This window comes from Brachionichthys hirsutus, chromosome 16 (assembly GCF_040956055.1).
Source record: "Brachionichthys hirsutus isolate HB-005 chromosome 16, CSIRO-AGI_Bhir_v1, whole genome shotgun sequence".
NCBI lineage: Eukaryota > Metazoa > Chordata > Actinopteri > Lophiiformes > Brachionichthyidae > Brachionichthys > Brachionichthys hirsutus.
Window position 1 is genome coordinate 12,420,690 of NC_090912.1, and position 70,638 is coordinate 12,491,327.

Here is a 70,638-nt window from a genome sequence, read left to right on the forward strand (position 1 = left end):
TTTTGGATACAACAAATACATAAATAAATAAAAAGATGATTAAAAAAATTGCCTACTTGTACTATTAAACCCACTGGAAGCCGCTCGCTGCTTGTCATTGGTTTTGTTTTGTGAGGTCTGCGTCGGGGCATGGAACCCACTCAGGAAACACAGAACTAGCACAGCGGCATGATGGCGGTGCCCCGTCGGGAAGCAGGCAGCATTCTGCTGGTCCAAATCCTGCTTCCCGACCTGAGTCTTGTCTAAAGTTCACATGCAGAACAGCAGGCCAACAGCCTTGTTAAAACCTACTAATGCACAAACAGAATTTTAAATAATCCAGCTTTAGATTACCCAAAAATTCAGCGTGTCAAAATAACAATCTGGAATTCCTCGACTAAAGTCCTTTTGTGATCAGCATCGCCATAGCAATGTCCTGAAAAAGCTTATTCGTGATTCATTTATAGCATTTCTTGTTAAGCAGCCAGACTTTGAAATTGGCTCCATGGAGACTCGGTGATGTGGCATCATCAACGCAGCGTTTCAGGTGTGCTGATTCTTCACCTGGAGGAGGGTTGAGGTTGGGCGAGGTCTCTGGGAGCAGAAAGTCTGTCACAAACAAACTGAGAGAAATGGGCATGAAGAGAAACGTGAGATCAACATGGCTGGACTCGACCTGCATAAAGGGACTAAAACCATCATTAAAGTGCAACACGTTGCAGGGTCGCATGGCGCGTTCAGAACAAGCACAAAGTGAATTCCCACCTCTGAACATCTAATGAATATTAATATTCCACGTCTTCTTAAGCCCGCCCAGGCTACGAGACGTCTTGGACTCGTCCTCGTGTGGATGCTATGTGATGCACGGGCAAGTGCACAGCCTGCTTTGGCACGTTCCCTCCGTGAGAGACCCCTGTGCTGGTGTCATACCACGGAGTCTATCGTTTAGACGTTGGCATGACGACAGAAAGCAGCATGCTAGCAAACCTAAAGAAGCACACATGCAAGCCGACGGGTCAGCGGACCGAACCGGACTGGTCCAGACTGGACATGAGGACATGGACAGAGAGACAGGATGCAGTCACCCATCTTCACCGGTCATTCACACGGAGTCTTTCTCTCTCTGCTGCATTCTCACGTGTTTTTGAAACGTAAACAGTTTTCCTGAGGGTTAGATTCCGATTATTCAGCCAGACGGATTAGTTCTTCACACGCCTCCGAAATAACCAATCTCTCCCCCACGCCGGAGTAGACCGCTCACGTAAACACGAAGCCGGTTTCCTGTGTGCTACTGATCCACGACTCTGATCGCCCCGACGGGGACGCGGGTAGAAGAGTCCTGATGCGGTTGCTGTGGGTTTAACTTTAGGGTTCGGGTGACCCCCATGTGAAGCGACCTCCTGCAAGGTGGTTCTAGTGCCGCCACTCGTGATTGGTGATAACCTCAATCTTCCTGTTAGTGATGGACCCTGGAATGAATCTGCCTCGTCGGGCGTTTCTAAAGCCCGATCAATCAGTTCTGTCCTCACTGAAAGGGGGCGTGTCTCTGGAGCCAGAAGCAGGCCAGGGTTCTTTTGCAACAGGTGGCTCGTCAACAACTACAAGTATTTCAATTCTCTCTCTTTTAACCTCAGATTGTTCTGCAAACAGGAAATGTGATTATTGATGAACTCGTAGAGGCGCTCCAAGGTGTCTCGACGCTGCAATGTTCAGCCACCCTCAAACGTTCCACCCTCCCTCCCTCCCAGCTCCATCTTATCGGTCGAGGCCTATGAGGAGCCTGGTCTTCTCCTCCTCTTTCTTGCTCTCGTTCTTCAGATCAGCAAACACCTGCGTGAAGAAGTGCGGGTCGGTGTTGATCTGGAGCATCTTGCCGCTCATGCGGTTGATGATCTCCAAGCAGCGGTCCCAGAAGGCGTCCTTCTCTGCCTCGACGAGGAAGGGCTTCAGCGGGTAGGAGATCTCATTGCCCATGTAGGAGTAGGACAGGTAGAGGCAGGTGAGCAGCGAGGCCTGCAGCTCCCGCTCCGAGGCCACCTCGGAGGGGACGACGTCGCGGCACAGCATGTAGAGGAAGACCACGTTGGCCGGCGTGATGAAGCCCTGGTCCTGCCAACCCTGCAGGAGGAGGGAGCGGTCCACGCTGCGCAGCCACAGCACCGGATCGGTTGGGGACAGGCGCTTCAGTCGGGAACACCGCCGGCACAGGAACTCACCCAGGCTGCGCATCAGTTCGCTGGTGGAAGCCTGAGTTGGAAAGAGACAAGGGAACAGGAAAGACGGAGTCGTTGGGGACCCAACGGAGTCCCCAACGACTCGCCCAAAGGAGCGAGTCCAAAGCCGGACTTGGATTACCTGAACAATGACACGCTTCGGCGTGCCCGCCGTGGACGACGGTATTCCAGCACCCGTGAGTGAATTCTTTTTAGCAGCGGCCGGCACAACATTAGTCAAGGTCCTGGAGGTGGGCAGCTGGGAGGAGCTAGTCCCGGCGGCCCGGGGCTGCTGGTTGGACGAGTAGGAAGAAAGGTTAGCGCAGGACTGAGACTTCTTCAGCCTCAGGCTGCTGGAGGCGGCGTGGGGGCTTCCTTTCCCGCCATCCCCAGCCTCTGACTGCAGCTTCTTGGAGCCCTTCCTCTTGGCAGATACGATGCGTTTCCATGGCAACACATTAATGATAGAAGGGCGTTTGAGGGATTTTGCACCCTGTGCATTCTTGCTGTTCTGGACGGCAGTGTAGCGTCCCACCGCAGCGGGGCCGTCCTCAAAGAGACCCGCCTTGCGGTAACTGGGAGACAGCGACAGCACAGTACCCATGATGCCTGCGGGAGGGGGTGGGGCTATAAGCTGGGGGCGGGGCCACGTCTCTCACCGCTGGAGTTCAACCTGGTGGCAAAGCAAGGGGGTCACTGGTGATGAAGCGTAAGTCAAGTCAGCAGTTATAATCTATCCATCCATCCAACATCCATCCATCATCCATCATCCATCCACCATCCATCCATCCACCATCCATCCATCCATCATCCATGGGGCGACGGTGGTGCAGTGGTTGAGAGGGTCGTCGTCCTGTGATCGAGAGGTTGGCGGTTTGATCCCCGGCTTGGGCTCATGTGTTCACTGTCGTTGTGTCCTTAGGCAAGACGCTTCACCCACATTGCCCGGGCGCATGCGCACGCTGCGACCAGCAGCAGAGTGTAACTGCTGTGAACCAAATCTACCTTCGGGTACAAATAAAGTCACCTTACCTTACCATCTATCCATCCATCCATCCATCCATCTCTCCATCCATCCACTATCCATCCACCATCCACCATCCATCCATCCATTTTCTTCTGCTTTCTCGGGAGTTGCTGGAGCCTATCCCAGCTTGCTATGGGTGAGAGGCGGGGTACACCCTGGAGGCGTCGCCAGCGCATCGCGGGGCCACACAGAGACACACTCATACACTACGGACAGCTTAGAGTAATCAATTGATCTAAGTTGCATGTTTTTTTGTCGGTGGGGGGAAACCGGAGAACCCGGAGAAATCACGGGGAGAACATAGAAACTCCGCTCAGATGGGATTCGAAGCCGGTGCCTTCTCGCTGTGGCCACCGTGCTACGACCACAATATTAAAGATGGTTGAGAGGTCGTCCTATGATCGAGAGGTTGGCGGTTCGATTCCCGGCCTGAGCCTGACCACCAATGAGGCTCACTCGTTTATCAGATATCAGCTGCTGCTGGAAGCTGCATGATGACGACCTGATGTGCGTCGCCTCGTCTTCATCGGTGTTATATAAGCAGCAAGACGAGGCCGCGGAAATGTGCGCATCCATCTTAGCCTCAAAATGGAAGCCCTGCTAGCAGCCTCTGCTGCCACACGCGCATGATGCTGCTGACGCGTTCAGTGAATCAGTAGATCTGTAACGGGGGCTTGATGCCCCCCCCCGTGAAGCGCATTATCGGGACTGGAGGAATGCCTCGGTGAGAGCAGTGAAGCAAGCCTCCGTGCTTTCCTACCTTACGATTAATCGACTCTCATGAGTCGCCAACGCTTCCCAGCCGCTCCGCTCACAGCGAGCCTTCCGGGCCGTGGAGGCGCTCGTCTCCCCGCCCGTCTCCCCGCTCGTGTCCCCGCTCGTCTCCCCGTGGACTTCTGCCTGTCTGCGCCAATCCCTCATTCAGAACGCGCCCCTCGGCCGCCGATGGGAGCGCAGAGCAGAGATGTGCGAGGAGGACGACGTCTTCCATCGAGAGGCGAAGGTCTCTGCGCTCACAGCTCGGATGAACCTAAAGCTGAACACGTCATCGTTCCGTGAAGAAAGGACCGACAGCGGCTTCAGAGGAGAGACACGCGGCCATCTGCAGTTATTCGGTTTGGATGTGGGAGAGCAATGACGCCTTCTCATTGGCTGCCGCGCTCCTGAAGCCCATTGGCTGCCGACGGGCTTGCATCCTATCAGAGAGGTCTCTGTCCGAGGTGCTGAACCAGGCGAGACAGATGTGTGAAAGCTGCTGCAGAGACCGAGGAGGAGGAGGAGGAGATGATTGATGAATCAGGAAGGAGGCCCGGACCTCACAACCTCAAGATCCGCCCACAGGAAGGAGGTTGAACCATCATTTTAATGACACTGATGGAATGTCAATGTACACGACAAGCTCTACACCGTTATTAACACGGAACAGGTCAAGCTCTACACCGTTATTAACACGGAATGGGTCAAGCTCTACACCGTTATTAACACGGAATGGGTCAAGCTCTACACCGTTATTAACACGGAACAGGTCAAGCTCTACACCGTTATTAACACGGAATGGGTCAAGCTGAGCACCGTTATTAACACGGAACGGGTTAAGCTGAGCACCGTTATTAACACGGAACGGGTCAAGCTCTACACCGTTATTAACACGGAACGGATCAAGCTCTACACCGTTATTAACACGGAACAGGTCAAGCTCTACACCGTTATTAACACGGAATGGGTCGAGCTCTACACCGTTATTAACACGGAACGGGTTAAGCTGTGCACCGTTATTAACACGGAACGGGTTAAGCTGAGCACCGTTATTAACACGGAACGGGTCAAGCTCTACACCGTTATTAACACGGAATGGGTCAAGCTGAGCACCGTTATTAACACGGAACGGGTTAAGCTGAGCACTGTTATTAACACGGAACGGGTCAAGCTCTACACCGTTATTAACACGGAACGGGTTAAGCTGAGCACCGTTATTAACACGGAACGGGTCAAGCTCTACACCGTTATTAACACGGAACGGGTCAAGCTCTGCACCGTTATTAACACGGAACGGGTCAAGCTCTACACCGTTATTAACACGGAACGGGTTAAGCTGAGCACCGTTATTAACACGGAACAGGTCAAGCTCTACACCGTTATTAACACGGAACGGGTCAAGTTCTACACCGTTATTAACACGGAACGGGTCAAGCTCTACACCGTTATTAACACGAAACGGGTTAAGCTGTGCACCGTTATTAACACGGAACGGTCAAGCTCTACACCGTTATTAACACGGAACGGTCAAGCGCTACACCAGGGGTGGGCAAACTTTTTGACTCGCGGGCCACAATGGGTTCTAAAATTTGGCAGAGGGGCCGGACCAAGAACAGATGGATGGAGTATTTGTGTGAGCTAATATAAATGACACATGAAAGCTATTGCATTAAAGGATTTGGCATTTTACAGGTAGCATTACAGGGAAAAGGTCAAATGAATGAGGTTTAATTATAATACAATTTGGACAGGTATGGCGGGCCGGATTAGAGAGACCAACGGGCCGTATATGGCCCCCGGGCCTGGGTTTGCCCATGCCTGCTCTACACCGTTATTAACACGGAACGGGCCAAGCTCTACACCGTTATTAACACGGAATGGGTCGAGCTCTACACCGTTATTAACACGGAATGGGTCGAGCTCTACACCGTTATTAACACGGAATGGGTCGAGCTCTACACCGTTATTAACACGGAATGGGTCGAGCTCTACACCGTTATTAACACGGAACAGGTCAAGCTGAGCACCGTTATTAACACGGAACGGGTCAAGCTGAGCACCGTTATTAACACGGAACGGGTCAAGCTGAGCACCGTTATTAACACGGAACGGGTCAAGCTCTACACCGGCTTTAATAGAATATATGTCGGCATTTTTTTGGTCACTGAACAAAACAAAAACAAAACATTTTTTTTTAAATAAAACAACCCAAAATTATTTAGGGGGGCTTAAGAATATTTTAGGGGGGCTGAGCTGGGTCAAGCTCTACACCGTTATTAACACGGAATGGGTTAAGCTGTGCACCGTTATTAACACGGAACGGGTTAAGCTGAGCACCGTTATTAACACGGAACGGGTTAAGCTGAGCACCGTTATTAACACGGAACGGGTTAAGCTGAGCACCGTTATTAACACGGAACGGGTTAAGCTGAGCACCGTTATTAACACGGAACGGGTTAAGCTCTACACCGTTATTAACACGGAACGGGTTAAGCTGTGCACCGTTATTAACACGGAACGGGTTAAGCTGTGCACCGTTATTAACACGGAACGGGTTAAGCTGAGCACTGTTATTAACACGGAACGGGTTAAGCTGTGCACCGTTATTATGTGCAGCCATAGTGGGAATCCAGTCTGACTCATCAACGCATCATCAGTTTCACAACTTCATTCTCCAAGTAAAGAGGTTCTCTGGTAACAGATGATGGAGGGAGAGGCATCCAGAGACTGGAGGGAGGCTTGCGCCTGAGCACTGCGGCTCAGTTGGTAGAGTGGGTCGTCCAGTGATCAGAAAGTTGGTGGTTCGAATCCCTGCTCTGACCTTCCGCATGCCAAAGCATCCTTCGCTGGAGGGTGAATGTGTGTGAATGGGTGAGTGTTTGAACGTGAGGCCTCATGTAGAGTGCTTTATGAGTGCAGAACATTTAGCGTCTACACAATGTGTAGACGCTAAATGCGTTGTGCGTTTACCTGTATTCATCCACCGACATTTCATTAACAATTTGTATAGAAAACCATATTTCATGAATTAAGAGTATTTCTGAATAAATGGTGCCCTTTGCTTTGAAACCACATTCACAGATTCCAGACATCTCATCGTCATCCAATAAGCGACACTACAGCACCCATCATGCAATGGGCGGCGGCGCCTGTTCACTTCCGGGTCTTGAAGTTGCAATCTGAAATGTTTTTGTTTTGACACCTTCGTGGGGAGGAGTCTTTGCGCGCCCCTCACATCACGCGGAATCAGCTCCACGGATGGATGCTTTCCACAGACACCAGTCACTTTATAAAGGAACGACGCCGCCGTGGAAGGAAACCTACCGCAGGGTGAGGGAGCTAGCGCGAACCTAGCCAGCCAGCCAGCTAGCTAGCGCGAACCTAGCCAGCCAGCCAGCTAGCTAGCGCGAACCTAGCCAGCCAGCCAGCCAGCTAGCTAGCGCGAACCTAGCCAGCCAGCCAGCCAGCCAGCTAGCTAGCGCGAACCTAGCCAGCCAGCCAGCTAGCTAGCTACCATGTCGGGGCCGCATCGCGTCGTGTGTGAATTCTGCTGCTCTGTGAACTCTGCTGCTCTGTGAACTCTGCTGCTCTTTGAACTCTGCTGCTCTGTGAACTCTGCTGCTCTGTGAACTCTGCTGCTCTTTGAACTCTGCTGCTCTTTGTCTCTCTGTGACGTAGCGATGTGTAGACAGGCTGAGAAACAGCCGGTCGAGGCTGCTGGAGCGATACCGCCAGATGGGAGAGAGCCGAACCCGCGGCGGCTTCGGGAACGCCACCCTCGTCCAAGAGGTGATGGAGGAGGAATGGACGGCCCTGCGGTCGGAGGACCGGAGACTGCCGTCGCTGGGGGGGGCAGAGCGCATGGCTGAGGTCAGTGCTCCTATTCAGCGTGAAAGTCAAGTTATCCAATCACAGTCGGTGTCTTTGTGACGTCTGTGAACCTGTGACCTGACAAGGAGCCAAAGCCAGTATAGTTAGGATCACAATATGCTGCTGGGACCCGGCCAGTTTGTCCACTACAGAGGACATTTGTCCACTACAGAGGACATGCTAACTGGCTGGGCCTCAGGAGGATATTACAGTTCCGTAACTTGTAAGTATTGATTATACCTTCCTCCTGATGTTTCTGCATCATCAGGATGTGAAACTGAAGCCGTTGAATGAGCTGAAATAGAATGAATCGGTTAGACTCGTACAACCTGCCCCAGGGGGTTGTACCTGCCCCCGCGGGTTGTACCTGCCCCAGGGGGTTGTACCTGCCCCAGGGGGTTGTACCTGCCCCAGGGGGTTGTACCTGCCCCCGCGGGTTGTACCTGCCCCCGCGGGTTGTACCTGCCCCAGGGGGTTGTACCTGCCCCAGGGGGTTGTACCTGCCCCAGGGGGTTGTACCTGCCCCAGGGGGTTGTACCTGCCCCCGCGGGTTGTACCTGCCCCAGGGGGTTGTACCTGCCCCCGCGGGTTGTACCTGCCCCAGGGGGTTGTACCTGCCCCAGGGGGTTGTACCTGCCCCAGGGGGTTGTACCTGCCCCAGGGGGTTGTACCTGCCCCTGCTGGTTGTACCTGCCCCCGCGGGTTGTACCTGCCCCAGGGGGTTGTACCTGCCCCTGCTGGTTGTACCTGCCCCCGCGGGTTGTACCTGCCCCAGGGGGTTGTACCTGCCCCAGGGGGTTGTACCTGCCCCAGGGGGTTGTACCTGCCCCCGCGGGTTGTACCTGCCCCCGCGGGTTGTACCTGCCCCCGCGGGTTGTACCTGCCCCCGCTGGTTGTACCTGCCCCAGGGGGTTGTACCTGCCCCCGCGGGTTGTACCTGCCCCAGGGGGTTGTACCTGCCCCAGGGGGTTGTACCTGCCCCTGCTGGTTGTACCTGCCCCCGCGGGTTGTACCTGCCCCCGCGGGTTGTACCTGCCCCCGCGGGTTGTACCTGCCCCCGCGGGTTGTACCTGCCCCCGCTGGTTGTACCTGCCCCAGGGGGTTGTACCTGCCCCAGGGGGTTGTACCTGCCCCAGGGGGTTGTACCTGCCCCTGCTGGTTGTACCTGCCCCCGCGGGTTGTACCTGCCCCCGCTGGGTGCACGTTAACACGCTTTGCATTTTTCCTTCTCGTCAGATGCTGAGTGCAGCGAGAGAGACGGACGATCTGAGCGTCCTCGGGGAGATCCAGCAGGAGCTGGTGTCTCAGGGTAACGCCGCGCCGTGTGTCCTCGGTGTCCGTGTGAGCGCGTGCAGAACGTCTAAGGACGGCCCCCTCTCTCCTCAGAGCTCGCTATCATTGAGGAGTATGAGAGCAATCTGCAGCTCGAGCAGAAGTACATTTCATCTGTCGTGGAGCAGATGGACGAGACTCGCGTCATTTGCCCCGTGTGTCACACGTACGTGTGGGAAACGAGCAGACGGACGGAACACGGCGGCGTCCGTCTCCCTGATGCCTCACGCTGCGTTTGTCTCTCAGGAGAAACCTGGACATCGGCAGCCGTTCCGTCTCCTGCCCCTGTGGGTTGTACGTCCACACCGAGGTTTGTGACTCACTGAATGCGTTCTCGCTGGGCTCGGGGTGCCGTTTGAAAGCGGGCGTGTCTGTCAGGGTGCTGTCCCTGCCCTTCCTCCTGGGGTTTGTGTTTGTCGATGAGTGACCTTAATGAGAACTCATCTATTCCTGTTCTGTCCATTAACATCCAACACGGAAGCAACTGGAACATCTTTTTATTCCCGATCGTGGGAGGCGGCGCGTCGCTCCTCCTCTGGTTGTGACGTTACAGTTGTGTAGCATCTCTGGAGATTCTCTGTGTTTGTGTGTACGATGGCGCCTGAGTTCAGCGTGAGCCCCCCCTTCAGTGTTTCTGGAGCGTTGCAGCGTTTTCCCAAACGACTGACGGGGCTGCGCTTTTGTTAGCTCCTGTCGTGTAATCCGTCTCCAGAAACCCTGAGATTGGACTTCCGTTCTGTTTGGAGAGCTAGAACCTTCCCGTAGCATCTAAGGCTAGCCAAAAGCATTAGCGTGCACATTGTCTTATCTTGACGTGATGTTCCGACGGAGGCATGCTCGCTGGAACATCAGCAGCGAAACACTGACCACGTCTCCGGGGAGGATTCCGCCTCGGTTTGTGCTTCCAGAGACGGATCACACGGTTCACGTCGAGCCGTTTTCTGTTCACGTCGACGCCTTTCGAGACGAGTCCCCACGAGTGGGGGGAGGCTAACGGTTGCGTTTCGGCGTCCTGGGTTGTGCCTCTAGGAGCAACGCGTCAGCGCCGACGTCCTGCTGCAGCTCCTGGGCTGCAGGCTGCTGGAGCACGCGCAGAGCTGCCCTCACAACCCGCTTTTCTTTGTGGCTCCCAACATGGACGGCCCAGCCAACCTGATGATGAGCTGCCAGGTAGGGCTGGTGCTTTGTGTCCTCTTTGTGTCCTCTTTGTGTCCTCTCCGAGGGCGGCGCTGCGTCTTATTCCTGCCGTTTCTCTGCTTCCAGGTGTGTGACTACCTCTCCATTGTGCTCTGAGCGCTGACGGCTTTCCTTTTTTGTTCTTTCTGTTCTCTGAAATAAAGTCTATTTTTGTATTGAATATTTGGCTGTTGTGCTACGTGCTGCCGACCAGTCACTGCCATTACGGACGAGTATTAATAGTTCTGAAAATATTCAGACTTATACGAACTCCAACACTTTGTTTAAATGCCTTCAAGCGTATGTTTATGAAATAGATTTGATCTGAGACAATCAAATCTTTGTTTGAAAATTGTAACAAAGTGCAGGGAGCTCAGCAGCATGTCAAATAAAGTTAAATGAAATAAATAGCTTCCTGAAATGTTAAATCAAATAAAGTTAGAAAGTAAATACAGAAGTTGGATTTTATTTATTTATTTATTTACAGAAATGTGAGTCACATAAATTATTAAACAGAGAGGGACAGACAGAGGGAGAGAGACTACTGACATAAACAGTAAGGGTCGAGGGGTCCGGGAACAGAGGACGTTAGTCTTTTCCCCTTAGACGTGGAAACAGACGACCCCAGAAGCGCTTCATGGTCTTGAGTTTCTTTTTTGGGCGCTCCTGAAAAGACAGAGATGGTTCGGGGGGGCTCGCTGCACTCCGAGGTGAGCCCGATGAGGGTGGTGTCATCCACAAACTTACAGCGGTTTGTGTACAGGGAGGAGAGCCAGGGGGAAAGTACACAGCCCTGGGGGGATCCGGTGCTGGTAATGTAGACCAAGCTCCGACTTTGATCATACAGCCCTCAGAAAAGGGCCCCGGGCCCCGGGCCCCATGCTCCCAAAGACGCGGTCAAACGCCTTCTCCAAATGGGGGGGCAAACTCCTTGTCCATGTCTCCTCCGAACTCCTCCCCGGCCCGTGACCACTCGGGCCATGATACGTTTGGCCGACACCGATCAGGTGCAGCCGAGGTCCCACGAGTCGACACGACTCAACTCGGCTTCTCTTTCGGCTTGACGGCATCCCTTCGTTCCACCAGCGGGTTTGGGGGCACAACAATCAAGTCGATCATCTACCTTCGGCCTAGAGCAGGGGTGTCGAACCCATCTCACATCGGGGGCCGCATACGGCCTCGGACGATGTCCGGTGGGCCGGGCCATTAAAACTGTAGCATATTCAGCTATAAGTAGCAAAGATGTCACGTCTTTCCTTTGTTTTAGTATGAAGAAGTACAAAAACATGAGGAAAAACTTGATATTTAGGGAACTATTCTTTTACAAAACATTTCATGAAACACCTCAGATTTCTTTAGAGAATCGTGTAATTTACTTTTATCATTCACATCTATGCAATGCAACGGATCCCATTGATTGTACGAAGGCACAAAACTTAAATATAGTAACGCACTTTAAGATGAAATGAGACTCATAAAGAAAGTGCTTTTTAAACATTTACACATGTGCATATCAAATCTAAATGGAATCTCTGCCTGCAGCTTACAACTAAAGAGAGTACTATTACATGTGTAAGGAAGGAAGTATTCACCTGTCCTGTAAACTTCATACATGAAACAGACACACAATGCATGCTGAGCATGCATGGAGCTGCATGAACAGCAGCATCCCAGCATGCTCTCTGCTCCTGAAGCTGCTCACTAACATTAAATCAGCACAGGAAGGACTCTTCTTCACAGAGCTGCATGAACAGCAGCATCCCAGCATGCTCTCTGCTCCTGAAGCTCACTAACATTAAATCAGCACAGGAAGGACTCTTCTTCACAGAGCTGCATGAACAGCAGCATCCCAGCATGCTCTCTGCTCCTGAAGCTCACTAACATTAGATCAGCACAGGAAGGACTCTTCTTCACAGAGCTGCATGAACAGCAGCATCCCAGCATGCTCTCTGCTCCTGAAGCTCACTAACATTAGATCAGCACAGGAAGGACTCATCTTCACAGAGCTGCATGAACAGCAGCATCCCAGCATGCTCTCTGCTCCTGAAGCTGTTCACAGGAAGGACTCTTCTTCACAGAGCTGCGTTCTTTCAGTGCAAACAGCGTCTCAGGCAGCATCTAAAGGCGTTAGTCTCGTCTGCACTGCTTTGGTTTTGGGCCTGAAACTTGGCATCTTTTTACCTGCACAGGTGCATCAGCATCAGGTGTCACTCTCAGAATGTCATTGAAGTGCTTGTGTGTGAGCCTTGAACGCATTTTAGTTTCATTGATCGTTACTGACTAAATGTGTTCTCAAAGGTAGGTCGTCCCAAACGTGCACAGTTCTGCTCGTTTGGGGTTCCTGCAATAGATCAATAGATACTGATCAGATGTGTCCAGACCTACGGAGGCTAATCTGCCCTTCAGATCTGCGGCACATTGCAGATCAATTATTTCTAGCTGGATGTCGACACATCAGAAGCTTTACCTGTGAAAGGTGAGCAGAAACAGGAAGTTCTGTCTCAGGTTCACCAAATACCTGAAACGTCTCTCAGCCTGCTCTTTGTTTGGTCTGTCTCAGTGATGCGTTTCTTCTGCTCTGACCAAAGCAGTGCGCCCCCTAGCGGATAATTCTTGAAAAGCAACTTCCGTGCTCGTTTGTCTGTTCTCATTGTGGAGGCTGTTCATCCCAAGCATCTCACCGTCACTTCCCTCGTGAGCATTGAAGTCCCCCAGAAGAACAATGGAGTTCCCGGTCAGAACACTGTCCAGTACCCCACCCGAAGACTCCTAGAACACCTGGTACTCTGCACCATTGAGCCCGGAGACACCTGTCCCTGACCCGAAGGTGCAGGGAAGCGACCGAGAAGATGAGCAACAACACAACCTCCCTCACAAGCGCAGGATCTTCCCCCCCAGCGAGGTGACATTTCATGTTCCAAGAGCTCGTGTCTGTGTCCGGGGATCGGGTCGTCGGGTCCCCTGCGGTTCCCTCGGCGGGTGGTGAGTCCACGAGATTTGGGGCCATGTTCTTTCGGGCTTAGCCCGGCAGAGGCCCGGCCACCAGGGTGGGGCCTGGTTGCACCAGACCGGGTGATGTCATGGCCCTCGTTTTAGATTGTCCTTAGTGTTACTGACGTCACAGTTTGGCCTTTGGATCCAACGAAGGCGTAGGCTGGCTGTTTCTAAAGGTCAACGTATTATTGTGTTCAATAACCACACGTTTCATCCTCGGACCAGTGAGTGAGTGGTAGTTCGTCATTGTCGCCTTTAGGGGGCAGCATTGTCTCGGCCATGTGGGCGAACCTGACCGGAAGACAGGAGGAGGCGCGAGGCAGGCAGTGCAAAGATGGCCGCCGCGGCAGCGGCTGAGTTTCGGAGAGCGCAGTCTCTTCTTGGGACGGATCGGAATGCCTCGATCGATATCTTACATTCAATCGGTAAACAAACCCACGCGGCGTGACACGAGACAGAAACCGATCGGAGCTAGTCGTCCTCCTGCTAGCTAGGCTAGGTTTAACTAGCATGCACGGTGAGTCAGCAGCAGTTAGCAGCCGGCTAGCTCGTCAGACCTGCTAACGTTAGCTGGGCTAGCTAACGTTAGCCCGCCTGATTCATTTGACAGCAGCAGCGGTCTCGTTCATGTTAGCGTGTTAGCGTGTTAGCATGTAGCCAGCTGTTCGGAGCCTCATCTTGTGGAATGTTAGGCCGACAAGGAAACGCGTGTAAAACTCACCGGATGATCTACTTAATCACGCACGCACGCACGCACGCACGCACGCACGCACACACACACACGCGGTTTGATGTTCATAATAGTAACGTTAGCTTAGCTATGTCCGTCTTGTTTCATTTCATGGGTGCGTTAGCTTCCTGGCTGCCATCCAACCCAGCCTCAATGGTTGTATTGATCCGGGTCCAATCAGCTCATTGAATGTCCCCGTCTGGCCGCAGTGAAGCGGGACGTCCAGCAGGGTGACGAGGAAGCGGTGCGCGTCAAGGAGCAGAGCATCCTGGAGCTGGGGGGGCTGCTGGCCGGGACGGGGCAGGCGGCAGGTGAGGGTGCTCTCCCACCGATCACACCGATCACACCGATCACACACGCCTCATTGATCTCATTGATCGGCTGCTTCCACACACGCCTCATTGATCTCATTGATCGGCTGCTTCCACACATTCATATCTGAGCAGGAAGCATGAAAGAGTGTCCCAGAAACGCGGACGAGCCCCCGACCTGCGGAGCGGGGACGGAGCGTTTGGATTCATGGGGGCTCCGGAGACGGCGCTCACACTCATCGTAGGCTGTCCTCTCTTCTCCCCCCACTCTCCTGTTAGAGCTGGGGGGGCTGCTGAAGTACGTGCGCCCGTTCCTCGACTCCGTCTCCAGGGCCAAGGCGGCCCGGCTGCTGCGGTCGCTGCTGGACCTGTTCCTGGGCATGGAGGCCGCGACGGGTCAGGAGGTGGCGCTCTGTCTGGAGTGCATCGAGTGGGCCGAGGCCGAGAAGAGGACCTTCCTCAGACAGGCTCTCGAGGTGAGGTCTGTGCAGCCCCGAGGGCGCCTCCTAGGGGTGTGGAGGGCCAACGTCAAATCGATGCCGTTTATTGTGTCGTCGGTGGAACCAGCAGAGAACAGCGCCACCGGAGGAGCGCTCAACCCGACCCATGACCTTTGTGACCCACCTCCTGTGGGTTTGAGTCCAGCCCAGGCTGCTAATGTTTATCAGTTTCCACGGCTACCGGCTGCGCTCCTGTGGCTGGCGTTCGTCTCCGATGGATTGTTTTCCTGAACGTATCTCGCATCCCGTCGCTGTCTCTCATCTGGAGGCGGAGCCTTCTCTTGCGCTCGTTTTTTAATGTTTTGATGCTGAACCTGAAGTCAGGCATGCAGCATTAAAGCGCTCATTCTCCTTTCATGTTCTTGATGTTGGGAGCGTTTCTGGCTGATCCTTGTTGAACAGTAGACGGAGCTTAACCCGATTAAAGCCTGCTGATGAAACGCTCATGCCTGCTTTGTTTAGACTTCCTGTTTCCTGTTAGCACAGACTGACCTCACCGTTACGTCTGTGAGATGTGCTCCTTGTTCTTGCTCAGCCTGCTGATTGATACACCTGATCGCCTCAGCAAACCCCGGCGCTGACGGCCGTGTTCCCCCCCCCCCCTCCCCCCCAGGGCCGTCTTATCTCGCTGTATTTCGACACAAAGTGCTTTCCGGAGGCGCTGCAGCTCGGTAGGTGATCAGAGACGCAAACCCAGAGAGCACTGGCTCCGCTTCAATCCGCCCACTTCAGTAAAAATACACAAATGAGTATTCTGATATGGACACGGACCCAAACGGGTGCTTCCTCCCCAGGCTCTCAGTTGCTGCAGGAGCTGAAGAAGATGGACGACAAAGCGCTGCTGGTGGAGGTGCAGCTGCTGGAGAGCAAGACGTACCACGCCCTCGGTAACCTGCCCAAAGCCCGCGCCGCCCTCACGTCTGCCAGGACGACCGCCAACGCCATCTACTGCCCCCCCAGGCTGCAGGCAGCGCTCGACATGCAGTCGGGTGCGAACCTCTGCTCTGCTTGCTGTCGCTCTGGATGAAGGGACCTTCAGGATGGGCTTGGACTCGGGTTCCGGTGAGTCACCCCGGCGTTCCTGTGTCCAGGGATCACTCACGCAGCGGAGGAGAACGACCGGAAGACGGCGTATTCCTACTTCTACGAGGCCTTTGAGGGCTACGACTCCATCGACAGCCCCCGCGCCATCACGGCCCTCAAATGCATGCTGCTCTGCAAGATCACGCTCAGCGCGTAAGGGTGCACGTCAGGCGTGGCCTGCTGGGCGTCTTGGATGTGTGGAAGTCACCTGGTTTCCTCCTGGCTTCTGTTTCAGGCCAGAGGACGTCCAGGCTCTCGTCGGTGGAAAGCTAGCGCTGCGGTACGCCGGCAGACAGGTACGACACGCGGGGTCACCGCGGGCCGGCCCGCTCTCCGGGGACCTGGGGGAGGTTCCGTTAGTTTCATAAGCCGAGAGGTCACGGAGGGCGTAAATGAAAAGATGTTCGATATGTTGTGAATCTTCATGGACACATTTTGCTTTGAATTTAAAGCTTTGGCATTTTTCAAAATGTGAAAATAGAATTCCTCTTGTAGCGCTCTTTGTTCATCTCCCTTGTTTTTAGATTGTTCTGTACCCGCTTCATGCGGACGAAGGATCGCTGGCGAGAAACGTAGAAACAATCAGCTGCTTTTGTCTTTCTGTCGTTGAACAGCTGCAGCTTTAAAAGTTTGACGTTTTCTTTCGTGAAAGACTCGACGGCTCCGGTAGCATCGGTTTCCCGGAGTGAACGGGTTTGCTTGGTGGACGTTATTACCGTGGATTCTATTATTGTCTAACATTCCGTCTGCCTCCTCTCCGCAGACGGACTCGCTGAAATGCGTGGCTCAAGCCAGCAAGAACCGCTCGCTGGCCGACTTTGAGCAGGTTTGTGTCTGCTTTGAAGCGGTTTGCGAAACATTCTGTTTTGATTCGCCGCTCATCTGCCATCGTGATGCTTCCCTTAGGGCACATGTGTCAAACTCAAAGCCCGGGGGCCAAATGTGGCCCTCCAAGTCATTTTTTGTGGCCCCCGAGAGCTGTGTGCAGACGTTTGTTTTTGTAAAATGCTGCATCTGTCACATGTTCTTAACCCACATGTGTTGGTTGTTCTGCAGTTCTGCCCCTCCCAACTGTGACAAAAGAGTTTTGAACAAAGTTAATGTCATAACTTGTGTTGGATGATATTTTTATTTATTTATTATTTAATATTATTGACTTGAATAAGTTTGATTATTGATCGATGGAGTAGTGTGGTTTTCTTAACCTGATCAATTGAAATGATTTATGTTATAATAACAGCAATAATATATCCATATATTTCTACAACTATACAATTGAATATACAATGTTTGTAACTTAAGTAGTGAACTGATCAAACGGAACAATGTTCAATGACATGTTGATCCCGGCTACACATGGATCAGGATCAGCACTGGACAGCTCCATAGGTAGCCGGCTACATATGGATCAGGATCAGCACTGGACAGCTCCATAGGTAGCCGGCTACATATGGATCAGGATCAGCACTGGACAGCTCCATAGGTAGCCGGCTACATATGGATCAGGATCAGCACTGGACAGCTCCATAGGTAGTCGGCTACATATGGAGCTGTCCAGTGCTGATCCTGAAGGTGACTCTTTTCCGTGGCATTGACTCGGGGAATGTTCTTTATCTTTCCCACTTTGGTTGTTTTTTTGGTTTCTGCATGTCCATGACAAGACAAGGTGGTGGCTTTTTGGTTTTGCTTTGATTTTGTATCGATTATCTTTGTTCCTGCGTGATGATTGCATTTGAATGGAACTTTTCCACATTATTAGATGTTAATTTATTCCCATCACAAACTTTGGTTCATACTTATGATTTTTCTCATTTACAGTCTGGCTTTATCTCTAACAATGTTTAAGTTACAACCTTTTAAAAAAGTGATATCAAAACTCAATATTTTATTGTAATTACTGTGGCGGCTAAAGAGTTAAATAAAAAATAAATAGTTATTTAACAGCATGTTAAGGAGTAGTTACATTTATTTTACATTAGATTACATTACATTTAGTTACATTTTACTGTGTTACGGTTTACATTTGGCCCTTGGAGAACATGAGTTTGAATCCCCTCCCTTAGGCGCTGACGGAGTACAAAGTGGAGCTGAGGGACGACCCCATCATCGGCACCCACCTGACCAAGCTGTACGACAACCTTCTGGAGCAGAACCTCATCCGGGTCATCGAGCCCTTCTCCAGGGTCCAGGTAGCCTCTGTTCTTCCATCAGAGTCCACATGAGGCTGTTGTGATGAGACGGTCCCACACCCGGTGGACATACATGTGCGTTACACCGGTCTCGGTGCGTGTCGTCATGCTGTCCCTCTGTTCTCCCACAGATGGCGCACATTTCCTCGCTCATTAAACTCTCCACGGTAGGATTGCCCTTTGTTTACTCCAGAAGTCATTCCTGACCGCCGCCCGGCCAAACGCCTCCGATGGGATTGTGCGTTTTGCAGGGAGATGTGGAGAGGAAGTTATCACAGATGATCCTGGACAAGAAGTTTCACGGTGCGCCTGCAGCGGCTTCTTCATGCATGCAGCAGAGACGTGCGCCTGCAGCGGCTTCTTTATGCATGCAGCAGAGACGTGCGCCTGCAGCGGCTTCTTCATGCATGCAGCAGAGACGTGCGCCTGCAGCGGCTTCTTCATGCATGCAGCAGAGACGTGTGCCTGCAGCGGCTTCATGCATGCAGCAGAGACGTGTGCCTGCAGCGGCTTCATGCATGCAACAGAGACGTGCGCGTGCAGCGGCTTCTTCATGCATGCAGCAGAGACGTGCGCGTGCAGCGGCTTCTTCATGCATGCAACAGAGACGTGTGCCTGCAGCGGCTTCTTCATGCATGCAGCAGAGACGTGTGCCTGCAGCGGCTTCTTCATGCATGCAACAGAGACGTGCGCCTGCAGCGGCTTCATGCATGCAGCAGAGACGTGCGCCTGCAGCGGCTTCTTCATGCATGCAACAGAGACGTGCGCCTGCAGCGGCTTCATGCATGCAGCAGAGACGTGCGCCTGCAGCGGCTTCTTCATGCATGCAGCAGAGACGTGTGCGTGCAGCGGCTTCTTCATGCATGCAGCAGAGACGTGTGCGTGCAGCGGCTTCTTCATGCATGCAGCAGAGACGTGTGCCTGCAGCGGCTTCTTCATGCATGCAGCAGAGACGTGTGCCTGCAGCGGCTTCTTCATGCATGCAGCAGAGACGTGCGCGTGCAGCGACTTCTTCATGCATGCAGCAGAGACGTGCGCGTGCAGCGGCTTCTTCATGCATGCAGCAGAGACGTGCGCGTGCAGCGGCTTCTTCATGCATGCAACAGAGACGTGTGCCTGCAGCGGCTTCTTTATGCATGCAGCAGAGACGTGTGCCTGCAGCGGCTTCTTCATGCATGCAGCAGAGACGTGTGCCTGCAGCGGCTTCTTCATGCATGCAACAGAGACGTGTGCCTGCAGCGGCTTCTTCATGCATGCGACAGAGACGTGTGCCTGCAGCGGCTTCTTTATGCATGCAGCAGAGACGTGCGCCTGCAGCGGCTTCTTCATGCATGCAGCAGAGACGTGCGCCTGCAGCGGCTTCTTCATGCATGCAGCAGAGACGTGCGCCTGCAGCGGCTTCTTCATGCATGCAGCAGAGACGTGCGCCTGCAGCGGCTTCTTCATGCATGCAGCAGAGACGTGCGCCTGCAGCGGCTTCTTCATGCATGCGACAGAGACGTGTGCCTGCAGCGGCTTCTTCATGCATGCAGCAGAGACGTGCGCCTGCAGCGGCTTCTTCATGCATGCAGCAGAGACGTGTGCCTGCAGCGGCTTCTTCATGCATGCAGCAGAGACGTGTGCGTGCAGCGACGGCCTCTGTGATTTCTGCATACGGATCGACGCCACGTTCACAATGATCGCATTCAGTTGTGGAGCTGTTGCATCATCGCCCCGCCTCACCTGATTCGACAGGTATCCTGGACCAAGGCGAAGGCGTGCTGATCGTGTTCGATGAGCCGGCGGTGGACGAGACGTACGAGGCGGCGCTGGAGAGCGTCCGGAGCATGAGCAGAGTGGTGGACTCGCTGTACAGCAAAGCCAAGAAGCTAACATAAGGTTAGCGTGTGTGTGCGGCTCGCTAAGGCCTCATTAGGAGGACACGGTCTCCATCTGGGGAGGGGGACGAGGACACGGTCTCCATCTGGGGAGGGGGCGAGGACACGGTCTCCATCTGGGGAGGGGGACGAGGACACGGTCTCCATCTGGGGAGGGGGACGAGGACACGGTCTCCATCTGGGGAGGGGGACGAGGACACGGTCTCCATCTGGGGCCTTTAAGTCCTGATCGGGTGCTTTTTAGTATTTTTGTTCGAACCCTCTAACTCAGTGCTTCTCAATTATTTTCTGTCGCGCCCCCCCTAGGAAGACAAAAACACTCTTGTATCCTTCATATTAACATACAAAGAATTATGAAAAAGAAAGAAATATAGATCAAATAATAACTTTATTAAAAAAATTTTTTGTCTGCAACAGAAAATGAGGAAGTTAGGTCTTTCTTCTTCTCCCGCCGTCGATTGTTTACGACCGCTCTTCTTCCGCTAACACTCCCTGCGCGCACTCTGACAATCAGGGCGCCACTGCCAACTACTGGAGTGGATGTGCAATTACACTTTACTCTCGTAAGGCAAAAAAATGTTTTCTCCGCGGTCCCCCTAGGGGGGCGCGCCCCACCATTTGAGAACCACTGCTCTAACTTCTGATGGTGATGACGCACCAGCACCACCTGCTGGTCAAAGTCAGTCCCTCCGGTGCGTTATCCCAGTCGGTTGTCCCGGGTTCTGGAGAGCCGAGGTTAGCTTGGATTTAGAGCAGGTAGTGTCTCTGATCAGACGTGTTTCTGTCTCCACTCAGAGGGAAACCGCCAGCCTGTCTGGCCACGCCTCCTTTGATCACTTCACCCTGGGAGGGAAGAGAGGAGGACGAGGAAGAAGACCAGCTGACCAGACGAGCAGCCTGAAGGGAGAGACTCCTCCCACAACCCCCCTGTCTCTTCCTTCAGCCTCAGGGGGGGCCGGGGGGCTGATCTGCCCCTCAGATCAGGGACTCTTGATCGTTAGCGTACGTCTGCTATAGCTAATCATTCGGGTGATCGGGGATTGGTCCGTTGATTGGTCACATGATTCATCTATGAACTTGTGGGTGACACTCAAAGGGCATTCTGGGATTGGTTTACCAAGCAGGGGGGAGTCCAGTAGAGGACATCCACCCCCGCGGCAGGGCGCCCCCCCCCCCCCGACCCCGCACCTGTTTGTACAGAGCGAGGCGACTGCCTGTTGTCCTTTTTTAAAAACAAAATAACGCGTCGCAGCAGAACAAACGTCCAGCCGGAGCGTCGGGGGCGTCGGCTGCAGCGGGAGCTCCGCCTCCTGATGGATTCAATCTGGACATTTATGGGAACTGACTTTTGCAAAGACTTGAGGGGTTAGCTTAAATGACAAAGTGCTAATAAAACCTTAAAGCTAAAGACGTGTGAATCCAGGATCCGGTCTCTTTGGCTCTGAACGGTCGCCTCCGTCGTCCTACCGGGGACAGCCTCCTGTGTCCTACCGGGGACAGCCTCCCGTGTCCTACCGGGGACAGCCTCCCGTGTCCTACCGGGGACAGCCTCCGTCGTCCTACCGGGGACCGGGGACAGCCTCCGGCGTCCTACCGGGGACAGCCTCCGGTATCCTGCCGGAGCCTCCGGTGTCCTACTGGGGACAGCCTCCTGTGTCCTACCGGGGACAGCCTCCCGTGTCCTACCGGGGACAGCCTCCGTCGTCCTACCGGGGACCGGGGACAGCCTCCGGCGTCCTACCGGGGACAGCCTCCGGTATCCTGCCGGAGCCTCCGGTGTCCTACTGGGGACAGCCTCCCGTGTCCTACCGGGGACAGCCTCCCGTGTCCTACCGGGGACAGCCTCCCGTATCCTACCGGGGGCAGCCTCCGGTGTCCTACTGGGGACAGCCTGCCGGGGACAGCCTCCCGTGTCCTGCCGGGGACAGCCTCCGGTGTCCTACCGGGGGCAGCCTCTGGTGTCCTACCGGAGCCTCCCGTGTCCTACCGGGGACAGCCTCCCGTGTCCTGCCGGGGACAGCCTCCGGTGTCCTGCCGGGGACAGCCTCCCGTGTCCTACCGGGGACAGCCTCCCGTGTCCTACCGGGGACAGCCTCCCGTGTCCTACCGGGGACAGCCTCCCGTGTCCTGCCGGGGACAGCCTCCGGTGTCCTGCCGGGGACAGCCCACCTTCGGTTGGAGGGACACAACACGGAGGTTGCCATGGTGACGTCCCCCTCTGGAGACCTCTGAGCGTCGTGTCGTTGATGAACACGTTCGATAAAGTTCAATTCAGGTTCACTGATTGTGTCTTTAAACCCGCTGAGAGTACTCCATGCTCTGGTCTCCATGCAGTAGGCGTAGTACCGGTACTTCACTCAGGACAGTCCTCTGTTGCTGCATGTCCCCGCGTCCTCACAGGACCAATTCAGCGAGCAGAATTAACTTAGCAGCACGGAACCAGCGCAACAAAGTGGGACGGAGCACCGGGACGAACGTGTGAGAGTCACGATCCAGCAGGACGGGAAATATTCAGAACTCGGGTTCTGATCAGTGCGTTTATTTGATCACCTGGAATCAATATGACCTTCAAAGTGTCCACAGTGACATCTGGTGGTGAGATTCTCACATCTGCTACTACTGTACTGTCTTGTCCCCTAAGGGGTCGCCACAGCAACCCAACCGTCTCCACTTCACCCTGTCCTTTGCATCGTCCTCCCCAACACCAGCCACTCTCATGTCCTCCCTCACTACGTCCATGTCTCTTCTCCTGGGTCGTCCTCTAGTCCTGTCCTTTGCATCGTCCTCCCCAACACCAGCCACTCTCATGTCCTCCCTCACTACGTCCATGTCTCTTCTCCTGGGTCGTCCTCTAGTCCTGTTCCCTGGCAGTTCCATCCTCAGCATCCTTCTACCGATATAGTCCCTGTCTCTCCTCTGGACATGTCCAAACCATCAAAGTCTGGTGTCTCTGACCTTGTCTCCTAAAGCTTCACTGTCCCTCTTATTGTCTCATTTCTCATCCTGTCCAGCCTGGCCCCTCCCCAGGAGAGCATTTAAATAAAACACTCTGAACATGATCAGCGTGTTTATCCGACGGTCTGCCGCCGGGATGCGATGAACACCTTCTGATAACCGGGCCTGGGGGGGGGGGGGGGGGGGCGTCTCCTCCCTGGGGTGTCAGAGAATCACGAGTCAACACCCCCGACGGGGTTCAGCGGCAGCTTGGCCCCCCCGCGCTGCATCTGAATGGGAGGCAGCGCCATAAAGCTCCAAAGCAAACACAACTGCTTTACGCGCGGCCGTTGCGCGCTCTGCTGGGGACGCGCCACGGAGCGCACTGCTGCGGGCCTGGGGAGGGCCTCGCTGGAGGTTTGTGCGGGGGGACAGTCGGAGCGGAGCCGTCTCGGCCTCAGGGCGGGGGTGGGAGCGAGCAGGGCAGCCAATGAGAAGGAGCCATCAGCTGCGCCCTGTAATTACGAGCTGTCGTTGGGTTGGGCCGTGCGTCAAGGCGCCAGGTCCAGGTCCAGACTGGCGGGGACGGCCCCCCCTTCCCAGTGTAGAGCCAACAGCTTGGGAGGATGAGCGGGCAGAGCGCGCCCGTGTTCGCGGACAGGAAGCCTCTCCTGCCCGCGGCCCGGAGCTCCATCTCGGCCTCCGACGGTTCCCCGGCTGAGCCAAAGTCCACGTCCGCTGACATGGGCTTCTACAGCGGCCAGGGTGTCTACCAGCAGCCGTACGCGCACGCGTACCAGCACTCTAACCTGCACGGGATGGGTCCGGGTGGAGCCTACCCCTACTACGGGGGCTACAGAGGGGACGCGCCGTCACCGCTGCAGGACGCGGGTAAGTTCGGGTTTGAGGTGTGACGTCACGCATTTATCGACCAGCTGATCAGGAACAAGGGCGAAAAGGGAAACGCGTAAATGTGTGTTTGGAGCTTCCTTCCGGTTCAGGAGAACATGGTTCTGAAGAATTCCGGTTATTAATCCGGTTATCAACCCGGTTATTAATCCGGTTATTAACTCGGTTATCAACCCGGTTATTAATCCGGTTATCAACCCGGTTATTAATCCGGTTATTAACCCGGTTATCAACCCGGTTATTAATCCGGTTATTAACCCGGTTATTAACCCGGTTATCAACCCGGTTATTAATCCGGTTATTAATCCGGTTATCAACCCGGCTATTAATCCGGTTATTGATCCGGTTATCAACCCAGTTATTAACCCGGTTATTAATCCGGTTATCAAACCGGTTATTCATCCGGTTATTAACCAACCCGGTTATTAATCCGGTTATCAACCCGGTTATTAATCTGGTTATTAGTCCGGTTATTAATCCGGTTATCAACCCGGTTATTAATCTGGTTATTAACTCGGTTATCAACCCGGTTATTAATCCGGTTATCAACCCGGTTATTAATCCGGTTATTAACCCGGTTATCAACCCGGTTATTAATCCGGTTATTAACCCGGTTATTAACCCGGTTATCAACCCGGTTATTAATCCGGTTATTAATCCGGTTATCAACCCGGCTATTAATCCGGTTATTGATCCGGTTATCAACCCAGTTATTAACCCGGTTATTAATCCGGTTATCAAACCGGTTATTCATCCGGTTATCAACCCGGTTATTAATCTGGTTATTAATCCGGTTATTAATCCGGTTATTAACCCGGTTAACCCGGTTTTTAACCCGGTTATTAATCCGGTTATTAATCCGGTTACCAACCCGGTTATTAACCCGGTTATTAACCCAGTTATTAACCCGGTTTTTAATCCGGTTATCAAACCGGTTATTCATCCGGTTATTAACCAACCCGGTTATTAATCCGGTTATCAACCCGGTTATCAATCCGGTTATTAACCCGGTTATTCATCCGGTTATCAACCCGGTTATTAATCCGGTTATTAATCCGGTTATTAATCCGGTTATCAACCCGGTTATCAACCCGGTTATTAATCCGGTTATCAACCCGGTTATCAACCCGGTTATTAATCCGGTTATTAATCCGGTTATTAACCCGGTTAACCCGGTTTTTAACCCGGTTATTAACTCGGTTATTAATCCGGTTATTAATCCGGTTATCAACCCGGTTATTAACCCGGTTATTAACCCAGTTATTAACCCGGTTTTTAATCCGGTTATCAACCCGGTTATCAACCCGGTTATCAATCCGGTTATTAATCCGGTTATCAACCCGGTTATTAACCCGGTTATTAACCCGTTTATCAACCCGGTTATCAACCCGGTTATCAATCCGGTTATTAACCCGTTATCAACCCGTTTATCAACCCGTTTATTAACCCGGTTATCAACCCGGTTATTAATCCGGTTATTAACCCGTTATCAACCCGGTTATAAATCTGGTTATTAATCCGGTTATCAACCCGGTTATCAACCCGGTTATTAATCCGGTTATTAACCCGGTTATCAGCCCGGTGTGTGTGTAGGTGTGTGTGAGTGTGTGTGTGTGTGTGTTAGTGTGTGTGTGCGTGTGTGTGTGCGTGTGTATGTAGGTGTGTGTGTGTGTGTAGGTATGTGTGTGTGTGTGTGTGTAGGTGTGTGTGTGTGTGTGTGTGTATGTAGGTGTGTGTGTGTGTGTGTAGGTATGTGTGTGTGTGTGTGTGTGTAGGTGTGTGTGTTAGTGTGTGTGTGTGTGTGTGTGTGTGTGTGTGTGTGTGTGTGTGTGTGTAGGTGTGTGTGTGTGTTAGTGTGTGTGTGTGTAGGTGTGTGTGTTATTGTGTGTAGGTGTGTGTGTGTGTGTTAGTGTGTGTGTGTCTGTGTGTGTGTGTGTAGGTGTGTGTGTTATTGTGTGTAGGTGTGTGTGTGTGTGTTAGTGTGTGTGTGTGTGTGTGTGTGTGTGTGTGTGTGTGTGTGTGTGTGTGTGTGTGTGTGTAGGTGTGTGTGTGTGTGTGAGTGTGTGTAGGTGAGTGTGTGTAGGTGTGTGTGTGCGTGCGTGTGCCTTGTTTTCTGAGATGACTCCTGGAAATGGCCCCCGGGGACTTTGGCCCCCGGGGGTGTCAGCTTTGGCCTTTGAGTCGTCCACGCCAGCGGCCACGCCCAAACCATAAATAAATAAACACACTCTCAATACCTAATAATTCAGTAGATCAATCAGCTGCAACAACAACAATTCACTTATTCAAGAGGAAGTTTGGAAATGTCATAAATAAAAGGCTCACAAATACTTTGAGTACTATTCACTATTCACGTCTAAAAACGTGTTTAGAAATCTAAACATTCACTGTTTAGGTTTTAAATCTGTTTCTCTTCAACGGCCAATAACTCCAGAACAGAGAATGTTCTGAGGAAGACGAGGTCGTGACCTTTCATTCGGTGGTTTGGGTGTTGGCTGAGGAAGACGAGGTCGTGACCTTTCATTTGGTGGTTTGGGTGTTCGCTCGATGAGTTCATAGTATCTGTCTTAGTTATTGCCTTTTTTTAGCCCGAAACTAATATTGGTCCGAAACACAAGGATCAGCCTGTAAAACTCGCTGTGTACTAAATGTAGAACCTTAACTTATAAAGCGTATTTAGTATATTAATATAAAGTGTGAAAATATGTTTATTAGTAATAAACACAGCCGGACTAATTAGTGTTTTTATGATTTCAAGATGAATGTTTTTTTATCGGTTTGTGAATAAAATATGTCGTATTGTTCTGTGCATTTATATAAATTCTTATAAAATATTTCAATTCTTCACCACATTTTCTTATGTGAAGTTTGTTGTTTTTGTTTGTTTGTTTAGCTTCCCATCCTAAATAAATATGGAATGAAAGAAAATGTTTTTTCTATGCTTTGTATGTGATAGAATAAGACAAATAAAGTCATTGCGATAGAAGAGTAGCAGCCTGAGAGCAGCAGTGATGGCTCCGGGTGTCCCTCCGGGTGTCCCTCCCGGTGTCCCTCCCGGTGTCCCTCCGGGTGTCCCTCCCGGTGTCCCTCCGGGTGTCCCTCAGCACCCATAAATCTGTCTCCCTCCCCGGCTCGGAGACACTCCGACCAAAATTACAAGTTCTCAGCGGAATTTCTTTGAAACTTGTAGTCTTTCTTCTATTTCTGGGCTTGAAACCTCTCGGCTCAAACTTTACTCGAGTTCACTTCATTGTTTGCTTCAGTCCCCCCCCCCCCCCCCCCCCCCCGGAATACCAACGGCTTTTACGGTTTCCTGCAGTGAAAGAGGAGCCGGGCGTGGAGGTTCGGATGGTCAATGGGAAGCCCAAGAAGGTCCGCAAGCCGCGGACCATCTACTCCAGCTACCAACTGGCCGTCCTGCAGAGGAGGTTCCAGTCGGCCCAGTACCTGGCCCTGCCGGAGCGGGCCGAGCTGGCTGCGCAGCTGGGCCTGACGCAGACGCAGGTGAGGCTGCAGGGAGCGACATCCAGCAACATGAACGTAGCACAGTCCAATAAAGCTCGGCTGAAAACCTAGCCTGGCGAGTAGACGGGGAACCCGCCGTTGAGCCGCCGTCTCATGAGCGCCCTCTTGATCTCGACCAACAGAAAGGGCGAAGGCTGAAGTGACCCCACGCAGCTCTGGGCGGCGTTCCCGTAGCATCGATCTGGTCCAAGCCTCATAAACACTTTATTATCGCTCGTGCTAAAAGACGACGCCCGGCTCGCCTTATCGGGGCCGTTGTAAATCATTCTCCTGTTTTTGCTTCAGTAACGCACAAACTCTAAAGAAAACAAAAGGAGGAAGCTCCTCCTCCCGCCTCAACGAAGACCAGCGCCGTGCCTGCATGGCGTGAAACGGTCACGCAGGCACGGCGCTGGTCAAACACGTGCTAATAACAATGCTAGTGCATTAGAGATTAATGTTTGTCAGGCATTACCCAACATTAACTGTTTTACGATGTTATATTTGAAGGGGAAGGGAAGCGAAACAAAAGAAATATTGTACTTGCAAAAAGATAAAGGAAATAGTTGAAGCTAACGGGTACTATTAACCTCAAACTTTAGCGTACAAAATACCAAAGTACACAGTAATGGGTCGTGTTAAAAATACTCAGAGGGCCCTTCTTCTTCTTATTATTATTATTACCTCCACCGAGGAGGCAACGTTTTCGCCTGCGTTGGTTTGTTTGTTAGTTACTATTAGCAAGATATCTCGAAAAGTTCTGGACGGATTTTGATTAGATTTTCAGAAAATGTTGGGAATATTACCAGGAACAGTTGACTAAAATTGCATTAACATTGCAGTCAATATAGCTTCAAAATTTGTTCCTCAATATCTCGATTGATTATTGGCCGAATTTCATCTGGATCAGATTCAGATTTTTTTAATGATGTTTAATCTAAGTTTAATCAGCGTTCAAACCAGATACACGGGTACCTGCGGGTTCTCCCAGCACCCCAGCTCTTTTTAGTGCCTTTAGGCCCATTGTTTTGGTTTATGGAATGTAGCTTGACTGTCATTGTGGCTTTTACCCCCCCCCCCCCCCCCCCCCCAACACTCTTTTGTTTGTTTGTTTCTTTAAGTGTTTTACCATCAGGAGCTGAGAAACCAAACCAGTGCCTCCCTGCATACTGAAACTTTATTATATGTTGTTGTTTCTTTTACAGGTGAAAATCTGGTTCCAGAACCGTCGCTCTAAGTTTAAGAAGCTCTACAAGAATGGAGAGTTTCCACTGGGGGACATTCTGCTGGAACACAGTCCAGATGCCAGTGACTCCATGGCCTGCAACTCCCCTCCATCCCCAGCTGTTTGGGATACCAACAACAACAACAACAACAACAATGGCAGCAGTGACGCCACAAACAGCAGCAGCAACAGCAATGCAATGATGGCTCCTACCAGCAGGGGGCAGGGCAACTTTCAGCACCCGCTCAATTCTTCGAGCGCCTGTGTGAGCGACTACACACACCAGAACTGGTACCTCCAACAGGGCACACATTTAGCGCTGCCCCCACTGGTCCCGGCGCACCACGCGCCACCGACAGCACCGACAGCCGCGCAGAGCATGGGCGCCGTCTTCTGACGCAGAAGCACGTACAGCCATTTGACTGTAGCCGTAAACACAAGGCCATTGGCTGAGCCTGGATCAGAAACACCCACCAGTGAGACCAGAGGCTTTTCCATTGGAGCGCCATATCAGAGATGGCCTGGAATCCCCGGACAGGATGCTAATGTTTACTAAATCTAAGCATATTTATACTTGCATTGATTCCTTCCCTTTAAAGTTGTTTTTCCTGTACAGGGTCTCAGACAGGAAGCTACTCGTAGGCATCGCAGCAGAACTAAAGCCCAACACACGAAGCCATGCTCCAACGTTCACGCAGCTGAGGTGAACAAGCCTGATGACCAAATACCCCCAAAACACAAGATAAACCGAGTCGCAGGGTGTATCTCTAAATATGTCAGACTTGTACCATAAGGATTACGCTGTTAGCAGTTCGTTAGCAGTTCGTCTCGCTCACGTCTTTGTCCCTACGATGTTCATCCCAACAGCCGCTCCGACATTTGAACAATCGGCCACTGTGAGTCTGTCCTTGTCGTAGGACGAGTTCTCCGTCGAGGGCTTTTACAAGTCGACTCACGTGTCAGCGCAGTGCGCCGGTGTTCACAGTGCAAAGAGACGCGCGGGTGTCTGCGGCAAACCTGGTTCCGGAGACGTGCACCTGACGGCTCGTGAGGATTCGAAGACTTGTGAGTCATTTGTCAACATTGCTTTGACATTGAATCAATATTTCTTCACAACATCGGCATCCGAGGCGGTTTGGTGGAGCCGGCTTTGGCACGGAGGACGACGGCGCAGAGATCAAGCAGGAGCAAATGGTCCAACTTGTTTTTCTGCAGTGGAAAAAAAAGCCCGGGGGCACGAGTGAAATCAGAAGTCCTGCATGTAATGAACAGAACCGTTGGCCGTGAAACGGGCCATGTCCTGGGGTTTAATGTGAAACGGTCACATAACTTTTGCAAACAAAAAGTCGAGAAGTGAGTCGGCCGACATGCAGAAGTCACGTAAAGGCGTGTTCATGCTCTCTCTTTGCACAGTTAAGATCAAAAATAAAGTGGACACAAAGATATTATGACTTTTCCATGTGTCACACTCCAGACATGGTGCAGCCCATCGATCTCGTCAGAAGCATCAAAGTTTTGCAGTGCAAAGTGTCTTTTTATACTTTTTTTTGCAGTTTTCCATACTCTGAACGATTATCCAATGGCAGTAATCGATAGGCGAGCCTCAGTCGTGATTAGAACTGCATTCACTTCATCACAGGAGACGAGCTGCTCGGTGCTGCATCACCGGACCGACTGGAACCGACTGGAACTGACTGGAACCGACTGGAACCGAGTGGAACCCCATCATCTGAATAAGAGACAAGTTACTCCAATGCTGCAGACTCCAAATAAGCCAAAGTTCACCCGCTCAGCCTGAGCGGGTGTAATTAGCCTGAGTTTTTCTCTGTTTGTCATTTGGTGAATTTCGGCCTGATTATTGACATCAGATTGTCAAACTGTCCCAGAGTCACCCTGAGCGAAGAACCTTGTGGTCTTTGTGACCGTCTGGTTCTCTGAGTCCATCCTGCTATTTGTGAACTGCCTTCCACTTTCAATCGGAGGCAGATCTATGAAATAAAACCCACATATCTGTCAACTGTCAAAAAGCATGGTCCAGCTACCAAAAAGCATGGTCCGGCTACCAAAAAGCATGGTCCGGCTACCAAAAAGCATGGTCCGGCTACCAGAAAGCATGGTCCGGCTACCAAAAAGCATGGTCCGGCTACCAAAAAGCATGGTCCGGCTACCAAAAAGCATGGTCCGGCTACCAGAAAGCATGGTCCGGCTATCAAAAAGCATGGTCCGGCTACCAAAAAGCATGGTCCGGCTACCAAAAAGCATGGTCCGGCTACCAGAAAGCATGGTCCGGCTATCAAAAAGCATGGTCCAGCTACCAGAAAGCATGGTCCGGCTACCAAAAAGCATGGTCCGGCTACCAGAAAGCATGGCCCGGCTACCAAAAAGCATGGTCCGGCTACCAAAAAGCATGGTCCAGCTACCAGAAAGCATGGTCCAGCTACCAGAAAGCATGGTCCGGCTACCAGAAAGCATGGTCCGGCTATCAAAAAGCATGGTCCGGCTACCAAAAAGCATGGTCCGGCTACCAAAAAGCATGGTCCGGCTACCAAAAAGCATGGTCCGGCTACCAGAAAGCATGGTCCAGCTACCAGAAAGCATGGTCCAGCTACCAGTTGCTGAGTTGGCTTTAACGATGACAGACGTGTTGTGTAACTCTGATCCAGCCTCAGCTCCTGCTCATAGACGCCACGCTCAGGCTCTACAAGAATAAAAGTGACACCAAGTCGGACACACGATGTACTCAGGTCTTTATTTATAATGTCAACCGTGGATCAAAAGTGGTGCTTTAAGAGCCTTTTTATTGCCAGAACATGAGTCAAAAGAAATAAAATGAATTCATTTAATTTTGATTTATTGTGACAATGTTACACACACACTAAGGGTGCGTTCCTGGTGCAAGTTTCATCAGACAGCAGATTCAGGTTGCACCCATCGCTATACGCTCCACACTCACACAGGGTGCGTGTAAAGAAGCTGTGGGTGGTGACGACGCAGCAGACACTCTGGAGTCTCAGGGCACTAATAACACACCAGTGGAACACACAGAGCAGATTCAGGTTGCACCCATCCCCCATGGCTGTACGCCGCTTTCATGTGGCGTGCAGTTGGAAAAGGGAGGAGACTTGTGTTTGTGAACCAGAGACCAACAAAATGCGCCCTCCTCTCTCGACCAACCAAACCCACAGGTTCGTCGACCAGCTGAGGGCGAAGAAGGAAAACAGGCAACAGCTTGGAAGCGACCCCCGAAAGTACAGTGACCTTATGGGTCGTCGTTGTCCTCTGGGTGACCTCAGAGAAGCTTGGCCCCTCAAAAGAAGAAAGGGAAAACTAAATACAGTAATACCTCGAGTATAATTCCTGCCTGGACCGAGATCGGAACTCAAATCACTCGTTTGTCAAATCCATTTTTCCCACATAAAATAACTGAAAACACTTTAATCAGTTTCGGCCGTCTAAAAACACAAAAATCAACTCTAATTACAATTTAAAAAACGTTTTTAATTACAATATAGATACACAATGATATAATAAATGATATACAGGATTACTGTAACATAAAATTTGGTTTTATTATCACATTAACTTCAAGACAGACGATGGCGGCTAACAGTGGCTAACTGCGGCGTGCAGTGCGGCGGAGGAGGAGGGAGAGAGTTGGGTGGTACGCAGACACTTTATACAGTAATTGTACCTTACAGGTACTTTTACAAGTACTCTTACAGGTACTCTTACATGTACACTTACAGGTACTTTTACAGGTACTCCTACAGGTACTCTTACATGTACACTTACAGGTACTTTTACAGGTACTCCTACAGGTACTCTTTCATAAACTTAGACATAACTGTAAGTAAGTAAGTAACTAATTCTTTGGACCCATCACTGTAAGGAATACTCACATATACAGCCAGAATCAGGTCAATACTGGAAACACAACGTGGGAGACGAGGACGGAAGGTGGAGAACACCTGGACTGAATGAGTGAAGTGCATTCGCAGCTCTGGCGCCACCATCTGGAAGTTACTCGTGTCTCAAAGCAACATTTTGCTGGCAGGTTTGCTTGTGTTTTGGAACACTCGCATGTCAAACGCTCGCATGTCAAACACTCGCATTTCAAAGTACTCTCATGTCAAACGCTCGCATGTCAAACGCTCAGATGTCAAACGCTCGCATGTCAAATGCTTGCATGTCAAATGCTTACATGTCAAAGCGTTAGCATGTCAAAGCGCTCGCATGTCAAAGCACTCGCATGTCAAACACTCGCATGTCAAAGCGCTCGCAAGTCAAAGCACTCGCATGTCAAAGCGCTCGCATGTCACACGCTCGCATGTCAAAGCACTCGCATGTCAAAGCGCTCGCATGTCAAAGCACTCGCATGTCAAAGCGCTCGCATGTCAAAGCACTCGCATGTCACACTCTCACATGTCAAAGCGCTTGCATGTCAAAGCGCTCACATCTCAAAGCACTCGCATGTCAAACACTCGCATGTCAAATGCTCACATGTCAAAGCACTCGCATGTCAAACGCTCACATGTCAAACACTCGCATGTCAAAGCACGCTAACATTCTATCTAATAAATATATTCATCATCATCATCATCATGTCAAACGCTCGCATGTCAAACACTCGCATGTCAAAGCGCTCGCATGTCAAAGCACTCGCATGTCAAAACACGCTATCATTCTATCTAATAAATATATTCATCATCATCATGTCAAACGCTCGCATGTCAAAGCACGCTAACATTCTATCTAATAAATATATTCATCATCATCATGTCAAACGCTCGCATGTCAAAGCACTCGCATGTCAAAGCACGCTATCATTCTATCTAATAAATATATTCATCATCATCATGTCAAACGCTCGCATGTCAAAGCGCTCGCATGTCAAACGCTCGCATGTCAAAGCACTCGCATGTCAAAGCACGCTATCATTCTATCTAATAAATATATTCATCATCATCATGTCAAACGCTCACATGTCAAAGCGCTCACATGTCAAAGCACTCGCATGTTAAACACTCACATGTTAAACACTCGCATGTCAAATGCTCGCATGTCAAACGCTCGCATGTCAAAGCACTCGCATTTCAAGCACTCGCATGTCAAACGCTCATATGTGAAAGCGTTAGCATGTCAAAGCGCTCGCATGTCAAAGCGTAAGCATGTCAAAGCGCTTGCATGTAAAAACACTCGCATGTCAAACGCTCGTATGTCAAAGCGCTTGCATGTCAAATGCTCGCATGTCAAAGCGCTCGCATTTCAAACGCTCGCATGTCAAACACTTGCATGTCAAAGCGCTCGCATGTCAAACGCTCGTATGTCAAAGCACTTGCATGTCAAACGCTCGTATGTCAAAGCGTTAGCATGTCAAAGCGCTCGCATGTCAAAGCGCTCGCATGTCAAAAAACTCGCATGTCAAAAAACTCGCATGTCAAACGCTCGCATGTCAAAGCACGCTAACATTCCATCTAATAAATATATTCATCATCATCATCATTATGTCAAACGCTCGCATGTCAAACACTCGCATGTCAAACACTCGCATGTCAAAGCGCTCGCATGTCAAAGCACTCGCATGTCAAAACACGCTATCATTCTATCTAATAAATATATTCATCATCATCATGTCAAACGCTCGCATGTCAAAGCACGCTAACATTCTATCTAATAAATATATTCATGATCATGTCAAATGCTCGCATGTCAAAGCACTCGCATGTCAAAGCACTCGCATGTCAAACACTCACATGTCAAACACTCGCATGTCAAATGCTCGCATGTCAAACGCTCGCATGTCAAAGCACTCGCATTTCAAGCACTCGCATGTCAAACGCTCATATGTGAAAGCGTTAGCATGTCAAAGCGCTCGCATGTCAAAGCGTAAGCATGTCAAAGCGCTTGCATGTCAAAACACTCGCATGTCAAAGCGCTCGCATGTCAAAACACTCGCATGTCAAAGCGCTTGCATGTCAAACGCTCGCATGTCAAAGCGTTAGCATGTTAAAGCGCTCGCATGTCAAAGCACTCGCATGTCAAATGCTCAGATGTCAAACGCTCGCATGTCAAATGCTTACATGTCAAAGCGTTAGCATGTCAAAGCGCTCGCATGTCAAACACTCGCATGTCAAAGCGCTCGCATGTCAAAGCACTCGCATGTCAAAGCGCTCGCATGTCAAAGCACTCGCATGTCACACGCTCGCATGTCAAAGCGCTCGCATGTCAAAGCGCTTGCATGTCAAAGCACTCGCATGTCAAACGCTCGCATGTCAAATGCTCACATGTCAAAGCACTCGCTTGTCACACGCTCGCATGTCAAAGCGCTCGCATGTCAAAGCACTCGCATGTCAAAACACTCACATGTCACACGCTCGCATGTCAAAGCGCTCACATGTCAAACGCTTGCATGTCAAACACTTGCATGTCAAAGCGCTCGCATGTCAAACGCTTGTATGTCAAAGCACTTGCATGTCAAACGCTCATATGTCAAAGCGCTCGCATGTCAAAGCACTCGCATGTCAAATGCTCACATGTCAAAGCACTCGCATGTCAAACGCTCGCATGTCAAACACTCGCATGTCAAAGCACGCTAACATTCTATCTAATAAATATATTCATCATCATCATCATCATGTCAAACGCTCGCATCTCAAAGCGTTAGCATGTCAAAGCGCTCGCATGTCAAAGCACTCGCATGTCAAATGCTTGTATGTCAAAGCGCTTGCATGTCAAACGCTCGCATGTTAAAGCGTTAGCATGTTAAAGCGCTCGCATGTCAAAGCACTCGCATGTCAAACGCTCACATGTCAAACGCTCGCATGTGAAATGCTCACATGTCAAATGCTCACATGTCAAAGCGTTAGCATGTCAAAGCGCTCGCATGTCAAACACTCGCATGTCAAAGCGCTCGCATGTCAAAGCACTCGCATGTCAAAGCGCTTGCATGTCAAAGCACTCGCATGTCAAAGCGCTCACATCTCAAAGCACTCGCATGTCACATGCTCGCATGTCAAAGCGCTCGCATGTCAAAGCGCTTGCATGTCAAAGCACTCGCATGTCAAACGCTCGCATGTCAAATGCTCGCATGTCAAAGCACTCGCATGTCACACGCTCGCATGTCAAAGCGCTCGCATGTCAAAGCACTTGCATGTCAAAACATTCACATGTCACATGCTCGCATGTCAAAGCGCTTGCATTTCAAACGCTCGCATGTCAAACACTTGCATGTCAAAGCGCTCGCATGTCAAACGCTCATATGTCAAATGCTCACATGTCAAAGCACTCGCTTGTCACACGCTCGCATGTCAAAGCGCTCGCATGTCAAAGCACTCGCATGTCAAAACACTCACATGTCACACGCTCGCATGTCAAAGCGCTCACATGTCAAACGCTTGCATGTCAAACACTTGCATGTCAAAGCGCTCGCATGTCAAACGCTTGTATGTCAAAGCACTTGCATGTCAAACGCTCATATGTCAAAGCGCTCGCATGTCAAAGCACTCGCATGTCAAATGCTCACATGTCAAAGCACTCGCATGTCAAACGCTCGCATGTCAAACACTCGCATGTCAAAGCACGCTAACATTCTATCTAATAAATATATTCATCATCATCATCATCATGTCAAACGCTCGCATCTCAAAGCGTTAGCATGTCAAAGCGCTCGCATGTCAAAGCACTCGCATGTCAAATGCTTGTATGTCAAAGCGCTTGCATGTCAAACGCTCGCATGTCAAAGCGTTAGCATGTTAAAGCGCTCGCATGTCAAAGCACTCGCATGTCAAACGCTCACATGTCAAACGCTCGCATGTGAAATGCTCACATGTCAAATGCTCACATGTCAAAGCGTTAGCATGTCAAAGCGCTCACATGTCAAAGCGCTCGCATGTCAAACACTCGCATGTCAAAGCGCTCGCATGTCAAAGCACTCGCATGTCAAAGCGCTTGCATGTCAAAGCACTCGCATGTCAAAGCGCTCACATCTCAAAGCACTCGCATGTCACATGCTCGCATGTCAAAGCGCTCGCATGTCAAAGCGCTTGCATGTCAAAGCACTCGCATGTCAAATGCTCGCATGTCAAATGCTCGCATGTCAAAGCACTCGCATGTCACACGCTCGCATGTCAAAGCGCTCGCATGTCAAAGCACTTGCATGTCAAAACATTCACATGTCACATGCTCGCATGTCAAAGCGCTTGCATTTCAAACGCTCGCATGTCAAACACTTGCATGTCAAAGCGCTCGCATGTCAAACGCTCATATGTCAAAGCACTTGCATGTCAAACGCTCGTATGTCAAAGCGTTAGCATGTCAAAGCGCTCGCATGACAAAGCACTCGCATGTCAAACGCTCGCATGTCAAACACTCGCATGTCAAAGCACGCTAACATTCTATCTAATAAATATATTCATCATCATCATCATCATGTCAAACGCTCGCATGTCAAACACTCGCATGTCAAACACTTGCATGTCAAAGCGCTCGCATGTCAAACGCTCATATGTCAAAGCACTTGCATGTCAAACGCTCGTATGTCAAAGCGTTAGCATGTCAAAGCGCTCGCATGTCAAAGCGCTCGCATGTCAAAAAACTCGCATGTCAAACGCTCGCATGTCAAACACTCGCATGTCAAAGCACGCTAACATTCTATCTAATAAATATATTCATCATCATCATGTCAAACGCTCGCATGTCAAACACTCGCATGTCAAAGCGCTCGCATGTCAAAGCACTCGCATGTCAAAACACGCTATCATTCTATCTAATAAATATATTCATCATCATCATGTCAAACGCTCGCATGTCAAAGCACGCTAACATTCTATCTAATAAATATATTCATGATCATCATGTCACATGCTCGCATGTCAAAGCACTCGCATGTCAAAGCACGCTATCATTCTATCTAATAAATATATTCATCATCATCATGTCAAAGCACTCGCATGTCAAACGCTCACATGTCAAAGCGCTCACATGTCAAAGCACTCGCATGTCAAACACTCACATGTCAAACACTCGCATGTCAAATGCTCGCATGTCAAACGCTCGCATGTCAAAGCACTCGCATTTCAAGCACTCGCATTTCAAGCACTCGCATGTCAAACGCTCATATGTGAAAGCGTTAGCATGTCAAAGCGTAAGCATGTCAAAGCGCTCGCATGTCAAAACACTCGCATGTCAAAGCGCTTGCATGTCAAACGCTCGCATGTCAAAGCGTTAGCATGTTAAAGCGCCCGCATGTCAAAGCACTCGCATGTCAAATGCTCAGATGTCAAACGCTCGCATGTCAAATGCTCGCATGTCAAATGCTTACATGTCAAAGCGTTAGCATGTCAAAGCGCTCGCATGTCAAAGCGCTCGCATGTCAAACACTCGCATGTCAAAGCGCTCGCATGTCAAAGCACTCGCATGTCAAAGCGCTCGCATGTCAAAGCACTCGCATGTCACACGCTCGCATGTCAAAGCACTCGCATGTCTAACGCTCGCATGTCAAACGCTCGCATGTCAAAGCGTTAGCATGTCAAAGCGCTCGCATGTCAAACATTAGCATGTCAAAGCGCTCGCATGTCAAAGCACTCGCATGTCAAAGCATTAGCATGTCAAAGCACTCGCATGTCAAATGCTCGTATATCAAAGCGCTCGCATGTCAAACGCTCGCATGTCAAACGCTTGCATGTCAAAGCGCTCGCATGTCAAGCACTCGCATGTCAAACGCTCCCATGTCAAACGCTCGCATGTCAAAGCGCTCACATGTCAAAGCACTCGCATGTCAAAGCACTTGCATGTCAAACACTCGCATGTCAAACACTCGCATGTCAAACGCTCGAATGTCAAACGCTCGCATGTCAAACGCTCGCATGTCAAAGCGCTCGCATTTCAAGCGCTCGCATGTCAAACACTCATATGTCAAAGCGTTAGCATGTCAAATGCTCGCATGTCAAAGCGTTAGCATGTCAAACGCTCGTATGTCAAAGTGCTTGCATGACAAACGCTCGCATGTCAAAGCGTTAGCATGTTAAAGCGCTCGCATGTCAAAGCACTCGCATGTCAAACGCTCGTATGTCAAACGCTCGCATGTCAAAGCAATCGCATGTCAAAGCAATCGCATGTCAAATGCTCACATGTCAAAGCGTTAGCATGTCAAAGCGCTTGCATGTCAAAGCGCTCGCATGTCAAACGCTCGCATGTCAAACGCTCGCATGTCAAAGCGCTCGGATGTCCACCCCAGCAGCAGATCATCTCAGTGCCGTGAGCAACAGCAGGAAGGTGGCCCCCGGCATCACCATAGTAGGCCCACTGCCTGACTCCTGGCATCACCATAGTAGGCCCACTGCCTGACCCCTAGCATCACCATAGTAGGCCCACTGCCTGACTCACTGGCATCACCATAGTAGGCCCACTGCCTGACTCCTGGCATCACCATAGTAGGCCCACTGCCTGACCCCTAGCATCACCATAGTAGGCCCACTGCCTGACTCACTGGCATCACCATAGTAGGCCCACTGCCTGACTCACTGGAGTGACCAGGCAACATTTCTATATAACATATTTCTGTATTTGTTCACTTGACTGCTGGTTCTGGTAAACAAGATAATACACACAGCCAGAGACAACTCGTCCTCCTCCAGTCGTCTACTGTCCTGTCTTTTCTCATTAAGTTTGCCCCATCCGTCTTTGGCTAAATGTCCCATATTCTACCCTTTTTCCAGAAGCTGCAGGACAGTGTCCCTCATTTCTGTCTCAAACAGATGCTGCAGGACAGCGTCCCTCATGTCTGTCTCAAACAGATGCTGCAGGACAGCGTCCCTCATCCCTGTCTCAAACAGATGCTGCAGGACAGCGTCCCTCATTTCTGTCTCAAACAGATGCTGCAGAACATCGTCCCTCATTTCTGTCTCAAACAGATGCTGCAGGACAGCGTCCCTCATTTCTGTCTCAACCAGATGCTGCAGGACAGCGTCCCTTATTTCTGTCTCAACCAGATGCTGCAGGACAGCGTCCCTCATTTCTGTCTCAACCAGATGCTGCAGGACAGCGTCCCTCATTTCTGTCTCAACCAGATGCTGCAGGACAGCGTCCCTCATTTCTGTCTCAACCAGATGCTGCAGGACAGCGTCCCTCATTTCTGTCTCAACCAGATGCTGCAGGACAGCGTCCCTCATTTCTGTCTCAACCAGATGCTGCAGGACAGCGTCCCTCATTTCTGTCTCAAACAGATGCTGCAGGACAGCGTCCCTCATTTCTGTCTCAAGCAGACGCTGCAGGACAGCGTCACTCAGTTCTGTCTCAAACAGGTGCTGCAGGACAGCGTCCCTCAGTTCTGTCTCAAACAGGTGCTGCAGGACAGCGTCCCTCATTTCTGTCTCAAACAGCCTCTGAAAATAAAACCAAAACTAAGTTTCTGCTCGTTAGCATGGTAACCGGTGAGGTACCTGTTCCTCTTCTCCGACTCGCCACAGGTACGTACGGAGCGCAGACACGGGGAGTGTCCACGCACATCTTGCGAAGGCCCTCCCCTCCGTTATGTCACAAATGAAGCGTGCTGCCAGACATGTTTCAATACTTGATTACAGAACTACACAAACTACGCAGGATTGACTCGATGGTTTAATTGAGCAGTCTTTATGTCGGTAACTAAATATGAGTGCGGAGAAGTGATGATGTTTTTCATAATTAAGTTGCTTCTCCAGCATTGCCGTGTTTCTCGGTTGGGTTCGACTGGATTCTGATGATTGTTGTTTCAGAGGTCGGTTCTGGCAGTCCTTTGGATTTAGGCTGGAATCTGATCTGGAGGAATATTCATGATCTGGTCATCGGGTATATTTACATTTATAAAGTTCACGAAAATATTTGCTGCTGTGAAACAAATAAGAATGATGACCAAGCATTTTGGGTCGCATTCCCTTCAATGGACACCTGGATCATTGTAATCAGATCACTGTAATCAGATCACTGTAATCAGATCATTGTAATCAGATCACTGTAATCAGATCATTGTAATCAGATCATTGTAATCAGATCACTGTAATCAGATCACTGTAATCAGATCATTGTAATCAGATCACTGTAATCAGATCATTGTAATCAGATCACTGTAATCAGATCACTGTAATCAGATTATTGTAATCAGATCATTGTGATCAGATCACTGTAATCAGATCTTTGTAATCAGATCATTGTAATCAGATCAGATCAGACTTTTCACATGTTTTAGGAGACTCTATGAGTCTTTGGCCTCCATTGGACGAAGCCTGGTTAGCTTCACTCAGATGTTTGCAGATGTGCTAAGCTAAGCAGCTAATAGTAAGAACGAGAGTAAGGCTGTTTTGTAATGCATCGAATCATTTGTTGTAAACTGAAAAGCACCGTTCCACCGGGACACCCCCCATAGGCTGTACGTTCCAGTGCTGCACCCTCAGCTTCTCCTGGGACGGCTGCGGGACAGGAGCAGAGAGTCACCACTGTCTGTGAGCCTTTTATCCTTTGAACTAAGAGAAAAGAGAATTCCGACTCCTCGCCATGGTTGAGTGTTCCGTTACAGGAAGTGGATCCTTCTTCACTTTTACCACCATGAACACTTTCAGTGTATTTTGGAAGGTGAGCTAAGGTGACCTTTCCACTCGCTGGCGTTCACGGGCAGGCTGGAGCGAGCGATGTGGAAAGGTGATGATCTGCTGAGGAAGACGTGTTTGTTTGTCTGAACCTGGCTGCTGCGGCGCCGTCCAGGGTCTGTGCTCCCGGAGCGTCCCGCTCACTCTCGGGCCGACGGTATTCGGATGTGGAGCCGTTCATTGCAGCGAAGACAAAGACGACATTATCACGTCTTCAGCTTCCTTCTTATTGATCTCCCTCAATTCATTGCGGTGAAACAAACCGATCAGCAAACCCAGTTGTGTCTGTTGTGTGTCTGTTGTGTGTCTGTTGTGTGTCTGTTGTGTGTCGTCTCTCCGGCGTTCTTGCTCTGCAGCGTCTCCGTTCCACTTAAAAGTGCGTTTTTTGTGTTTCCCCTCAGCATGAGTCACGATTAACAAGCAAACGTAGTGACCCCGACTGTTTACGGCCTGTTTGAGTTCATGAGTTTCCTCTCTCTGTCTCTCTCTCTCTGTCTACCTCTGTCTCTCTCTCTGTCTCTCTCTCTGTCTGTCTCTCTCTCTCTGTCTACCTCTGTCTCTCTCTCTCTGTCTCTCTCTCTCTCTGTCTCTCTCTCTGTCTGTCTGTCTGTCTGTCTCTGTCCCTCTCTCTTCTTTCTACTCTCTAGGGGGTCACATGTTGTCATCTGCCCAGTAGCAATCTTCACTTTTATGGATTTTACATCTTTGCCCTCACGCAAGCTCTGGAATTTCCGTCCATTTCCTTTTTTGTGTTTTTCTACATGAACCGTTTGTGCCTGTGTGAACAGCTTACAGCCAAAGTTTCCATATTAAAAGGAGGCTAGCTGGATCGCTGCTTTTAATAATACGAACATCTTGAGGAAGCTCACAAACAAGTTGCTACTTTCTTCTTCCTGCTTATAACAAGGTCTCTGCTATTAGGGCTTATCAGTCATATTTTCTGTTGCAGCAATTTCTTCCTAAAAGAGGTAATGGGGGGCTTATTTCCAAAATCATTTCTCTTTCTTGCCCTGTTAATAGTGAGTTTTGTTTTTGTACCCAAGCGAGGGTCTTAGCACCGTCGGACCTCGAAGGACACGTTTCTTTTCGAATTGTAAACCCATTCATCCATTTTCTGCTACTTTATGCTCAAAAGTAAAAATAAAATGACATAATTATTAGTCTGTATCGTCCCTCGTTTTACAACCCGCCTTCACACTTGAAAATTATTTTGTTTGTGAAAAGCATATTAAATTACATTCAGTTAGGCGCCTAGAAATGTAAATCTAAAATCTTAAACTAAGTCTTTAATCTTAATCTCAATCTTAATCTCACTGAACTCCCAGGCTGTGTTAGCATCCAGAAATGATTGAGTTCGGTTCAGTGGAATAAACCAATGACGGGTTGATACGGACCATAGAGGTGCAGCAGTGTTGTAGTCAAGACCACACCAACCGAGACAAGCGCAAAAATCACAACAAAACAGAACAAAATCTTTTTACGTTTGCAACAAAGACAAATTCTGCTTTTCTGGTTTTGAACCAACACAATGAAACAAATCTCAGCAAATTTGTTGTTTCACTTCTTCTACAAATTATGCAATCCTACTTAATAAAGCTGAACTGTCCTGACAGCCACGATAAATGTCATTTTGCCAAGAACATTTAAAAGAAAAATTCAGGAATAACGCCTTAATTAAATGAAGTGAGTGAAAAAATTAGCCTGACATTTCTTTTCAGCAAGGTATTTGTAAAATAATTCTCTTGAACATGGGTCTTAAACTTTGACATTTTGGTGCTTTACCAGCCAACTTTGGTGCACAAACCTGAACTTTCACCACAACAGAGAAAGTATTAATTCTCCTGAGCGGCCATAACAAGTTTCTTTCATAAAATGACAACTTAAATTATATAGGAATAATTTATGCTTCCACACAATGTGCCGATAAAAGTTTGACCAGCGGTTTCTGTGAGTAGTGCACTGCAGAATTTGCATGTTGGCTAACATCTCGTTTTGCAGATGAAGTCCTTAACTCTCCTTAACTAACCCTAACCCTAACTTAACTCATTGAGTGCTGGCCATTTTCAAGTGCCCCAGTTTTCACACATTTTTCCAGATTTTCCAATCCCCACAGAATATTAGTTACTATGTCTATGCAAACTCCGAACAGACCAAGTTAAAGATTAAAACATCTTCTTTCATCAGTAAAAAATCCATTTTTTGTTCCGGAGTTATTGGCCATTAAAGAGAGTCAGATTTCAATATCTGCCACTTGCTCCTGAGTCTGCTCCGGGGCAGATACAGCTACCCCAGGGCAGCTGTGGCTAAAATAGTAGCTTCACCACCACCAAGTATGGAGCGAATTAATAATGCACAATGTAAAGCATCTTTGGTTGTATAGAAAAGCTCTATATAAAATTGCATTATTATTATTATTATTAAAACAAACACATATTAAGAATATGTACGGCAGGGATTCAAACTCATGTTCTCCAAGGGCCACGTTAGCATCATGTTTCCCCTCCAAAGGCCAAATGTAAACCGTAACACAAAAATGTAACTAAATGTAATGTAATCTAATGTAAAATAAATGTAACTACTCCTTAACATGCTGTTAAATAACTATTTATTTTTTATTTAACTCTTTAGCCGTCACAGTAATTACAATAAAATATTCAGTTTTGATATCACTTTTTTAAAAGGTTGTAACTTAAACATTGTTAGAGATAAAGCCAAACTGTAAATGAGAAAAATCATAAGAATGAACCAAAGTTTGTGATGGAAATAAATTAACATCTAATAATGTGGAAAAGTTCCATTCAAATGCAATCATCACGCAGGAACAAAGATAATCGATACAAAATCAAAGCAAAACCAAAAAGCCACCACCTTGTCTTGTCATGGACATGCAGAAACAAAAAAAACAACCAAAGTGGGAAAGATAAAGAACATTCCCCGAGTCAATGCCACGGAAAAGAGTCACCTTCAGGATCAGCACTGGACAGCTCCATATGTAGCCGGCTACCTATGGAGCTGTCCAGTGCTGATCCTGATCCATCTGTAGCCGGCTACCTATGGAGCTGTCCAGTGCTGATCCTGATCCATCTGTAGCCGGCTACCTATGGAGCTGTCCAGTGCTGATCCTGATCCATATGTAGCCGGCTACCTATGGAGCTGTCCAGTGCTGATCCTGATCCATATGTAGCCGGCTACCTATGAGGCTGTCCAGTGCTGATCCTGATCCATATGGAGCCGGGATCAACATTTCAGCACAAGCTGGAAAAACCAAAAAAGATAAATTAACTTTTAATAGTCACCTCCAGCCGATTATTGATTTCCTGTCTGCAGCGTGTTGCTATTGTTATTGCCATGTTGCTGAATTTTTCCCAGCTGGATTGTACAGACTGGAACACAACACAAAACCAACACATTCACTTTACAATGAATGGGCTGGCGTCTAATCGTTTGGTTTATTGATGAGCAAGTGATCAGGTGGGAACCATTGCAATGTCAGGGAACAGCGCTAGAGGTCAACAAGAGACATGGACGTAGTGAGGGAGGACATGAGAGTGGCTGGTGTTGGGGAGGACGATGCAAAGGACAGGACTAGAGGACGACCCAGGAGAAGAGACATGGACGTAGTGAGGGAGGACATGAGAGTGGCTGGTGTTGGGGAGGACGATGCAAAGGACAGGACCAGAGGACGACCCAGGAGAAGAGACATGGACGTAGTGAGGGAGGACATGAGAGTGGCTGGTGTTGGGGAGGACGATGCAAAGGACAGGACTAGAGGACGACCCAGGAGAAGAGACATGGACGTAGTGAGGGAGGACATGAGAGTGGCTGGTGTTGGGGAGGACGATACAAAGGACAGGACCAGAGGACGACCCAGGAGAAGAGACATGGACGTAGTGAGGGAGGACATGAGAGTGGCTGGTGTTGGGGAGGACAATGCAAAGGACAGGGTGAAGTGGAGAACGTTGATCTGCTGTGGCGACCCCTCAGGGGACAAGAAGAAAGTACAGTAGTAGTAGTTGTTAATGCACTCTGTATGAGTACTTTATTCACAGAATGCTGACTAAATATTATACTTTTGACTTTCATCTCAGAATTCCAAATACTTCTCAGATGTCTGACTTGAACCTCAGAAGATGAATATAATATGTTGCACATGGCCCAAATCTTCTGTACTTTTCACAGGACAGCAATCCTACATGATATAATCTTATGCTTTGCATTTAACCACCCAATCGTTTAGGGAGACGTTGAAATGACCGGCCTAAAACAGCTCTTATACAGCAGTAATAGCGCCAGCAACCCAGAAGCAATGTGGCCTATAAATGCAGAATGAACATTCTACTTCATCTTTGACAGAACAACAGAAAGCAATTAGAGATCATCTTAAGTATTGCCCTAATGCTGCCATTTGTTTTGCTGGGATTTCAGTCCAACTGAACCTTAATTGAGTACAGCCAATGATGGAGCTCGTCTGTAGACCACCAACACAGGCCGGGATTTTTTAGTGGCCCCACCTTCTGGTCTTTTTGCAGCTGCACTAATTGGATCATTGTGTATTAAATTAGCAAACAGGTTCTGTTCTAAAACACAAAGCACCCTGAAATGATTATGTGGGGAAAATATTTTTTTCCGCTGAGCTGTGATGTATGGCATGAATTCCAGGTGTGGTTGTCTCGGCAACGGACATTTCATTCTATTGTTTGGCAGAGAAACAAGGGTTTTGTGTGTAACTTGTCTACCTCGAGAACCTTCGAAGGAAGTGCAGGATTAAATTTGGGATATGGCACGCATATTATTAATACAAACAATAATAAGAAAAAAAAGAACATTATTTTATTACCTTTTCAAATAAATGCAAATGTTCCCCAATTCTCTCAGACACTGTTTTTTAAAACTGCATCTGAGAGAATTTGCTGGGATTTGTTCTTCCATCCTTTTGGTCTGACCATTCAAAACAGTGAACTGACTGCTGGATTACTCTTCACACAGGAATGCATTCAAAGGCTCAATATATCCAGAAGGGTATTAAAATGAAGCCCCAGGAGGAAAGTGTGATGTAAGAATGAAGTTAAAGGATTAGCCCTCAGTCATCCTGTTTGATGCAATCCACTACTCCTGTCACACCTTGAGGCGGGCCGGCGTCATTCCCCCACTAACTCTCCCCGTCTTCACCTCCCGGTGCTCCTGCAATCAGCTCATTCCCGTCACCTGCGCTCCCGTCATCACCTGCACCACATCAGCAATCAGCCCGGACACTACATAGACTCTGCTTACACACCACACCCCTGCCAGATCGTCAGTGATGTTTCCTGCTCTCCAGCACTTCAACCCGACCTCCCGTGTTTCGACCCTGCCTGCTTCCTGGACTCTGCCCCTTCGCCCGCCCCTTGGGATCTGTCTGCCTGCCTCCTGGACCTTCCCTGTGCCTGCCCCCTCGGGTCTGTCTGCCTGACCGTCCTAACCGACAATAAAAGCTGTTTTGGTATTTCCACTCGACCGCCTCGCATTTAGGTTCTTACCTGCCTTAGGCTGCGACAACTTCCCTAATTTTTACATTTAGGACCTGTGATAGAGGGATGTTCCCTTTACTGATAATTATGATGTGAGAGGGAAGGCTTTATTTAACAAGCTGTGTTCTAAATCTAAATTACCTATAATTGACATGTTCATTGTATGAAATCCGTGACGACCCTTTTTGCTTCTCCAGGTGTTTTGTCTTCTATTTAAGATTTAGAGAAAAGGCTCCAGGACAGGGCACACAGAGACCTTATGCTGAGAAGGATTATGTTGTTTTACACATAATTGAAATCTAAATGCAACATTAATATTAGTTAAATGTGTGAAAGGAAATTAGTTCCAACTTAAATAAACAAAACCATAAACATGGAAAATGTGACAATAATCAATGGGTTTGGTTTATTTCAAATAACGTAGTGCCACCTAACTCGGATTCAATGTATTTTTGGAAAAATTCCAGTCAACTGGATGTTCACCTCCAGATATGACTGTAAACTACAGGAGGGTCATGAGAGGGGAGCAGGAAATTAGGATGGAACATTTTTAAACTGGCAGCAGCCACCAAAGCAGGAGTGATAGGACCAGTTTTTAGAGTTTAGTTCATGGAATTTTTAATGAAAGAACAAAATGGATATTTCTGTAAACTTGGATTAACTGTTGTAACGTGTAATATGATTTTGAAATAAAATTGTAACCTTTTTGTTTTGGTTTACTCTTTTTTTGTTTAGATTATTAAAATTATATGTTTGTATTTGTCCTATCCTGTACATCAGACCAAAATAGGCTACCATAAAATATCCTGTTCATGTATTTTATGTACTTTAATAATAATAATAATAATGCTTGATTTTATATAGCGCTTTTCTAGACACCCAAAGACGCTTCACATTGTGCATTATTCATTCACACCATACTTGGTGGTGGTGAGCTACTAGCCACAGCTGTCCTTTAGCGTCCTTTGATAGTGTACTTGAGAGACCTGTATGTTTTAGAGAGCCACAATAGAATCACATATAATTTATAGAATACAAATTAGTATCGGAATCTACAGAACATCAATAAGTCTTGATTTGGTTTTTTTGTTTTGTTTGCAAAGTGGAACCGATTGAACCAATGCAGTTCAGTAAAGGATATGAATGAACCGTGACGATCCCTTCATTTTTGCGAGTGTACTTTCCTTACAGTAACCCACTGAAAGGATACAAATATTTGTTTTTAAATGTGAAGAAACAGAGACAAAGAATGATGCTAGCTTTGAGTTTTAGCTTTATGAAAGATATTTAGGCAGGCAGAGAACCTCGGGAAAGAGAAATGAATCGACTGACTCCATTCGGTGACACTAAATTAACTTTTGACAGAAGAAATTAAAACAAATTCTCTATTAAATGAGAAGTTCAAATCATAAGCATTTCAAGAAACACTCTTTTGCTGACTAGCCAACACCCAATATGTTTAGCTACAACCTTATCTCGCGACCCGGTAACGGGGCAAGTAGTCAGGAAGATGAATGGATGACAACCTTATCTGATTGACAAGAAAGTTATTGTGACTGCGTTACCTAACATTTAAAAACTAAAAGAAAACCCAGCAATCTTCTTCTGCTCGAAAGGTCGGTTACATTTCAGCATTCATCCAGGAAGTGACTTTTGGCCAATGTTGCTGATTATCAAAAGTAACAGTCTCACTTTAAATCTTGACGGGCGTAGTCAAATATACGAAAAAAAAGTTACAATGAATAACAAACAATAAAACCAAAATACAATCGAATAAAAGACGACAAAGAAAGCATAATAACCCTTGTTTTTTTGTGTAGAACTAAGAAATGACAAAATAATTCTTAAGTAGCCTTACACAGCTATCAACTCTCATGACTTATTTGTAGCGGGAAATTCTGCAATGCTAACTATGCAAAGTCTTATACCATGTTCACACCAAACACGCACACATTTGTTGCTCTTTACATTAAGGTACAAAGTCGGGTAAGCTGTGACTGAATGAGACTAGACGAACTTTAGGTGATAGAAATGGCATGAATGGTTTTTATTTACATCATCCATGCAAATAAAAAAATAGTTCCTATTGAACCTGTCAGTTTTGAGGATATCAGTCAATAGACAATGGAAGAGGAGCTAGCCGCGGCGTCATGTGCATGCTTAATGGGAATGTTGGGAACCCAGACAGGGCTACGTTTGGGTTCAACATCCCTGTGACCTCCACAACAAACACAAGGCAGCTATTATGAATGAATGGTGGAATTGGCGGCTTTATGTAAGTAAAATAAAAGAAATAGTCATGCAAAAATATGCATTGAGTTTTGTGTGAACACAACATTAGACTGATTGCCAGAGCCAACCTTAGGAAGAGTAGCAGAGGAAGATATTTCAGCTGCAGAGTGCGACATAGTCTGCTCCGTTCTCACATCAGAACTGTGTATTCAAACCTCATAATTAGGCCACCGACCAATTTAACCATGTTAATCACATTGCTATTGAGATCTGAGCCACAATTCTGATTTCTTAAGATGTGCCATAATCACAGATGCAAATTTACAGCTAATCAAGGTTACACGATAATCTTTTAGCTAATAGCATTACCTGACAGCTAGTTGAAAGCTCATTAGCGGTCTCCCTGTGTTTATTTATAAAGCTACGGTTGCAAAAGTGCTAACATGTAGCCAGGTTGACTCCATTTTAATGGAAAGGCTATGGCCCTGATTACACAATTTTCTGACCGCTTGAAATAAAGTAGATCTTGGTAATATTGTACCAATTTCTTAGAATTAAATAAGTAGCATATCTCTTGAACTCAGTCAGTTCTGTCAACTCCATGACAATTCAGACAATAAAATGTCTGTGTCCTGTTAGCTTGCTGGTATATATCCATTTTTTGTCCTGTACATTTTGCCTGTCACATCATCTGAGTCCTTGGCATAGAGTCCTGCTGGTGTCCAGGGTACCAGTGAGCAAAATTGTTCATGTATCCTCCAGAGTGCACTGGTGGGCCTTTGGTAGCCATGTCCCACAGGGAGCATGGAGAGGAGGAGGACGGTGGTGGATGTGAGAGGAGGTCTCCTTCAGGTCCACATGGCCCGTTCTTCATGATCTTCTTGTATTTGGATCGTTTGTTTTGGAACCATATCTTCACCTAGATGACAAGAAAAAGGTTAATGGATGAAAAAAATATTCACTCAACTTCAGTCAGTTCATGGTGTGACTCAAAGGAGACACTCAACATATTTAAACTGCTAATCCTGGTTTTGACGTTTCATTTTTCTTTTTCTTTTTTCCCTGGAGGTTGTGCTGTCAACACAAACCATTTTTTACAATATAAAATGACGAACTTTTCTGGTGCTAAAGCAAGACAAACAAATTGAGCAGTAACCATTTGGTAACACAATTTGGATATTTTTATTGCATCAAAGCCTATTTTGATGAGAAGTTCACTTGAAGTGCTTTAAACGGTTATTGTAACATTTCATAGTGTTAATAAGATGTACTAATATTAATATCTCTTAAGTATCTTCTACAAACTTGGCTAACGTTGGCAGTTTTTACATCACTGCTAGTTACATTAACTAGCATTGCCAGTCTTTAAGTTCCTGCAGGGACTCTTAGCAAACGTTACCAGTGGTTAAGTAACTGCTAGAAATGTCCTTCTATAAAACAACAAAAACAACACTGAGAAAGGGCTTTTGATGGCAAAATAATGATGATCAAAGTATACATTTGTATACAAAGTATACATATACATCAGATCTGATCTGATGATTTGTCAAAAAAAAAAAGTTCTCTCTGTCACCAGTGGCAAATCTGGATTACTCTGCAGCAGACCTCTAGGATCGAGGGATTACATGTGTATTTGGGGATTGCGACACCCTGTCTCCCCAAACTACTGTGAAACTTTCTCTGCACGGGTGTGAGATGCATGGACGTAGTGAGGGAGGACATGAGAGTGGCTGGTGTTGGGGAGGACGATGCAAAGGACAGGGCTAGAGGACGACCCAGGGGAAGAGACATGGACGTAGTGAGGGAGGACATGAGAGTGGCTGGTGTTGGGGAGGACAATGCAAAGGACAGGGCTAGAGGACGACCCAGGGGAAGAGACATGGACGTAGTGAGGGAGGACATGAGAGTGGCTGGTGTTGGGGAGGACGATGCAAAGGACAGGACTAGAGGACGACCCAGGAGAAGAGACATGGACGTAGTGAGGGAGGACATGAGAGTGGCTGGTGTTGGGGAGGACGATGCAAAGGACAGGACTAGAGGACGACCCAGGAGAAGAGACATGGACGTAGTGAGGGAGGACATGAGAGTGGCTGGTGTTGGGGAGGACGATGCAAAGGACAGGACTAGAGGACGACCCAGGAGAAGAGACATGGACGTAGTGAGGGAGGACATGAGAGTGGCTGGTGTTGGGGAGGACAATGCAAAGGACAGGGCTAGAGGACGACCCAGGGGAAGAGACATGGACGTAGTGAGGGAGGACATGAGAGTGGCTGGTGTTGGGGAGGACGATGCAAAGGACAGGACTAGAGGACGACCCAGGAGAAGAGACATGGACGTAGTGAGGGAGGACATGAGAGTGGCTGGTGTTGGGGAGGACGATGCAAAGGACAGGACTAGAGGACGACCCAGGAGAAGAGACATGGACGTAGTGAGGGAGGACATGAGAGTGGCTGGTGTTGGGGAGGACGATGCAAAGGACAGGACTAGAGGACGACCCAGGAGAAGAGACATGGACGTAGTGAGGGAGGACATGAGAGTGGCTGGTGTTGGGGAGGACGATGCAAAGGACAGGACTAGAGGACGACCCAGGAGAAGAGACATGGACGTAGTGAGGGAGGACATGAGAGTGGCTGGTGTTGGGGAGGACGATGCAAAGGACAGGACTAGAGGACAACCCAGGAGAAGAGACATGGACGTAGTGAGGGAGGACATGAGAGTGGCTGGTGTTGGGGAGGACGATGCAAAGGACAGGGTGAAGTGGGGAACGTTGGAATGCTGTGGCGACCCCTCACGGGACAAGAAGAAAGTACTACTGCAGTAGTAATAATTTTAATTGCCATTATTGCATATTTTAGAAAGTGTAGGGAATTTCCGTATTAGATGGGATTCCACAACGTGATTACATGCCGACACCACTAGGAACGCACCACATTTAGTTTGGTATTAGTATGACTGATTTCCAATGAACGTCACACAACACAGATAAACATTGCCTTAGATTGGCTGGGGCAAAGCCCCGCCTTCAGGGGACGGAATGACGTGAGGACGAAGGAGGAAGCATCTTCATTCCAATGAAGCGCGGGCACGAGAGCTGTGTTGGAATCTCAGCGCTGATATCTGAACTAATTGTACTGATCTGTTAATTATATAAATGTCTGAATCTTAACCCACATTCTCCTCATTGAATACGCACCCACTATGGAGAACAAGAACCGGGAGAGGGTTAGGAATCCCTTACAAAAGATAACATTTTCTAAATAATATATATATATTTTAATGAAATTCCTCCACATGAAATAAATCCTTAAATTTAAGCCTAAATTTTAATTGATGCCAGACTCTGCATGGAGAGAGGTTGGATGTCAACAGGATTCGCTTCTTTAGCCAAACCCCGGAAATCATTAGTGGGCATGCAGCCATGGGGAATTGGCCACGGCGTGCGCACAGGAGCCGGAGAAGCATCAATGTCCACAAAGTAAGACTTGGAGTCTTGTGCAGGAAAGTGAAGCCACGTTCATCCGAGCCCAACGATGACAGCAGTCCGTGAGGTCTACCGCTGAACCGCCGCCCAACCCGGGCAGAGGAAGGAGTTTATCCGCTCTCTCTGCGACAGACAGACTGAACCTCCGTAGCAGGAGCTGCACGCATTTCTCACGCTGCGGAAGGGCCAGGGCCGCGGCCACCAAGTACCCGGAGTCGTCCTCGCTGATTCCTCACTGCAAACACACCAATAACAGTATAGGCTGCTTGATCAAGCCCAGCATTCTGATTGGCTCACACAGAACATAACGGTAGGTCCTGTACCATCTCCGTAGGCCAAACAAACAATGAAAACAATGTGGCCCTTATCTCAATAGGGATTTCTCCAACTGTTACCAGTTTAAGGGAGGGCCTGAGGACGACCCAGGCCCCCCCTTAAACCTGTGACAGAGCAGGCTACGGGTGTGGAAGTAGCTGGGGGCCCAGTTGAGGATCTAACTGGGCTTGAACCGGTCAGAGGAGAAGAGGCCACCATCTCACCCTCTTCAGTCCTAACAGCAGGTCCAAACTAGAACCATCAATGTCCACAAGGTAATACCTGGGGGCGACTTTGTCGAGATATGTTCCTGCTCTCCTGATTTGTGACGGGGGGACCCGGAGGAGGCGTCATTCTGACAGTTTCTCCCACCTCTAGCTCCGGCAGGACCCGTACTGACCGGTCATAGCAGGATTTGGCGAGCTGCCTCCTGTACTGCCACTCCTCTTTCCCCTCTTTCTCCACTGCTGACTCAAGGAGCTTGCCAGTCACAGGGATGTACGTTTTAGGCACTGTGCTGGGCTGCTATCTCTGTTTTCTGTTGGAGTAGTATGCCAGTGCAACACGGCCTTACAGGGGTCATCTCCATCTCGAGCGGCCTTGCAAAGCAGATTATTTTCAATTTTGACGAGTGATTCTGCCTTTCCATTAGGGGTGCCGTAGGGAAGATGTCATGCGCTCAAACTCCCACTCTGAGGCAAAACGGGCAAATGCTGAGGTAAACTGAGGGCCACTGTCTGTGATGACAGCGTTTAATTACTGTCCCTGCAGACACATCAGGGAGGAGCTGAATCTCCCAAACGTCAGAATAGTGATCTACAGTGAGTCGGTAACCGTTGTGCCTGACTGAAGCGCTCCATGCTCGCTACCTGCCGTGGCCTTGTAGGGCGTGGGTGGGGCAGCATGGTCTCTTTTTGTTGGCTGTGCACAAAAGTCCTCGATTTATGCCTGCATGTTTTCCACACAAAATACAACAGCCATAAGAATTATGTGTGTGACTATGAGAGACAATATTAGAATAAGATTAAATATATCTTCAATCATTTCTGTGGTTAGTTGAGTCAGGTGTGTGTTCTTTTTCTGGCATTGGTTGCCTGTGTCTCGTGTGCTTTCAAATTGAGCATTATATTACACGAACATGCCTCCGGGGCATCCTGTCAGCCTGGCAGGAACACATGAATCATAAATAATCACACGCAGTCAGTGAAGTACACTTTTGTGTCAAACAGGTTTTAACTGCACTGTAAAGGAAAAGTGAGCGCCCACAGGATTCGTGCTGCACAACAAAGAGATGAAAGAGAAGGGAAAGGCCACAAACATTCATGGCAATAAAAATGTTTTCTATTTAAGCTGGGAATCCTGGGAATTATGACCCAATACCATTTTATGGGTATTTATGAAAATAGTTGAAGTGGTTTATGGGCGAGATTTAATTCTGTAAAATAAAATCTAATTTCATAACGGTCTAATTGAATATGCGGAAAAAATTATCACTTTACACAATTATCAAAAAGACAATGAAATTTCTCACTCAAAGGAGTCACGCGGAGGGAAGTTTAATTTGATCTTTATTGTTCTAGTGCAGGCATGGGCAAACCCAGGCCCGGGGGCCATATGCGGCCCGTTGGTCTTTTTAATCCGGCCCGCCAAACTTGTCCAAATTATATCACTAAATAAAATTGTATTATAATTAAACTTCATTCATTTGACCTTTTCCCTGTAATGCTGCCTGTAAAAGGCCAAACCCTTTAATGCTATAGCTTTCATGTGTCATTTATATTCGCTCACACAAATACTCCATCCATCTGTTCTTGGTCTGGCCCCTCTGCCAAATTTTAGAACCTATTGTGGCCCGCGAGTCAAAAAGTTTGCCCCCCCCTGTTCTAGTGTATCTGTGACGTTAATCACAGCACATTAGATCACTCAGACAGTATGGTGCTGCCAAATACACAATGAAGATGTTACGCTCTCTATAATCTGTAATACTCATGTAATTACATTGTTATTAAGAAATTAACATGTAATTGCACTTTAAAGTGTTACTGTATGCTTTTCAATCCTTATATTAAATAATATCAGAAATATCAGAGCAATGAGCACAAACCAAGCTCGGAACTTCCCAAAACAAACTGATTCGTCTTCTTCTCAATCTTAAACAACTCGAATGGGATTAGCATTTAAAATGATCAATGCAACTCTGCCTTCAATCCCTACATACCTGACTAAACACAACATGGGTAAATCCTCCTTCTGCAATTACTGTAATAGATAATTTTATATTATTAGAATGCGCATATGTGCATGTGTTTGAGGAGATGCATGCATTGCTGCATGTGCACACATGTGAGGATCATATCCATGCACAACGCATATTGGTTGTGCTTCTATAGGACAGTTGCATACGTACAGACGAAGGTAATTACAGCAGACTAAAAGCAGCATGGTGGTGGCGCCGCAGAGCTTTACAATTTGGCCTCGCATTCACCCGTTCACATCACTGGACGATGCTCTCTGCCAACTGAGACACAGCCGCCCCATAACACAACACAACAACATAACACAACAACATAACACAACACAACAACAACAACAACATAACACAACACAACACAACAACATAACACAACAACAACATAACATAACACAACACAACAATATAACAAAACAACAACAACATAACACAACATAACATAACACAACAATATAACACAACAACAACAACATAACATAACAACAACAATATAACATAACATAACAACAATATAACACAACACAACAACGCAACACAACACAACAACATAACACAACAACACAACACAACACAACAACAACAACATAACACAACAACAACATAACATAACACAACACAACAATATAACAAAACAACAACAACATAACACAACATAACAACACAACAACAACAACATAACATAACAACAACAATATAACATAACACAACAACAACAACATAACATAACAACAACAATATAACACAACACAACAACAACAACAACATAACACAACACAACAACATAACACAACAACAACAACATAACACAACATAACACAACACAACACAACAACAACATAACATAACACAACACAACAATATAACACAACAACACAACACAACACAACAACACAACACAACACAACAACATAACACAACACAACAATATAACACAACAACATAACATAACAACAACAACATAACACAACATAACAACAATATAACACAACAACAACATAACATAACATAACAACAACATAACATAACACAACAATATAACACAACAACAACAACAACAACATAACATAACAACAACAATATAACATAACATAACAACAATATAGCACAACAACAACAACATAACATAACAACAACATAACATAACACAACAACAACATAACACAACAACAACATAACATAACACAACACAACAACATAACACAACAACAACAACATAACACAACATAACACAACAACAACATAACATAACAACAACAATATAACACAACAACAACAACATAACACAACACAACAACATAACACAACACAACAACATAACACAACAACAACAACATAACACAACAACAACATAACACAACATAACACAACAACAACATAACATAACACAACACAACAATATAACACAACAACAACAAGATAACACAACATAACACAACAACAACATAACATAACACAACACAACAATATAACACAACAACAACAACATAACATAACAACAACAACATAACACAACAACAACAACATAACACAACATAACACAACATAACACAACAACAACATAACATAACACAACACAACAATATAACACAACACAACACAACAATATAACACAACAACATAACATAACACAACACAACAATATAACACAACAACAACAACATAACACAACATAACACAACAACAACAACATAACACAACAACATAACATAACACAACATAACATAACACAACAACATAACATAACACAACACAACAACATAACATAACAAAACACAACAACATAACACAACATAACATAACACAACAACAACATAACACAACAACAACATAACACAACACAACAACAACAACAACATAACACAACACAACAACAACATAACATAACACAACAACAACAACATAACACAACATAACATAACACAACAACAACATAACACAACACAACACAACAACATAACACAACATAACATAACACAACAACAACATAACACAACATAACATAACACAACAACAACATAACACAACACAACACAACAACATAACACAACAACAACATAACATAACAACAACAACATAACATAACATAACAACAATATAACACAACAACAACATAACATAACATAACAACAACATAACACAACACAACAACATAACACAACAACAACATAACACAACATAACAACATAACATAAAATAACACAACAACATAACATAACACAACACAACAATATAACACAACAACAACAACAACATAACATAACAACAACATAACACAACACAACACAACAACATGACACAACAACTACAAAATAACACAACATAACATAACAACATAACATAACACAACAACAACGTAACATAACAACAAATATGCGAATCGAAACTACTGCGTGGCTTTCGTTTGTAATTTCCAGTCAAAAGCGAATACAGAAAGCGAGCTACACCTCCATAGCTTCATCTCCCTCAGCTCATGAGAGGGTTCATCGGTGCACCAGGGATCGGCAGCCTTTTGCGTGACGGGGACCACTTTACAATATATTCAAGCCCAGAGTGCCAACACTTACTTCTTTAATAAAATAATTTGTAAATTATATGTTTTTGCTGTTTTTAAACATGTTCACTGAACTACGAAGTGCCTTACTTGACTGTTATAACCCCAACCCTATTAATTACTGTTTGTAGGACATACACAAAACTTACTGCAGTCGATATCAAAGACTCCTTCGCGTATTCTCCGTCAACGAATGTTTTTCCGTGTTTCGTTATGCATTCACCGCCCTCCGTTGCCTGGTTTTTAACAGGCAACTGTGATTAGCATTCTTTGCTAGAACTCAGCTTATGATGCTACAGAGATGCATACAGAGATGCTAGCTCATCTCTGAAGTTTTTTTGTGTATAGTGTCAAAATGCCTCCCCACACTCGATGTCCTACACGTCTACACTTTCACAGCAAAGGGCACATATCACATAGTCTCCTCTTGAAAAATCCATACTTCTATGTTGAAAAGAACGACTGGAACTTTGTTTACTAGCCACGATAACACTGCTGCTAAGATAGCCAACTTAACTTATAAGAGCCTCGCGGTGAGGGGCTTGATCACATCCATAAGCGTAATAAATCATATAGCGCTAACATAACATTATAGTCGGGATCCGTTTACGCTTTATGACTCATAACTTGTTCTCGCTTGTCTCATCGCTTTCCGTCCAGCTTTTAGTGATGCTGCCACATTCCGAGTTCTCAATAGAACGTTGCAGCTCGGTAAAGCTATGGATCAGTAAAGCTGTGGTTAGGTAAATCCATCAGTAGTTGGCACGGCCTAAGGCAGGTAAGAACCCAAATGCAAGGCGGTTGAGTGGGAGTCCAAAACCAGATTTATTGTCGGTTGCCAGGGAGTCAGTCCAGAACAGCAGAGGGAGCAGGTTAGGGGCAGGCACAGAGACAGTTCCAAGGGCCAGGCGAATGTTATACACCGGGCGGTCAGGACGGTCAGGCCGACAGATCCGAGGGGGCAGACGGAATTACGGAATCAGGCAAGGTCGGTACACGGGATGGCAGGCGTAGGAAGGGTGCTGGGAGGAATAGGAGCATGTCACTAAACGATCTGGCGGGATTGTCGTGTCTCGGCTGAGATTAAGTAGAGGGATGTGTTGCAGGTTGTGACAGGAGCACATGTGACAGGAATTAACTGATGGCATGGTGAATCTGAGGAGGCGGGGAGGTGGGTGTGGAAAGGGCACAGGCTGACATAGGTAAAGCTAGGGGTAGGTAAAGCTAGGGGTAGGTATACCTAGGGGTAGGTAAAGCTAGGGGTAGGTAAAGCTAGGGGTAGGTATACCTAGGGGTAGGTATACCTAGGGGTAGATAAAGCTAGGGGTAGGTATACCTAGGGGTAGATAAAGCTAGGGGTAGGTAAAGCTAGGGGTAGGTATACCTAGGGGTAGATAAAGCTAGGGGTAGGTAAAGCTAGGGGTAGGTAAAGCTAGGGGTAGGTAAACCTAGCGGTAGGTAAAGCTAGGGGTAGGTAAACCTAGGGGTAGATAAAGCTAGGGGTAGATAAAGGTAGGGGTAGGTATACCTAGGGGTAGATAAAGCTAGGGGTAGGTATACCTAGGGGTAGATAAAGCTAGGGGTAGATAAAGCTAGGGGTAGGTATACCTAGGGGTAGATAAAGCTAGGGGTAGGTATACCTAGGGGTAGGTAAAGCTAGGGGTAGATAAAGCTAGGGGTAGGTATACCTAGGGGTAGATAAAGCTAGGGGTAGGTATACCTAGGGGTAGATAAAGCTAGGGGTAGGTATACCTAGGGGTAGGTAAACCTAGGGGTAGGTATACCTAGGGGTAGATAAAGCTAGGGGTAGGTAGACCTAGGGGTAGATTAAGCTAGGGGTAGATAAAGCTAGGGGTAGGTATACCTAGGGGTAGATAAAGCTAGGGGTAGGTATACCTAGGGGTAGATAAAGCTAGGGGTAGGTATACCTAGGGGTAGATAAAGCTAGGGGTAGATAAAGCTAGGGGTAGGTATACCTAGGGGTAGATAAAGCTAGGGGTAGGTATACCTAGGGGTAGATAAACCTAGGGGTAGGTAAAGCTAGGGGTAGGTATACCTAGGGGTAGATAAAGCTAGGGCTAGGTAAAGCTAGGGGTAGGTAAAGCTAGGGGTAGGTATACTTAGGGGTAGGTAAACCTAGCGGTAGGTAAAGCTAGGGGTAGGTAAACCTAGGGGTAGATAAAGCTAGGGGTAGATAAAGGTAGGGGTAGGTATACCTAGGGGTAGATAAAGCTAGGGGTAGGTATACCTAGGGGTAGATAAAGCTAGGGGTAGGTATACCTAGGGGTAGGTAAAGCTAGGGGTAGATAAAGCTAGGGGTAGGTATACCTAGGGGTAGATAAAGCTAGGGGTAGGTAAGGCTAAAATCAGGTTATCTTAGAAAAGCCGCTCTCCACGCCCATTTCCCCGCCTCCACATCTCCGCTCTGCAATCAGCTGATTCCTGTCACCTGTGCTCCCTTCACCAGCTGCAGCGCATCACCAACCAGCCCTGGCGTGACATAAGCCCCGCCCAGAGAACAGAACCACGCCAGGTTGTGGTCTCATGTTTGTCCTCTTTCCAGCACCCTTCCAGCGCCTGCCTCCCCGTGTACCGACCTTGCCTGTCCCCGGAACCCCATCTGCTCGCCTCCCGCCTCTGACCTGTCTGCCCGACCTGCCTGACCACCCGGTATTCGACCTTTGCCTGCCCCTTGGACCTGTCTCTGTGCCTGCCCCTAACCTGCTCCTCTTCCTCGTCTGCTACTCTGGACTGACCCCTTGGTAACGAACAGTAAAGCTGTTTTTGGACTCCCGCTCAAACCGCCTCGCATTTGGGTTCTTACCTGCCTTAGGCCTGACAGGTTTCATTTCACTGGCTTGCTCAGTGGTTGATGAGAAGATCAATAGCACAGTGTTTTCCGGATGTTATTCTTTAACTTATTCGCTTGGGTGGATTCAAACTCAGGAAATTCTTACTTTCCAGCAAGAAGGTTCTGAGTTTGGACCCACCAGAGGACCTGGACCTTTCTGTGTGGATTTGCATATGGGTTCCTCCAACCCAGTTGTTTGTCCTTGTGGCCCTGTGGTAAACTGGTGACTTGTGCAGGGTGAGCCCCTCCTCCCTCCCCAGTTCCACCACCACCCCCACCCAGTGCTCGGGATAGACAGCATTAACAGATAATAATAATAGTCATATACAGTAATCAGGGAACAAGGTTGCCATTTAGAATGATATGCCTCAAGAAATTTGGATCTAAAGGAGATTTCCTGATCAAATTTTACAAAATGAAACACACTATAAAAAGCAAATGCAAAGAAGTAACAGTAAATAAGCAGAAATATTCTCTATTCCAAACCCACAAAAGTGTATCTACATTCCTCAAGTTACTGCCGCCAATCCTTTAATTGCCTTCTGGTATCAGAATATTATACAATCAGCCAAAGACTATTTCTGTTGATCCAGAGCAACTTAGAGAATGTTAAAAACAGTCCTTCTCTGCTCATCATCGACGTAACTTACAGGAGACCACATGAGAAAGGCAAAGCAGATTACTTCATGTGGGATTAGGGTCTTCATCTGATGATACCAGTTGTTCGTGTATACTCAGTGCAAACACACACACACACACACACACACACACGTGGGCTCTATGTTTCAGTAAAACACCTTCTAAACGCCTACAACTTCACTTCTCTCTGTTCTCTTTTAATAAAAGTTGGTTTAGTGCCATGAAGGCCTCGAGAATATGTTTCTCTCCTGCTGATGCTCCGTGACGGTGAATAAATTCACCTTCTGTCACAGGAGCAAATAACTCAGCCTCATTTATTGACCTGATATCGTGGCGTTCCAGTATTTGCTCATCAAAGAAAACACAATTACAAGACGAGCTTCAAAAGAAAACTTCACTCTTGTTAGAATATAGGTAATAGTTGCAAAAAGTTTGATTTAAAAATATCAAATAGATAATTAATAAATAAATAATGTCACAGAAGGTCAGCAGGATGTTAAGAACAGCATGTTGTCCATAACGAGACCATCAACGCGTTTTTCCTCCACCAGTTCAATCGTTGTGTAAGAAATGAGAGCCGTTCAGGACATGAAGGAACAGTCAGACTGTGAATCTGTGCAGGAGATAAAACAGCCGATCATAACAGTGGCCGCTCACAGGACTTGTTCGAACTTGGCATCAAGCGCTGACTCCACTTTGCAAACAAAATGGCGGCCGCTAGGTTTCAGTTTGCGTGCGACTGCACGTGTCTGATGGAAAGAAAACAAACAGCACTGGGAGGGAGAGACAGCCCGCCTGGATGTTGGCTGCAGACGTGTAAATGTACACTCACTGTTACACCCAGCATGTGCACACACACACACACACACACACACACACACACGCTGACGACGAGCATCGCGAGCCCCGTCGTTTGATCGTGATGACACTTCTCCCGACTTAGAGTCGGCTTTGAGAATGCGCCTCGACCTGTTTGGGCCTTTATCCTGGCCTTATTACACCGACTGGGAACCACAGCCAGTCAGCAGCTCCACGTGTGCCGCGCTGCTCCCCGAGCCTCTCCGTGCTGTCGGGCCTGAGGCGAGTCCACAAATGTTCATTTTAGCTTTACATGACACACCTGATCACATAAGGTGTCGTGTTACTTAATGAATTTAGTGACCCTCTAGAAAACCCTGCGCTGTCACGGCTGCATTTGCGATGATGATGATGATGATGATGAAGGGTCACACCGCTAACGTAGCTGTTTACGTGACTTTTTTTCCTAACTAAACCGTAGCTTTTTCTGAAGGTGCTTTTTCCCCTCCCCGTTGTAGAAAAATGAATTTCTGGGCTCAACTGGTTCTCCGTGCTTATTTAGGAAACTATCGAGATGGGTACACAAATTTCATCGAAAATACTGGACACTTTTGAAGTTTTATCACGGTTCACAGTTTGCCTGAGACAAGTTGGAATATTTTAATTTTCTCAATTATTCACATTTAATGTATTTTTTTGGTGTTTATAAGAATTTTTTTATTTTTTATCTCAGACTTAAGAGTCTAACGAGTGATTTTGTATGCCATCACACAGTACCTGGGTCTGCGTCAGGCCCAGTTTGGCTGCCAGATCGGCCCTCTCCGGCAGGGCGAGGTACTGGGTCTGCTGGAAGCGCTGGTTGAGCGCCTGGAGCTGCAGGCTGGAATAAATGGTCCGAGGCTTCCTGATCTTCTTCCCTTTCCCATTCAGTCTCACCTCGCCGTTCTCTATTACTGCCGTGGGCTTCTCATGCTCTGGTGGGGAGGACGGACGAGAGGAGAATTTCTTTACAAAGATAAATATAGACACAATTATTTCAGAGGAGACCGAACTTCAGTCTGGCAAAAATAAGATTAGTCACATATTTTCATTCATCAGAAGCTAAAGATTCCTCCGGGAGACCACGGCATGCGTCGTGGTCTAAATGCAAGAGCAATTCTGGCGTAAAGTGTTAAGTGAGAACGGAACAGGCCTGTTTTTAACCTTTCTCATAGTGGGATGCACTTTGTCAGGACTAAACAGAAACACGTTCGTTTCACTGGAAAGTTGCACAAACAGCATTTTCCCCGTCTTCAACCATGCATGCAAATTGATAATAATAATGCTTCATATAACTCTTGTTAAAGTACATACACATAAAACCTTTTGTTTGTAATCATATGTGATGCTAAATGAGGATTCACTCAACCAAAGTTAGTTTCACTGTAAAAAAAAAACGGGTCAGAGGTCACGAATGTGAAATCTCGGATGATGAAGAAGCTGTAAAATGAGTATAATAATGACTTTATGAGAACGGATGCAGGCTGGAAGATGAATCGTTCGTCCTCTGCAGGGCGGCTACAGCTCCACGACCGTTCGCTCGCCTCTTGTTGTGACATGAGCTGATAGGCTGCATGGCAGCAGGAACAGCTGCAGACAGGCCGAGGCCCCACAAGATGCTCAGATTCGGTAACGGAGCTGCGGCGCTCAGTTAAAGACGAGATGTCTTCAGATTAGAGGGAAACCAAGACGTTTAAATTCAGGACAGGGATGCATTGATCAGCCCCGCCGAGGGGGGGGGGGGGGGGGGGGCGTCCGTCCGGCCGTTAGCAAGATAGCTCATAAAGTTCCGCACGGAACGGGATTAAATGTTGATTCCATTTTGGTGATGATCCAGAAGAGATCCTGGATTCTGGATCACTTTGAAGTTTTCCTTAACATTGCAGTCAGTGGAGTTTCAAAGTTTGTTCCTCAATATCTCGGTTGATTATTGACCGATGTTTATGGATGAAAATCTTTTACATCTTAACATTGAAAACCCGATTTATGGATTCAAAAATCAGTCTGAAACATCAGCTCTGATTCACTTTGACTTTTCATGTTGGTGTATAAAGATAATAATAATAATAATACATTTTATTTATATAGCGCTTTTCTAAAACCTCAAAGTCGCTTTACATGTATACATAAAATAAAAACAGCAAATCAATACAGACAATAAAAGAGGAACTTGAAAATAAATTAGATAAAATATAAAAATCTAAAATTATACATTCAAAGCAATGTTGTTTTTAGTTACAAGAACATACCAAGAACAATCTAGAACCTTCTGGTGCTGATCCAGATCACCATGTGGACGCTGTAGATCCAGTTAGGAGGGGACCGAGCTGCTTGGGGGAGGTCTGCGTTCTCTGAGTGCTTTTCTAGTTTAATATTGATATCGGCTATCGATCTGATCAAACCGTGTGGCCTTTTTTTATGAGTCATCGGGTCGAAATCACCTTCACAGCAAATGGCATGAATTCTATGGTAATAAAAGAAGCTCCAGTATTTCCAGCCTGCCCCTCCGACCACACTGACGGTGCTGCATTGCTGGCAACATCTAATATTTTGTATAAAATGCATACAAAACAGGTCAAAAGTGCTGATGCTATGTCTGCAGACGGTAGCCCATGTGATTTACAGCACCTTCAACAAAAAAGCTACACAAGACATCTGTTGACATGTAAATACTTTTACAGCGTAACCCCGTATTTGTCCCTATTAATAGTGGAAATATTTTTGAACAGCTTTTACCAGGGACTGAATAGTAATGGAGCTCATTAACAGCCTTCCTATTTTAGCAGCAGTGATCTGTAATGCATGCAGGGCCTCTACATTATTATATTTATTATAAATATTACTATCACGTGTATTTGTTTCTTCTGGTGGAACATGGATTAATTAATTGGTGTTTTTTATTGCTTTATTGTGAATAGTCTGCTTTTTCACATGTCAAACATAACAGCTGCTGTCTTGTGTTGCATTCTCTTCACAATGGGGCTTATTTGTAAAGCTGTTAATATAGTATAATTAATAAATGTTCAAATGTACCGGCAAGTTATATTATTTAATTGGTCTTATTGCAAATGTTTCTTGAACTATTTTATTTTGAAATCATTTTGAAATCTAAAACGCTGTAAATCTAGAACGAAATTCAGTTCTGAAAGTATTTATTATTATTATTAATAATAATAATGTAATATTATTATTATTATTATTATTATTATTACTACGTGGAGGCAGGCGCGCAGGCGGCTCTGATTTGAGGCTGCGGGTTCGGAGAGCGCGCAGGCCGGGGGCCGCCTCGGGACACCACAGGGCCGCAGTCGGCTGCTTCTCTAAAGGCCTTAAACTGAGCCAGTCCAACCCCAAAGTACATGAACACGACGCGGTGTGCGCGTCTCATTATTGGGGTTCATTTTAAGCCCAGTTTAATGTGATATAGAACGGGAAACGACATCTGTAAAGACTGACTTATTTATTTCCGTCTGAGGTTTACGCGCAGCACCTTTTTGATCCGGATCACCACACTGGTCTTTGTCTCAAGCGGAACACAGTCTGTTCCGTTTCTGCTTCGACTCAGCAGCACCTGAAATGATTCTCGTGCACCTACCCGCATCGTCCAGCCTGGTGTGTCCAAGCGCGCCGCCGTGACTCCCGTGTTGGTAGGGCAGGTAGGCACCGGGATGGTGCGCGCTCACGGAGCTGTGATAGGACGGGAATCCCAGCGGGCGACCGTACGAAGATGCTCCTGAGGAGAAGGGCCCGTCGTGCTGCAGCCCGTGGACCGAGTAATGGTTGTGGGACAGGCCGGGGGGGGGCTGCTGGTGCCCGGGGTAGCCGTGACCGCCAAACTCCAAAAAGGCCGATTTGGACGGATCAGGCGGGACTAAAGTGTCCGATATAGAGCTCATAGTCATCATTGGGGTGGGGGTGGGGGGTCAGCTATGACCTCCAGGCGGGGGTCATCATGAGACAGCCCTCCATCACTGATGACCAGCCAGACACCTTCAGAGAAGAGACCTCATCCTCCGCGACATTTCAGCTGCAGGGAAATGAGAAGCTCAGAGTTTAGCCGCGGATAAAGACGCGCCGACGCGCGGCCGGGGGGGCGCGCGGCCAAAGCCACCGAATCTCTGGGGGGAAAAAGTCAAAAGTCCTTTTAATGTCCTCCGATGAAGACGTTCCTCCGAGGAGCGCGAAGGAGTGGCGTGAGTTCCTCCTCGTCGGGGCGCAGCGCACTGCGCGTCTGCGGGCGCCGCGCGCGCGCTGCCTCAGCCTGGCAGGCAGAGCGCGCTCATTGGCTGCGGCGCTTCACCGTGTCACACAAACCACTTTGCGCACCGGCGCTGGAGCGCGGCTCTCGGTGCCGGTTCAACCGCTCCGAACGCGCGTGTGCGTAAAAGTCTGGAAATAAAAACAACGCACATGGGCCGGCACGTGATTTATAAGATTAATCAATAATCAATGAATCTGAAAACCGATAGAAAATGAGGCTATGACGTCATTTCAAGAATTTAAATGAATGTTTAGCTTTTTGCAAAAAGCAAAAATAGTGAATGCTCAAAATACAAATAAAGATGAATAGTTTCACCAGAAAATACGTGAAATAAACTTCTTGCTTCATAAATATTAGGATCTACAGTATTTCAAAGTAACGGATACTGTTTGTAAGGATATTTAGAAACAGAAAACACGACCTTTGCAGGCTGCTTCACGAAAGGTTAAAACATGAAAGGCCGCAGACCACGCGATGCGTGAAAGGCCGCAGACCACGTGATGCGTGAAAGGCCGCAGCCCACGCCATGCGTGAAAGGCCGCAGCCCACGCCATGCGTGAAAGGCCGCAGCCCACGCCATGCGTGAAAGGCCGCAGCCCACGCCATGCGTGAAAGGCCGCAGCCCACGCCATGCGTGAAAGGCCGCAGCCCACGCCATGCGTGAAAGGCCGCAGCCCACGCCATGCGTGAAAGGCCGCAGCCCACGCCATGCGTGAAAGGCCGCAGCCCACGCCATGCGTGAAAGGCCGCAGACCACGTGATGCGGGTTATTCTGCGTGAGGCCTGCAGATCCGCAAGACGCTTAAACATCACGCTGTCATTCTGTCCAGCTTCTTTTAAGAAATAACATATTTCCTTACGAAAACGAAGATGAAGCAACTCGTAATTTACACACACACGCACACGCACGCACACCTACACACACACACACGTTGGCGGTCCCATGATAGGGTCATTTGCAACAAGCATCGTCCTGCTAGAGAAACTCCTAACTTGTGATTTTGGCTGCGCGGGCGCGCGGCCGCTGTCATTTTACGCAGCTCGGGTTGATGTGCGGTGGAAATCCCGCGCTGCTCTCAAACGGAAGGGAAAGCCCTCCGCGTCAGCGAGCAGACAAAGAGTCACTGAAGAGTGTTTCTGGATTCTTTGGCTTCATGGCGCGCACGCCGCGCCGCACGCCGGGGCGCTGTCAGAATAACCGTGCGCGCTGTTCCTTCAGGTTCAGGCACAGATTTGGATTATGCCTCGTCATCTAATTATTGGAAACTCAACAGGAGAAGTCTTTTCTCGGGGATGGGGGCAGCCATTTGTAGCCTTGGTAGTTTAATTCCAAAGTGCTCATTTTTGTCTTTTATCTTTTCATAAAATGGTCTCTGCTTTATCTCCGCTGGAGACTGTTTTTTTAAAGCACCTTTCACGCCTCTATTTTACTCAATGCGTGCCAACACACACACCCAAATGACATTTACACGTGAGTCTGAAATCCATCCATGTTCCGGACGGAGGGAATGTAAAAGCATTAAACGTTCTCTTTTTTTTGGGGGGGGGGGGGTCACCCCCTGACTGCTCAGATTACTGTCATGGCCTTCAGACGGGGCGGGGCATGAGCCTCAGACCGGACCACTGGGCTGAGGTCAGATGAGCTTGACCCGTTCGGCCCTGAGGCCTTCTGGGCTCAGAAGGAACCGGACTCTCCGGATATTTGACTTTCCGTAAGGCGGTCGCCCCGAACGTGACGGGAGGAGACACAACGTGCAGAAACACTTTCCTGGCTTTGTTTCCACACTGGGGGGGGGGAGACGTTTGGTTCCTCCTCTCCTGCCCCCGGGGTCGGCTGATTAAACCAACACGTCGATGTATGAGGAGTTAACACACGTCTCAGCCGGCGCCTTTCATCCTCCTGTAGGACCCTGCAGGTAGGCTGCTGTTCCTGAGCGGCACGATCCTGCTACGTCAGCGTTCCCGTTCCTTTCCCCACACACACACTGTAAAGGCCAGGTGGGCGGTGGGCGGGGATCGAGAAGAGGTGCACCATGGGAACAATTATCTTTTACCGGTCAGATGTACAAATCCTGAACTGAAAGGGGGTTCGTGTGCCCAATGGCTTCCCGTTTGACTTCATGTTGTTCATCTGAGATTCTTTTGAATTAAAGCGTCTGCACATCTTCTTGTGTCGACATGTTTGTCTGCCATTTGGGACTCTCATGAGGTACATGAGAAACTTTGCCGATTCTTCAGGTCACAGATAGCGAATGTCTGAGTTCCAACAGCCACTTTGACTTGTTGGCCTGCAGGGAGGCAAAGGGAGAGGAGCCGGCGCTGCGTCAACATGCGGCGTTCACTTTACACCTTCGGGGAGAAGCCTTCCAACAAGCCGCAAATTATTTCTCAGAATTGACTTTGGAGGATCGAGAAAAATTGTGCAATGTGAAAAACCAGACAAAAGTCGGAGAGATAAAATTCCTCTTTGCCGCAGAACTCATTTACATCGTGTGGGATATTCTTTTAGTAGCTTTAACATGGACGCCCCCCCCCCCCCACACACACACACACACACACTAATGGATATATCTACAGCTGAAAATATTTAACAGCAAATGCAACTTTGCCTCAAAATATGTTTGCATCAACATTGGTGCACAGAAAGCCTGAACGTGTCCTGAGGGACTGAAGATCATGTCCCGCGCTTGTCCCTCCATCATTTAGGGATATTCCACAAATCTACGGATTCTTATAGCGATAAACATTCTTCTTCTTGAAGCCCGTCACAGATCGGTTCCACCCTCCAGTCTTCAGAAGGACTCGGCCTCTCTGGATGCTCTTTTTTTTATAGAGGGGTTCGTCCTTTTCTAAATTTCCCACAGTGCATTTCTGGCGGCCATACGTGTGTGCTGTGTTTACACGCTCGGTGTTCTTGATCGTACATCCAGAGAGAATGGCGACGTGCTGCGATGGTAGCTAAAGCCCGGCAGACAGCTTTTCTGATGCTCAGCCTTTAGCCTGGTACTGAACATAAGACACAGATAAAAACACGGCTCAGGAGGAGGCTGGGGACGTTGAGTCCTGCTGGACAATGTTCTCCACTTCCATTGTCAAAGCAGCTGCTCGGAGCTGTGCTCACAGGGTATCTGGTGCTTGTCGCGGTTACAGCGCCCAAACCCGGCGGTGGAGTCCGGAAGTAAGGGACGTCATCAAGCTAGAGAAGGAGTCTTATCAAGTCTTGTTGACTCAACAAGACTTGAATTTGTGGGGAGTGCTTTGGGAGTATGGTTCCCGTGCCGTGCTGGAGAGATTATGTCTCCCGGCTGGCCTGGGAATGCGTCGGGATTCTCCCGGAAGAGTGTCTGGAAGTCCCTGCTGAGACTGTTGCCTCCACGACCACAGCCCCAGATAAGTGGCGGAAGGTGGATGGATGGATATGAGATGGGTGATAATACTGTTTAGGGTCAGTTTTAAAATTGTATTAATTTATCTTGGGCCTTTTGTGGGCGGTGGAATCAGATACAATAGATGAGAACCATGAGACTCAGTGAGAGTAGAGCTGCGGAATCAAAACAATGAGCTGAAAGCTTTGCTAAAGCTGAGAGCAACGTGGATGTAAGGGCAATAACTTTTACATTTCCCACCAAGAGCAAAGTTTTTTAAGGCGAATAACATTCAAAAGTGCCAATAATGTTAAACAGTAAAATGTTAGTGTAATTCATCATCTGATATGCATTTTACATATTATATAGATGTAATTATATTTGCCATCTCTCCAGCTATTGAACCTGACGCAGTAAATGAAACGGCACGCGAGCTGACAAACCCTCAGGCTGATGAAAAGCAAACACCAGCGTGTTCTCACTGGATGGAGGGAGGACGACCGGCACTGTCTGTCATGTCACGCATTCTATTCTTTTCACGCTATTCAAATATACAACAAATATTATAGAGTTTCGTCATTTGAATGTCTAAAAGTAATTTTATCTTTAGTTAGACACTAAAGACACTGTGTTCAACGTTCAGCTGAAATGTTTCAAGTAATGATAAAACCCTGAAAAATCTCTATTTTAATTCAAGGTAATGGTGCGTTTAATTTGCTATAACGCAAGGAGAGTCAGGAAGGTGTTGGCGAATGTGATGGAAATCGAAGTCTGTGGCTCCGCCCCTCTGGTGACATCAGTAACCTCAGCCAACCTTTAGAGAATCAGAATAAGTTATTGTTAAATGTCATGAAAATAGAAAAACATATACGGTTTTATCCTGAATATAACTTAGTGGGATTTGGTGGTGCAGTGGATAGCGCAGTTGCCTCACAGCAAGGAGGTTCCGGGTTCGATTCCTCTCCGTGTGGAGTTCGGCCGTTCTCCCGCGTCTACGTGGGCTTTCTTCGGATTCTCAGGTGTGAGCGTGTAAAATGTGACATGAATGCACAACAAAGATCGGAGAGCGCGGACCTTAAGCGTTTACCTCGGGGGCGGCGGCGGCGCCGGCGGCTGAGCGGG

General features: G+C 48.0%; 5 protein-coding genes across 6 annotated transcripts; 3 read left to right on the forward strand and 2 right to left on the reverse strand.

Annotated features, from left to right (window-relative positions):
- Positions 1-1,734: 1,734 nt before the first annotated feature.
- On the reverse strand, positions 1,735-2,796 carry LOC137905908 (cyclin-dependent kinase 5 activator 1-like). The gene is made up of 2 exons (XM_068750193.1): positions 2,335-2,796; positions 1,735-2,226 (listed from the first exon to the last, which is right to left on the reverse strand). The coding sequence occupies exons 1-2, from the start codon at positions 2,794-2,796 to the stop codon at positions 1,735-1,737; spliced, it is 954 nt and encodes a 317-aa protein (XP_068606294.1).
- Positions 2,797-7,158: 4,362 nt separating this feature from the next.
- On the forward strand, positions 7,159-10,534 carry rpain (RPA interacting protein). 2 transcript variants are annotated; one of them, XM_068750053.1, is made up of 7 exons: positions 7,159-7,305; positions 7,654-7,845; positions 9,082-9,154; positions 9,232-9,343; positions 9,424-9,487; positions 10,207-10,347; positions 10,441-10,534. In XM_068750053.1, exons 1-7 carry the CDS (start codon positions 7,234-7,236, stop codon positions 10,468-10,470), a joined length of 684 nt encoding a protein of 227 aa, XP_068606154.1. In that variant the 5' UTR covers positions 7,159-7,233; the 3' UTR covers positions 10,471-10,534. The 2 variants fall into 2 exon arrangements, with proteins under 2 accessions (XP_068606154.1, XP_068606153.1); XM_068750052.1 differs by having other exon boundaries at positions 9,232-9,487.
- A 3,147-nt stretch (positions 10,535-13,681) lies between these two features.
- Positions 13,682-21,453, forward strand: LOC137905319 (26S proteasome non-ATPase regulatory subunit 11A-like). The gene is made up of 13 exons (XM_068749543.1): positions 13,682-13,772; positions 14,287-14,388; positions 14,668-14,864; positions 15,502-15,559; positions 15,683-15,877; positions 15,980-16,124; positions 16,207-16,267; positions 16,735-16,797; positions 18,035-18,160; positions 18,292-18,327; positions 18,412-18,463; positions 19,895-20,038; positions 20,833-21,453. The coding sequence occupies exons 1-12, from the start codon at positions 13,682-13,684 to the stop codon at positions 20,035-20,037; spliced, it is 1,269 nt and encodes a 422-aa protein (XP_068605644.1). The 3' UTR covers position 20,038; positions 20,833-21,453.
- Positions 21,454-23,597: 2,144 nt separating this feature from the next.
- On the forward strand, positions 23,598-29,006 carry LOC137905771 (homeobox protein Dlx3b-like). Its single transcript, XM_068750028.1, has 3 exons — positions 23,598-23,862; positions 27,200-27,384; positions 28,590-29,006. Exons 1-3 carry the CDS (start codon positions 23,598-23,600, stop codon positions 29,004-29,006), a joined length of 867 nt encoding a protein of 288 aa, XP_068606129.1.
- A 20,641-nt stretch (positions 29,007-49,647) lies between these two features.
- Positions 49,648-65,795, reverse strand: LOC137905882 (homeobox protein Dlx4a-like). Its single transcript, XM_068750157.1, has 3 exons — positions 65,486-65,795; positions 62,629-62,825; positions 49,648-49,884 (listed from the first exon to the last, which is right to left on the reverse strand). The coding sequence occupies exons 1-3, from the start codon at positions 65,793-65,795 to the stop codon at positions 49,648-49,650; spliced, it is 744 nt and encodes a 247-aa protein (XP_068606258.1).
- Between the last annotated feature and the right edge of the window lie 4,843 nt (positions 65,796-70,638).

Bases quoted from the DNA above. Each gene is read 5' to 3' on its own strand.
- LOC137905882 (XM_068750157.1), bottom strand. From the start codon at position 65,795: ATGATGACTATGAGCTCTATATCGGACACTTTAGTCCCGCCTGATCCG. The intron at 62,826-65,485 runs GTAGGTGCACGA...CCTCCCCACCAG, and splicing joins CACCAGGCTGGACGATGCGG to AGCATGAGAAGCCCACGGCA. The intron at 49,885-62,628 runs GTACTGTGTGAT...CTTGTCATCTAG, and splicing joins TGGGCCTGACGCAGACCCAG to GTGAAGATATGGTTCCAAAA.
- rpain (XM_068750052.1), top strand. From the start codon at position 7,234: ATGGATGCTTTCCACAGACACCAGTCACTTTATAAAGGAACGACGCCG. The intron at 7,846-9,081 runs GTCAGTGCTCCT...CCTTCTCGTCAG, and splicing joins GGGCAGAGCGCATGGCTGAG to ATGCTGAGTGCAGCGAGAGA. The intron at 9,488-10,206 runs GTTTGTGACTCA...TTGTGCCTCTAG, and splicing joins GGTTGTACGTCCACACCGAG to GAGCAACGCGTCAGCGCCGA.
- LOC137905319 (XM_068749543.1), top strand. From the start codon at position 13,682: ATGGCCGCCGCGGCAGCGGCTGAGTTTCGGAGAGCGCAGTCTCTTCTT. The intron at 14,865-15,501 runs GTGAGGTCTGTG...CCTCCCCCCCAG, and splicing joins TCCTCAGACAGGCTCTCGAG to GGCCGTCTTATCTCGCTGTA. The intron at 18,328-18,411 runs GTAGGATTGCCC...TGCGTTTTGCAG, and splicing joins CGCTCATTAAACTCTCCACG to GGAGATGTGGAGAGGAAGTT.
- LOC137905771 (XM_068750028.1), top strand. From the start codon at position 23,598: ATGAGCGGGCAGAGCGCGCCCGTGTTCGCGGACAGGAAGCCTCTCCTG. The intron at 23,863-27,199 runs GTAAGTTCGGGT...GGTTTCCTGCAG, and splicing joins GTCACCGCTGCAGGACGCGG to TGAAAGAGGAGCCGGGCGTG. The intron at 27,385-28,589 runs GTGAGGCTGCAG...TTTCTTTTACAG, and splicing joins TGGGCCTGACGCAGACGCAG to GTGAAAATCTGGTTCCAGAA.
- LOC137905908 (XM_068750193.1), bottom strand. From the start codon at position 2,796: ATGGGTACTGTGCTGTCGCTGTCTCCCAGTTACCGCAAGGCGGGTCTC. The intron at 2,227-2,334 runs GTAATCCAAGTC...TTTCCAACTCAG, and splicing joins CGAAGCGTGTCATTGTTCAG to GCTTCCACCAGCGAACTGAT.